The sequence below is a fragment of the Rhinopithecus roxellana genome, chromosome 5, assembly GCF_007565055.1.
Source record: "Rhinopithecus roxellana isolate Shanxi Qingling chromosome 5, ASM756505v1, whole genome shotgun sequence".
NCBI classification, from domain to species: domain Eukaryota; kingdom Metazoa; phylum Chordata; class Mammalia; order Primates; family Cercopithecidae; genus Rhinopithecus; species Rhinopithecus roxellana.
In genome coordinates, this window is record NC_044553.1 from 133,648,094 (window position 1) to 133,719,506 (window position 71,413).

A 71,413-nucleotide genomic window follows, 5' to 3' on the forward strand; every position below is an offset into this window, starting at 1 on the left:
CTTATACCTGTAATCTCAGCACTTTGGGAGGCCAAGGTGGAGGGTCACTTGAGGCCACGAGTTCAAGACCAGCCTGGGCAACACAGAGAGACTACATCTTTACAAAACATTACTTAAAAAATTAGCTGGGCATAGTGGCAGGCACCTGTAGTCCTAGCTACTCTGGAGGCTGAGGTAAGAGGATCACTTGAGCCTGGGAGCTTGAGGCTGCAGTGAGCTATAATTCCACCACTGTGCTCCAGTGCCCTGGGAACACAGTGAGAACCTGTCATACACGCCAAAAAAAAGAGGCAGATATGTTGGAAAGGAAAAAGAAAAACTGTCTTTACTCACAAACAACATAATCATCTAAGAAAATCCTAAGGAATCTACATAAAAGCAACTCAAACTAACAAATAAATATTGCAAGGTTGCAAGAAGTCCCTTCTAGGTATACACCCCCCAAAAGTGAAAACATATGTCCCCCAAGAGACTTGACATGAATATTCAGTCATTGTATTCAGAACAATCAAAACCTGGAAACAATGCCATTGTCCAGCAACAGGTGAAGAGATAACAAATTGCCCTTGGAGGAGGCATCTTTGGGCCTTGTAGCTGTAGAACCTTTACCCTGTGGAGCAGGAGAGGGTGGAGATGCAGGTGTGGGAAAGGTAGGAGATACTAACCCTGGCCTGGAGATGTCCAGCTGAAGAACAGAACACTTGATTGGGAGGTAGAGACTTGAGCTGCTCAGCAAAGGAGGAATAAAGGTAACAGGGCTGTGAGATTTGGGAGCAGTAATAGAGAAAGCCTCAGAAGGGAAGGGGTAGACAGGCACAGAAGGCATGAGAAGGGTGACTTTCAAGGGAAAACTGTAGAAAGATTTTTTTTTTTTTTTTTTTTTTTTTGAGACGGAGTCTCACTCTTTCGCCCAGGCTGGAGTGCAGTGGCTGGATCTCAGCTCACTGCAAGCTCCGCCTCCCAGGTTTACACCATTCTCCTGCCTCAGGAGTAGCTGGGACTACAGGCGCCCGCCACCTCACCCGGCTAAGTTTTTTGTATTTTTTAGTAGAGACGGGGTTTCACCGTGTTAGCCAGGATGGTCTCGATCTCCTGACCTCGTGATCCGCCCGTCTCGGCCTCCCATTTTTTTTTTTTTTTTTTTTTTTTTTTTTTTTTTGAGACACAGTTTCACTCTTGTTGTCCAGGCTGGAGTACAATGGCGCCATCTCAGCTCACTGAAACCTCTGTCTCCCAGGTTCAAGTGATTCCCCTGCCTCAGCCTCCCTAGCAGCTGGGATTACAGGTGCCAGCTGCCATGCCTGGCTAATTTTTGTATTTTTAGTAGAGATGGGGTTTCACCATGTTGGCCAGGTTGGGCTTGAACTCCTGACCTCAGGTGATCCACCCACCTCAGCCTCCCGAAGTGCTGGGATTACAGGCATGAGCCAAGGCACCTGTCCAGAAAAAGAATTTTTATAGAAAGTTGGTATATGATGTTATTCTCTTTTTTCCTTTTCTTTTCTTTTCTTTCTTTTTTTTTTTTTTTTTTGAGACAGGGTCTCTCTTGTTACCCAGATAAGAGAGTGCAGCAGCATGATAATGGCTCACCGCAGCCTTGATCTCCCAGGCTCAAGCAATCCTCCCACCTCAGCCTTCAGAGTAACTGGAGTGGTGGTGGTGCACCACCACACCCAACTATTTTTTTAAAAATTTTTTAGAGGTGGTCTTGAACGCCTAAGCTCAAGTGATGCTCCTGACTCAGCCTCACAAAGTGCTGGGATCATAGGTGTGCACCACCCCAGCTGGCCTTATTCTCCTTTTCCAATGTTTCTATTGGATGAGACTCTATACTTGGATAAGCCCAGTTTTATATGGGTTACATAAAATAAATATAACGGCAGTTATAGCTAATATGCTTACTAGGCACTAATCATTGCACTAAGCAATTTAAATATATTCAATGGTATGAGGTGGCACCATTATATAGATGAGGAAACTGAGGCACAGAGTTTTAAGTGATTGTCCAAGATCACATGGTTATGAAGCGACAGAGCCAGAACATTTGATTTCATATTGAAACCCAAAGCTAAGAAGCTATTTTCCTGTTCCTGCTTTCTTCCTTGACCATGCCTCTCTCTGTATGCTGTCAGGGTTGGGTAAGTAAGGGAAGGATGCTGAAAAGTCATTTGGTTCAGGCCTGACATTTTCAAAGCACTTAACTCCAGTGAGGCCATATATCCAGACTGAGATATTTAGCCGGGCCTGAGAGATGAGGCGATTTACCCAGCTTTTGAGTTACTTCCCATTTCTGGATGCTACCACCTCCAGAGACCCAGGAATTAAATACTCATATAAATTCCATCATTTTCTGGTTGTAGTATAAGTACATTACTTTTAAAACATACCATATTTTTTGTTAATCTTATTTTGACATATCTTCATCTTTAACCTGATGGGAAACTGAAAAATGGAGTGGCCTCTCTTTCAACCTTTGAGAAGCCTCACTCCGTTTCCTACTGTCTGAAAGGTGCAGGAGGAGGAGGCCCTGCAGGAAGCAGCTCTGATGCCCACTCTGGCTGCTGCCAGCTGGCTGGATGTGCTATCAACATGGCCATACCCACAGGTTGAAGTAGGTCAACAATCTGGGGACCCAGAAGCTGCATGGAGCAAAGTGCATCTATCAGGAAATTTCCTGAGCTTCATGGGGGTTTATAAGGAAGCCACAAGGCCCAGACTGACCAAGAGAACAGGAGCTTTGGATGCAGTATGTTTTTTAACCCAGTGGTTCTCACCTGGGGTGATTGAGCGTCTCCTCCCGTAGGACATCGGGTAATTCTAGAGACTTTTTTTTATTTTCACAGCTGGGGGTTCTACCAGCATCTAGTGGGTGGAGACCAGAGAAGCTGCTAAACATCTTAAAATGCACAGGATGGCCCGCCGCAACAAAGAATTATCCGCCCAAAATATCAAGAGTGCCACAGTTGAGGAAACGGGTTCTAACCCTCTGGGGCTGGCCTTATGAAGGGCAGCCACACCCCTCCTAAGACGCTTCCTCCAAGGCTGTAAAGCCGGAGAGTGCTGGACTGTAGGCCACTCCACCATGGGATTTCCCCTTCATCACCTGGCCACCCACTCTGGCCCCCTTACTGGAGGGCTCCGCCCTCAGGTAAATGTTTTCCCTACTTGTTTGGGAAACTTTGAGAAAAATCCCCTTTAGCCATCTTCTGAGCAGTGAAGATGTACCATGTGTGCTTTTTCCACCAAAAAAACATTAAAGCGACTAGGGGATTTTTATTATTTTAGCTCAAATAACAAAATAGTGGCGGCCAACTCCTTTAAAGGCGACTGTCAGCGGGGCGCTCAGATGGAACTCAGAAAGAAAAAAAAGAGTGAGCTTAGTATCAGTGGATCAGGGGAGTGGGGATAACCTGGGAATTCTGGTCTGGTGGGGCAGGCGACACAGACTGAAGGCCTACCCCCATCCCCAGCCTCGAGTCCCCTCTGCGTGGGGCCCCTGGGGGCCTGGGGACATTTGCATGTACTCTCAGGAGATTCTCCTTTCTTCTCCCTGGGTTTCATCTTTAATAACTAGATGACGGGCTGTTGGGGAATGCAGGGCCAGCGCTCTAGGAAAGTGAAACTGCCTTGCAGAGGGAAAGCAACGCACTGTGGCCCCGAAAGACCCAGACCGCCAGCGGCCCGGGTAGCCGCCGAGGGCACCGGCTCACACTTCCTGCCTCTCACAAGCTCTTGCTTGGCATGCATTGGTGACTTGAACTGGGGGTTAACCCTAAAAGATCAAGTGCGAGCTCAAGGCGGATGATGAGAACAGATTCCGGGCTGGTTAACCTCAGAAAGCGGGAGTCCGTTGGTGCTAATGAGGCCAAGGGAGCCAGGCTCCTTTCTGCCCCCAGGCAGGTGAGAAAGAAAGAATAGAGACGAAAGAGGGCCCGCTGTGTCTACTCCTCTTGGCCCGGAAGCCCAGCTCGACCCTGAGGCCACAAACTGCCCCCTACTGGAGAAATCGCTGCAGGATTTCTCCTCCGTCAAATCGCTGTGTCAGAGCCAGTTGGGGGCTTTTAAAAGACACCCACGCTCAGGCCCCCACCAGGCCACCTACATTGAAATATCTGAGGCTAAGTCCCAAGCTAGAATTTCCTTCCTTCTTTCTGGCCTTGGGAGATTTTGCACCTCCTTCCAGGGAAGGAAGCCTGACTTCTGAAATGATTCTTACGAAAGAGAAGTGCTCCGTTCTGCAGTGAGCCTGACCAGGGGGGCCACACCACAGACTCCCAGGAGGCTTCTGCTCTGCGTGGCTCTTCTGCTCTCGTTTCCTTAACGATTGGGCCAGAGCATCTCTGCTCTTGTGAAATATCAGGCAATTAGATCTCGAAGTCTTTCAAGTGGGCAGATTCACCAGGCGTTGGACTGAAGTTTCTATTTGTCCTGCACTGGGAATAGCAAAGGAACAGGGGGACTGAACTGGTAAGACTATAGCAGGTTTGTTGTACTTTTAAAAAACATGTTTTCAATTACCTTAAGAACCCATTTATGTGCAGTATATCCTGCTGCTGATTTTGAACAAGGATGATCCAATAGGCACTGGTATTAAAACGCTGAAATAGAGGATGACAAGTAGCTGCTTCCCTAAATCCTTGGAGTTTCCTCCTTTGGCACCACCCCTCTTCCGGGATCCAGCCACTAAAAGGTTATTTCCTTGGCACGGCAGGGGGTAGGGGCTGTGCTGAATGGTGGGAACCGATGCTGCATGGGCTGTCAGCTGTGTCACCCCTAATTAGAAATCACTTCAGTCTACTCATGAAAGCAGCTTGCTGCAGGACTCTGCTGGCCATATTTAGTTAGAGCAGTATAAGTTTTTGTTTTTTTTTTTAAGTTAAAAACTCATGTTGTGTTGCCCGTGTACCAGACTATTCTAAGAACTTTACAAACATTAACTCATTTGATCCTTATAACGACCCTATGATATTGGTGATATCCTCCCGTTTTCTAGGTTTGGAAAGAGGCACAGAGGGGTGAAGTCTCTTGCTGATATCTTCTAGACCGGGCTGGCTGCAGGGTCTGTTGCTCCCAACCAGAGGAAACAGAACCATGAAAGAACAAGGTAGGGTTTTCTTCCTTCTGCCAAACTGAGATTCACAAAGTGGACTCTAGCGTTCTTCCTCTCTGCCATTCCCTGCCACCAAATTTACACCTGGGGAAACAGTGGCCCAGAGAGGAAAGGAGACCTTCCTACAATCTGAGAGTCACTTGGGGGCAAAGCCAGGACCAGAATGCTGCCTCTCAACTCCCCCTCCACCTCATAGCAGATTGCTTACATCCAGCTAAATGTCTCCCCAGAAATCAGTTGGGGAATATGGTGATTTTAAGTCCATACATTCTTTATTTAATACTCCTCCCTCCAAAAGGTAGAGACTCATTTGCCTCCCCTCAAGTGTGGGCTGGACTCAGTGCCTCCCTTCTACTTTTTTTTTGTTGTTGTTTGTTTTTAAGTCAGGGTCTCACTCTGTCGCCCAGACTGGAGTGCAGTGGCTCAGTCTCAAATCACTGCAACCTCTGCCTCCTGGGCTTAAGCGATTCTTCCACCTCAGCAATGCCCAGCTAATTTTTTGTAGAGACAAGGTCTCACTATGTTGCCCAGGCTGGTCTCGAACTCCTGGATTCAAGCAATCCCCCTGCCTTCGGCCTCCCACGGTGCTAGAATTACAGGCATGAGCCATGCCACCTGGCCCTGCCTCCTTTTTAATGAGTAGAACAAAGATGGAGGACTAGGTCATAAAAGGCACTGCAACTCCTCTCTCTCTCTCTCTTTCTCTTTCTTTCTTTCTCTCTCTCTTGTTGTTCACTCTCCAGGAAGCCAGTTGCCATGTTATGGGGAGGACGCTCAGGCAGCCCCGTGGGGAGACTCATGTGGGGAGGAACTGAGATGTCTTGCCAACAGCCGTATGAGGGAACCATCTTGGAAATGAATCTTCCAGCCTCAATCAAGTCTTTAGATGACCAGAGCCTCAGCTGATAACTTGGCTGCAGCCTCATGAGAGGCCCTGAGCCAGAACCACTCAGCCAAGGTGTTCCTAGATTCCTGCCTCTCAAAAACTGTGTGAGATAAATAGGTGCTTATTGTTTAAAGTTGTTTAAGGTAATTCATTGTGTAGCAATAGATAACTAAAACAGGAGGCTCTACATTTACTCTTTTTTTTTTTTCTTGGAGACAGAGTCTTGCTCTGTCACCCAGGCCGGAGTGTAGTGGGGCGATTTCGGCTCATTGCAACCCCTGCATCCCTGGTTCAAGCAATTCTCATGCCTCAGCTTTCCAAGTAGCTGGGACTACAGGAGTGCGCCACCAAGCCCAGCTAATTATTTTGTACTTTTAGTAGAGACAGGGTTTCACCATGTTGGCCAGGCTGGTCTCAAAGTCCTGACCTCAAGTGATCTGCCTGCCTCGGCTTCCCAAAGCCCTAGGATTACAGGCGTGAGCCGACACACCCAGCCTACCTTTACTCGTAAAATGTCATAAATGCACAGAGTTTTTTGAGGAGTCTTTTATCCCAAAGTAATCCAACTATATTTCTTTTAAAAATTTAGGGCAATTCAGGCATTTTAATGCATGTGACCCTACCTCTCCCACATTCCCCCACCCTTCATTATTTCAAACTGGAGAGCTCTTTTGAATTTTTTCCTGAACGTGTTTCTAGAAAGTTTATACCAAGTAAAACAGCTATATCCAAGTTCCTAGTAATTATTATAGCAATTACAAGGGTTCCAAGCATAATAAAGTAACCTAAGGGCAGGGTGTTTGGAGGTATGGTTATTTCTTGGCATTCTTCTAATGACAGCCTGGAGCTGAGTAGCATCTTGGCAGCTGTTTACTGTTTGAATACATTAGACTGCTCCCAACTCTGTCACTGGCTAACTGTGTGACCTTGGGCAAATGATCAAACTCTCTGTGCCTTAATTGCATTTAATTGCATATAAATTTTAGAATCTACTTATAATACCTGCTCTGTGGAATCCTGGGGAAGACTAAAATGAGAGATGGTAGAGCATGGTGCTTATGAGCATTGAACCAAATTGCCTGGAGTCCTAGCTCCAGTGACTTTTCTAGCTGTATAATCTTGGGAATGTTACCTAATCTCCTTGTGCCTCAATATCCCACATACATAAAATGGAGTGAGGTGGGGAAATGGTGCCTACCTCCTGTGAACTGTCATGAGAATTAAATGGACCCAATTCATATACTATTCCTAGTACACAGTAAGTAACATATGGCAAGGATGCTAGGTATAGTTGTGCAGGTTGTTCACTGTTCAAGGGCTCTGACCTGAGAGATCAAGTGAGGGCTTGCCAGGCCATACACTTTGGTATAAGGTTGCCTACCTAGAGGTGGCACTGTTTTCTAATTTGTACCAGGCCCTATGTGAGCCAGCTGTCAGCATAACGGTTTGTAGTATCCAGCAACCACTACCTTAGCACTATCTTTAGGCTTTAGGCTGACGTTCACTGAGCACATGCTGGTTTTATTATAACTATTACTTGGTAGCTTCCTGGAGTTCTCCAGAATAACTTCAGTGGGATGCCTATATCCCAAACGTTGCCATTATCATTCAGATACTATGCTGAAAATCAAATAAAAAATATTAGCAAGGTAAAAAGTTTAAAATCCTGCAGGACAGTATTATATATTGCTTAGGCATACATATAGATGTGGTTCAAGTAGAGAAAAATGCATAAGAATGATAAACCCCACATCTGGATAATGGGTTTCCTGGGGTGGGGAGGAAGTGGAATTAGAAAGGAATGAAGGAAGCTTCGGCTCTGTTCGTAATTTATTTCTTAAGCTTAATGGTGGCTACATAAGTGTTTATTGTTTTAAAAAGTGTTTAAATATTTAAAAATAATGTATAATTAGTACTATTAAGTAAGACCCATCTTTCTAGGTAAGAACTAATTTTGCATTTCTCTCCTCATTAGTCTCTGTTAAATATTAAATCAGTACATTGATTGGGAACCATGGAATCAAGCAATCATTCATTCAACAAGTGTTTACTTAGACCACTTGTAGAATTTATAATAACCTGTTTGGTTATTTGACTATGTTTTTTTCTTTCTGTGAGGGCAGAGTCTCTGTCTTATCCGTATTTATGATTTCTGCTCCATAATAGGTGATAAATAAATGTAATTTAAACTGAATGAAACATAAATATGACTATTATTGTCCTGAAAGAGCTTTTAATACACTAGGGGTGAGAGATGAAATAAGGTAATGCAGGTCATAAGTGCCATAAATGAAGAGAAAAAGGAATTCACTTGTGCATTCATTCATTTGAAAACCATTTACTAGGCATCTATTAGGCACTGAGCATATGACTATAAACAAGAGAAAAACAGACTTTGCTTTTTACGTGGCTCACTTCTCACCACTTTCATCACTGTCTAACTGGCCTACACTGCCAGCATCTTTTTTTGGATGGTTGCAATAATCCAATACTGAAATCCTAACTCATCTCCCTACTTCCAGTTTGCTCCCCTATAGTAAAATCTCAACTGTGTCCAGAGAGATCCTCTTAAAACCTAAGTCAGAGCATGTCACTCCTCTGCTCTTCCACCTCCAATGGCTTCTCATCTGTAGTAGATTGCAGAAATTGCCACAATTCTTTAAATTTTTCCTGTCAAGAAATGAAGTCTGTTTCTCAGCTCATTGAGTCTGAGCTGGCTTGTGACTTTCCTTGGCCAATAGAATGCGGCAGGTTCTGAGTTCTGTGCTAGCTCTGAGCCTGGGTTCCATGGGGCTTCGAATGCTTCTGCTCCTACTCTTGGAATCCTGCCACTGTCAAATAAACATGCTTCAACCAGCCTGTTGGGGGATGAGAGACTATGTGGAGGAGAAATGCCCAAGGCAAGACCAAGCCAGACCAGTCAATTATCAGCCAACCTACCAGCTGTCTGAGGACACATGACGGAGCCTAGCGCCTAGCTGAGATCAGCCTAGCCCAGCCTATCCCCAAATAAACTTTCAGATGACCCCCAGACTCAAGAGCTAAATAAATGGCATGAGTCATCGAAGTTTCTGGTAGTTTGTTGGACAGTGAACACGATACACTATCGCATTTAGACAAAAAGTCAAACTTCTTTTTATTAACTGTATCCCCAGTACTTAGCGCCTGGCACATGGTAGATGCACCATGAACATTTGTTGAATGTATTAATAAAGGTATAAATGGTTTTAACATTCTATTGAGGGAAACAGGAAAAAGATAAATCAGTAAACTAATAAAATAAGTATAAAACTGGGTAAGTACTATGGGAGAAATGAACAGTAGCTGAGGTAGAGGACAAGAATGAAGGTGGAAGGGAGACCCTCCATGGGCTCACCATGTCTTTCAGAATGAAAGCTAAAATCCTGATGGTAATCTCTAAGGCCCTCCCTGACCGGACCATTACCTCACTGACCTCATCTCCTGCCACTTTTGCTGCCTCTGGGATCCAACTACCTGGCCCCCCTGCTGTTTTCCCACTACTCCAAGCACACTTCCACCTCAGGTCCTGGAATGTTCTTCCCTGAGACATTCACACCATTCACTCCCTCTCTTCCTTCGAATCTCTGCTCAGGTATCCCCTCTTTGGGCAAGGCCCCTCTGACCACCCAGAATTCCCTAACCTCCAACCCTGCTTTATTTTCCTCCATAGGAAAAGAATTTTGTCTTGCTTAATTTAACCTTAGGACAATATTGTCTTAGCCTAGAAATTCAGCTCGTGGATACAAAAATCCTCTAGGAGCCATAACTTCCTGTCAATCCTAAAATTTAATAAGGCAAATGTTTGGCTTCTGGGAAGCCATACTGGGAATAAGGTAAGGCCTTTTGAAAAAGCCACGATGCCCAGGTGAGGGTTGAATTGCTCACTGAGAACTCTACAGATAAGCTCATGGCAAGGCTGGGAATACCCTACACTTACCCTCTCGGTCATATACTTCAAAGTCTGCCGGGGCATTCTAATCCATATTGTCATTTGCTTTGTGTCACATTCCTAAGAGGTAGGCAGGGCAAGTTTTACCATCCTCTGTTTACAGATGAAGATAATGAAGGTCACAGAGCTCAAGTGGGCCACCCAGGGCCACAGACATATGAAGTGGTAGAACTAGAATTTAAATCTTGGTTGGTCTGACTCCAAGTGTAGTATTTGTTTCACTTTTTTTTTTTTTTTTTTTTTTTTACTGTTTCTCCATTCTGGGTTCTGACCTGGTGACCTGGAATCATAAAGATGCAGGGCCTGGCGCGAGCTGTTCGATATGGAAGGCATCTTTTCTCTAAAGAGTGTGAGCTCCCTGCCAAACAGCAGAGGCGCTTAATAGGCTTTCAGAGCAGCCATTCTAGAGCCTCCCTCGTGGCTTTCTGATCTCCCACAGCCCTGTGTTTGAGGGTCAGGAAAGGAGAATACCCTTGGATTGTTTTATCTCCTGACCACCCCGAGGCTGGCTGGACTATAAGAGGTGAGGAAAGACAAGATGGGTGAGCAGCTGCTTTCAGCTGAAAACCAGAAAGAAATCCCAGTCTTGTTGCTTTATTTTGGTTTAAAAATCAAGTCGTGTGACAATGGAAACATTTTCCTGGTTGTCCTCTCCTCTCTGCCCATGTTGACAGAAGACGGACTTGCTAATTCTGGCTGGGGTTTTTCCCTGCCTGGGCTGTTTTTCTCTTTTATCTTCATCAATTGAAGAGGGCTGCTGTGTCTTTCAAACTGTCGGAAGGTATCTGTATTTTTTTTTCTTTCACATAATTCTGTAGGTCTTTTCCCAGATATGTATTTTTCTCTCTAACTTCTAACTTGCTGAAGTTTCCGCCCATGTGACTTCCAGCGTGAGTTACCAGAAACCACAAGAGAGAGAGAGAGCGTGCAAGCCCCAACGCGAGCGACATGTCCCTTTGGGGAGCAGTCCCTCTGCACCCCAGAGTGAGGAGGACGCAGGGGTCGGAGGTGGCTACAGGGCAGGCAGAGGAGGCACCTGTAGGGGGTGGTGGGCTGGTGGCCCAGGAGAAGTCAGGAAGGGAGCCCAGCTGGTGACAAGAGAGCCCAGAGGTGCCTGGGGCTGAGTGTGAGAGCCCGGAAGATTTCAGCCATGCCTCACAGCTCCGACAGCAGTGACTCCAGCTTCAGCCGCTCTCCTCCCCCTGGCAAACAGGTAGAGTCCTCCTTTTCCTCTCTCCTACCTTCTGATTCTCCTGGGGGATGGAAAGAGACCCAGGCTTCCTTGTCCTGCCCAGGGAGCTGAGGATGGAGGAAGTGGCTCGTGGCACGGGCACTCTGTTAGACTTAAGACATGGAATTTGCTACTAAGCTGTGCATATTGGCAGAGATCCTCCTCCTTCCACCTATTCTGCCAAAGTCCGTTTTTCTCTCCATTTTCCAAGGCTGCCTATCACCTCTGCCTCACTGAGGTTGCCACCCTAAAAAGCTTTCTAGGAAGCAAAGAGGAGGATGAACATCAAAGAACACAGAGAAAAGAGTCTACTGTTCTCCAGGGCTGTAGAAAAGTGAGAGGAGTTTTCAAGCGGGCTGCTGGCATACACAGCTCAAATCCTAGATATGTAGTTCCCCAGGAGACAGCCAATAGGGAAAGAGAGAAAACGGGTCAGGGAGAAGTTAAATAAATAAAAAAAAAAAGAATAAGAGGAAGAAGGAGGAGGAGGAGGAAGAGGAGAGAGGAGGAGGAGGAGAAATCCAGGCTAGCATAGAAGGATCTCTCCACTGGGGCGCTGCCTCTGTTGCTAGCACAGCCAGCAAGGAGGGATGCTAGAGGTCCAGCCAATACCTCTTTCCCTGTGGCTTCTGGACAGGAGAAAGGAAATGAATGAGGAGGTGGCTCTGGAAGTTGGTTGGAAGACATTTGCTGGTAGTTCATCTTAGCTCTGGGGAAACCAGAGAGACTGAGATAGGGATTGTGGGAGCATTTGGAGTCTAGATTGTGACTTCCAAGTCCAAAGGTTTCAGCTTGAGGATTACCAAAAAAGGAGTGCCCTGCCCATCTCACAGCTTCTAGGGCTTTGTTTTGCACCACACTCTTGACATCCCTTGCTGTAGGAAGTCCTCCTCTTACTCATCCAACGTGTATCCGTGGGTTAAATTTTTCTCCACCTTCATCTTTTAAAAACTGCATTCTTTCCTTAACACAGGTATCCAGGAGGGCTTTCAAAATGCTGAAGCCAAAATAAAAGTATATAAATATTGCATAGGGCATCTATCCTAAGCCTCTAGTAACGGAGCAGCAGGCTGGGATGAGTCTGGATGGAGACCTCTAGAAGGCACAGAATTCAGTCCTCTGCTCAAGATGGTATCAGAGTGGCTCTGACTGCCTGGAAATTTGTACTCTTCTTAGGAAGGAAATTACTCATGGCTTCCATGGCAACTTGGTGCCCCATCCCCCTTAGAGGAAGAGCACTTCCTTCCTATCTATGCCAATGACCTCCTACCACAATGGCCTGAAAGTATTGGATATGTTGGTGAGCCCAGTACTCAGTGAGCCCAGAGCTTTGCCCTTGGATCTGTGCCCCTCTAGCCTGTGGGGGATGTGGGAGGGAACAGGACATGAGTTGCCAAGACTCCTACACCTATGCTGCAGCATCTGGGGGAGAACTGGAGCTAACCTCTCTGCCCAGGCACAGGACATGCCCATCTCTGGGTGTAATTAGAGAACACCCAAAGATCCCCTTATCCTACCAAGCACCCATCTATTACCCATCACAGCCAGGTCACCTCCACCTTTAACGTTCTTTTTGGCATTGATGTGCCAGGCATTGTGTTGGGGCCATGGAGAATGTCACAGTGGCTGAGCACAATGGAGAGAAAGAGGAGGCAGATCTCGGATGCACCTCAGCTCAGGAATGCAGCAGAAGACCACATGGGGTGCAGTGGGGGAAGGGTCTTGGAAAGCCATCGGGCTCAGCACCAGAAGATGTAGCACCCTCAGATGACCGGGAGTCCTTGGGCACACTCTTAGAGCCTCAGTTTCCTCACATATAAAATGGAAATGATGATATCAACTTCGCAGCATTAGGGAGTTAAACAAGGGCACCTCTGAAAGAACACTTGCACACAGGTTGGCATACAGTAGGCGCTCAACAAAGTTTGAGAAAAAGAAAACAGCTGAAAAAACAGCAAGAAGAGGCTAAAGGCCAAAAAGTGAGAGGGCAAGGGTGGAGCAGCCCTACAGAGGAGAGGTGAAAAAACACACTCCATCGCCTTAACCTTTTTTTGTTTTTTGCCAAATACAGCCCTATTGAGGCCTCAAGTTCTCTTGCCTTTTTCCTGTAGCTTTTGGTCCAAAAAGTCAGAGACCTGGGGATGTGTAACCAGCCATGGAGAAGAGCTCTCCTTCAGGTGCAGGCTTTTGGTAAATAGGGGGATGGAGGGTTTGTGCAGAGACGAAGGCATGGAAGGATGGCTGGACGGACACCATACACCACCAGAGCCTGCTTTCGCTCAGAAGGGAGGAGCAGACCCGTGTAATCCTTCCCGTCTCTGCTTCCCAGGACTCATCTGATGATGTGAGAAGAGTTCAGAGGAGGGAGAAAAATCGTATCGCTGCCCAGAAGAGCCGACAGAGGCAGACACAGAAGGCCGACACCCTGCACCTGGTAAGTGTTCAGATCAATCTTCATCCTCGTGAGCTTTAGGCTTTGCCCTCCACCATCTGGGAACCCTTGGACCATAGTTTTGATTCTGCTTGCATGGGGTTGTGTATGTGGGGCAGGTTAGTGGAGGGTGAGGGCTGTGGGGTAAGGTGGGGAAGGGAAGCTCTCCTGCAAGTGCTTTAAGAAGGCTCTGTAGGCCGGGCGTGGTGGTTCACACCTGTAATCCACTTTGGGAGGCCAAGGTGGGTGGATCACCTAAGGTCAGGAGTTTGAGACCAGCCTGGCCAACATGGTGAAAGCACGTCTCTACTAAACATACAAAAAATTAGCCAGGTGTGGTGGTGCGTGCCTGTAATCCCAGCTACTCGGGAGGCTGAGGCAGGAAAATCACTTGAACAGGCAGAGGTTGCAGTGAGCCAAGATCACACCATTACACTCAAGCCTGGGTGACAAGACTGAAACTTCGTCTCAAAAAAAAAAAAAAAAAAAAAGAAGGCTCTGTAGCAGGGAATGGGCCAGGAGGCTGAACAGAGAAATGGGCCTTTCTACCCCAGGAGGGCTCAAGGGGTAGGTGAGTTGAGTGTGGGAAGCCCAGAGGCTGAGCTGAAGGCAGAACCACTTGCTCAGGGATGGGGCAGCCAGAGAGTGCTCCATGGTGCTCCATCCTTCATGAGAAGGATGAAGAAAGGAGAAGGCAGAGCTGTATTGGGAAACAATTTAGAAGGTATCAAGTACTTTGGGGATGGCCCATTATCTCGCAGTGCAAGGACCACATGTAGTCACATCCCTTGGCAGACACCCAAATGCCCCTGCATTTGACACAAGGAGGTCCACAGGGCACTGCACTGGATTTCTCTTTTCAGAGCATTATTAAAGTCTTATTTTGAAATTTCTGTCTTTAATGCTACCCCAAGGGGTCTGTGAAACATTCTATTTCAAGTGCACTTATCTGGGATGATCACCGTCCTAGTTGAGTTGCCTCTAGTTCCAAATTTTTCTAGAGAAAGCGTTGACATCTGGCTTGAGCAGTCTGGGGCCTTGAGCAGTGCTGGACTGCAGTTCCACCAGTGGCCAGGGCCCTAGATGGTGTTTCTAGGTTCTGGCTGTGCCCCTCATAAAGTACTGCTTTCTCCTCATTGCTCATACCTTACCACCTTATCTCTCTTCACTCTGCCCCCAGTATGGTTCTTGTTCAACCAACTCTTCACTAGTTTCTTTCTCTCCATCCCCTCATCCCCTTCCCTAGCAATTCTACCTTCCTGCCCTTCCTCCAGAAACCTTCCCTTACCTCTAAGAGCCTAGCAATTCCTTTCCATGGAAAAAGTGCAATTGGCACCAAAAATGAGTAAGCTTGTACTTATTTGGAAGATTAGCATGATAATCAGCCAGTTAGAACAGCTGTGTTAACCGTATCAAGAATAAGTAAGTAAGATGTAGTTTTAGGGGAAAGAATGCATCTTTTAGCTTTGTAAGAAACAGAGCAGACTGCACCAACAGCTCTGATTGTGTGCTTGGGTTTTATTTGAAATGTATTCAGCATACCCTCCATTGCACACTAACATCAAGTTCACAACTATTTGTTAACTTTTTGGAAAGAAAGAATGAACAGAAAGTCTGTACTAACTGTGCTCAACAGTCCTAATGTCAAGTTGTTGGTGGCCCTGCTGCTTGTATGTTCTCTGTGATTTCGTTGTGTCCCCACATTCTGGTTTACCATCTTAAGCTTGAACATCTATGATCCTTACCTCTTTCTCTATCAGAAGCTAATTCTGATTCAGTATTCTTTAGAGCAAGCAAACAGACCAATCAAAATTTAAAAGGATAAAATCTTCCTTGTGTACAAGTAGACAGTGTCCTGAGACTGGCAAACTGCTGTAAGCTTTGTCAGTGTGTACTTGTTTTCTTAAGTGGAGCGTGAGTATAGTTCAGCAGCTTGGCAGTCAGAACAGGGATTGAATCCCAGCCCTGCTGCCTATCTGTGTGACAGAGATATTCTTAGCCTCCCTTGGGCTTGGTTTCCTTATCCAGAAAATGGAAAATGACAGTAACTACCCTACACAGGTCGTGCACTTAAAGAGCCCAACACAATGCCTGTCATTCATAAATACACAAACATTTGAGTATTAATAAGGGTAATAATAATTATTATAAGAAGCAAGATAAATAATCACAAATTATACACACATACACATTATATATATAAACATATATCCATTTTATGTATATTTAATCACAGAAGCTAAGGGTTGAAATGTTTCTTAAAGGCTTTAAAGTTCAGACATAAGCTTGATGCTTCAGACTTCTCTGCTACACCTCCAGCCAATGGTCCTCTTGTATGTCTGGTCACTTCTAGGGTTAGAGATCTTCCTGTCTCCTAATTTATGAACAGAAGAGTCTTCCCTATGTTAAGCTGCACCCCTGCCTCCCTGTAAATTCAACTTACTAGTCTTAATCCAACCCCTTGTGGACATATTAATGGGGTGACACAGATGTGTCTTTGCTGTGGCAAGGCTTTCAACACTAACTCAGCTCTCTCCCTCTCCAAGACAAATGTCAGAGCCCAAAGAGTCAGCTCATCTAATTATACAAGTCATGTGACATTAGGATAATCTCTAGAGCTTGAGAGTTCACAGAGCCCCAAGTCATATAATCAGCATATCCATAGCCACACCCCAGCCTCAGTCTCTGGAATGTTCCCATCTTCCCCACATCTGAACACAGATTCCTCCCCCACTGCTTTCTTTTGAGCACCACAGCACCGTCTTCACCTTTTGCCTGATGAGTGGGTCACAGCAGAGTTGACACAGCAAGCCTGCGGACTGCCGCCAATGCAACTTATGTTTCTTGGCTTCAGGTAGAAGCTTTTGGCAGCAACGTGTTCAATCTGCCACCATCAAATAGGAGGTTTAGCTGTGGTTTGAAATCTTCCTTTCCTCCGAGATGGCAATCACCCATCTTCTCCATCCATTATCCTCTTAATTATGTCTGAGATTCAGGTGAAAAGTCTTCTGGTTTACCACCAGTGTCAGGGTTCAGTGTGTGGTTTGCCCTTGACTCCTTTCCATGCTTGGTTCCACATGCTGGGATTGTTCTCTGGCCCTCAGACATGGTCATAGGACTTGCCTACCAGTGCTTTACAGATGAGGGTTTGGGAGCTACTGAGAGTACCATATCAAACAAGGACCACATTCCTATTAGGGTTCCAGCTTCATATACACTGGGATATTTCCTTAGTTTCAACTGCTGTCACTACTATCAACCTTAAAATACTGAAACAATTACCTTGTTCTTCTAGTGAGAGTGTGGGATGCTTACTATTCAACATTTCAGTATCTGTCCTATAAATAGCTGGCACCAAGACATTGTACATTGATTGCTTTAAAAATTGACAGAGTAGGGAGAGAGCCTCTTTTTATGATTGTGTTATAAATCCCTGGCCTTGACTATCTCTGACATAAAATGGATCAGGTGATTCCTTTCGTAATTGTGACATCAACGAACAATCTAATTCTGTTTTAATTCTCCTTTTGTTGAGCATCTCACGCAAGCACCCATTGCACTTAGTTCCTTTTCTCCTGCAGACAACTATAGGGTTCATTATATATAGTACAGACGTTGATTAAAAATGAGAAAGGCATAACTTGACCAGTTAGTTTCTAAAAGATATCAATAGCTAATAAATGGATCTAAGATAATCAGTTGAAAAATTATTGAAATAATAAGAGAATGCAGTCAGCTTCTAAAATTAAAACAAATGTAATAATATTTCTATAAACAAAACATAACCAATTAGGAAATTAATGGAAGGAAAGGTCCCATTTATAATACCAATGACAGCAACAAATGGAAAGAAGGAATAATTTAACAAAAATTATGAAGAGTATCCCAAATGACTTTAAAAAGATTCAAATAATTGTAAAGATATACCTATGTAAAGTTAGCAATTTTCCTTAAATTAATTGATAAATTTAATGTGATTCCAATAAAAACCCAATAGGGTTTTCTGGGATTTGGGCAAGAACTGGATTAGCTATTCTAAGTGTCCAGTGAAAAAAATCATATGACAATTGCCAGGAAAATTCTGAAGAATAAGAGTAATGAAAAAAGATTAACTGACCAACATATTAAAGTGAAACACAAATACAGAAATCAAAACAATGTGGAAAAGACAGAACATTGAACAGGGTAGAATATGGAAACAGACCCAAAAACAAATCCAGATTTTAAGACCCAAATACATATTTCAACTCCTAAGACACAAGTATAAATACAAAATGGGCTGGGCATGGAGGCTCACGCCTGTAATCCCAGCACTTTGGGAGGCTGAGGCTGGTGGATCACTTGAAGTCAGGAGTTCGAGACCAGCCTGGCCAACATGGTGAAACCCTGTCTCTACTAAAAAATTCACAAAAATTAGCTGGGTGTGGTGGCAGATGCCTGTAATCCCAGCTGCTCAGGAGACTGAGACAGGAGAATCACTTGAATTCGGGAGGCAGAGGTTGCAGTGAGCCGAGATCGCACCACTGCACTCCAGCCTGGGTGACACAGCAAGAGTCCATCTCAAAATAAATAAATTAATTAATACAAAATGACCAGGATGGCATTTCAAACCAATAAGAGAAAGCTGAATTATTCAACAGAGTTGAGACAATTGGCTAGTCACTTGGGGTGGCGGGGGGAAGCTGGATCCTTCATTTCTTATACAACACACATACACACAGATTAAATGTTAAATTTCTTTTTAAAAGGAAGCTAAAGAAACTTGAAAAGACAAATAACCATTAACAATGTATCTTGGAATGAATAATTATTTTCTAAATAAAACTTAAAACCCTGAAGCCATAAAGGAAAAGATTGATATACATTACTTTTGTTCATAAAAAGTAAAAGTTGCTATATAGATCAAAATACTGTATGCAAAACCGAAGGCAAATGACAAACTGAAGAAAAATATCTGTCTAACACATATGACCAAAAAAGGTATGTTTACTTACTATATGAGAGAGTTCTTATGAATAGGAAATGATTAACAACCCAAAAGAAAAATGAACAATGACTATGAATAGGTAATTTAGAGAAAAGAGAACTAAGTGGCAAATAAATGTGTGAAAAGATGGTAGACGAAAAATGCCAATTAAAGCAGCAGTGAGGCTGGCAAAGGTGAAACATGTTGTTGATACACAATGTTGCCAAGGCAATGAAAAAGCAGGCACCATCACACACAGCTAGTAGTAGAGCCTGCATAACCCTGGTAGAGGGCAATTTGCCCACGTCCATCCAAATTATAGGTGCACATACCCCGTGACTCAGCAATTTGACATCCAGGAGTGTATTCACAAGCAAATCCATAGATCATACAGTTCTGTACATGTAAAGATAATCATTGCTGCATTGTTTCTTATAGGAAAGACTGAATACAAGCTAAAAAAAATTCATCAATAAGGGATTCAAGAAGTCATTGTCCATTCTGTGGAATATTGTAGAGATGTGAAAATAATGAGTTACATCTGAATGTGCTAATCTGGAAAGATTATCAAGTTTCTGCACTTTTAAGTTAAAAAGGTACAAATATAGTCCATTGTTTCCTCCCATTAGTTTTTTAATTTAATGTTATTTATTTATTTGTTTGTTTGTTTTTAGAGACAGGGTCTCGCTATGTTGCCCAGGCTGATCTCGAACTCCTGAGCTCTAGCGATCTGCCCACGTTGGCCTCCCAAAGCGTTGAGATTACACGTGTGAACCACAGCGCCCAGCCCCTTCTGTTTTTAACAAAAAGAAAAAGATACATACATGCATAAGTATAAATGCAAACATTTTCAAATAGATTATAAAACATTGTTAATGATATTTATTTCTGAAAAGTAGGACTAAAGATCTAACGTAAGAGGGAGATACTTTGCATTCTTTACCTTTTATACAGTTTGGGATTTTTTATCACATGCTTTTATCTTTGTAATATAGATATCAAAATTCTCAACATTGATCATTACCACACATGCTTTAGGATGATTTCTTTTCTAATTCTGACATCAAACATTTAATAATCTTCCATCATGACATGGAAGAGTATTCAATCTTGACATTATCTTTTGAACATCGTACATAAATATCTCAGCCCTTGGGAGAACCAACTGTAGGTTGGGATTTGAGTGATTCTAAGGTCCACAATACTATATGATAAAAGACGGTGAATCCGTTCCCTTTGTGTAGCCATCTTGGTTGGTTGGTAGTGGCTATGTGGTGCTGTACATCTGGAAGGATTTCAAGTCAAAGGCCAGGAGGATCAGTGGAAAAGAGAGCTGAGGTCAATTAAGAAGCTTTGTTCATGAAAAGGCTAAAACTAGCAGAGTTACCGGGAGCAGTGGCAAACAGCAGTGTTAGCCCTGAGACGAGCTGTTGACAAGTCAAATCTGGCCTGGTGGATGGAGCTGAAAGCAAGTGAGAGAATCAGCCAAGTTTGAAAGCTCGAGATTTAGGTGCTCTTTTAGATGGAAGTGGGCCAGGTGCTTGCCTGGGGCTGCCTCCTGAAGGAGTCTCACACCTGTTTAAGAAAAAAGAGAGGTTTACAGGTTCCAGGGATGTGCTTTGTCATACATGACAGAAAAGTAATGAGTAAAAATTATGCATTAAATGAAACTTTGAGCTAACATGGTGAGAAATACGGTATTTACAATTGGAGGAATATCAAGTAATGGAGGAAAAGATATTAGGGTAGCACTATTGTTCTTGGCCTCTGAGGAGGCAGAGAAGGATGCTTACGGTCCTAATTCACTCCTATTTCACTCCTGGAATTCTTTTGCCCTCTCTGGGAGACCATGCCATAAAGTTTGCTGGCACAGAGAAGTCACAGGTCAGGAATGTTCAGACTAGTTCCACCCTTAAAAAGTTCAGTGTAGAATCAGCGAACCATTTATGGAAAGAGATGCGACCATTCTGTCTCCATTGCTATGAATTTCTTTTAAGAAAAAACCATGTTAATTGAACAAATGACTATGTATTAACGACTGTGCTTCAAGTGCTCTCCCTGCAGCATCTCATTTAATCTGCATAAAAGCCGTATTTTATAATTCCTTGCACTAAGTAACTTGACAGAGATGATACAGCTTGTGACTAGGTGTGTCTGACTTCAGAACCCATTTTCCTAACCATTAAGTTTTACTGCCTCTTTATTCAAACTCTGATGCAGCTGTATTCATCTTCCCTAACCTATATTTTCCTTGAATTTCTTCATGAATTTATTTTTTTGATTTTTAAGCAACAGCCTCCAAAATCTACACTATCCCCCAGCCATCATCAAGCCTGGTCAAGAAAGTAAAGACATGTTTACTTTCAATACAGTATATCAATTGTACAATTGATATCATATATGTCATATATATCATGATATCGATATATATAGGTACTATATATAGATAGGTACAATTGGCATATCAAATGATACAATATATCAACTGAAACCTTTTCTAACATCTTTCACAGGAATTACTTTTGACACAACAGAGTTTGAAGAAAAAATAATTTACAAAGATGTTTAGTTCATCATTATCTGTGAATAGTAAATACTTTTTCAATGCTATAAAACTTGACAGGTGGCTTACAATGGAAGATGAAGCATATTATGATATATTCATACAATAAAAAAATTTATGCTGGTACTAAAAATGATTATGTAGATCTGTATTTATCAACATAGAGAGATGTCAGTGATATAGCATTAAGTGAAAAAGGCAAATTACAAACAGCATGCAAAGTATAACCCTTTCATGTAAAATGTGTGGGTTTTGGGCATGGTTGCATGCATAAAGAGGTGTCTGGAAGGATATTCTCCAAAATGCTAATAGCAGTTATGAGTAGTTGAGTTTTGGTAGTTCATCTTATTCTTGGTACTTTTCTCACTTTTTTATTATAATGAATGGGTACCATTTTAAAAATCAGAATTTAAAAAATTAGGCTATTTTGGGGAGGGAAAACACATCAAGGAATCCACCACCCCTAACTGCTTGTCTTACCAATGACAGGTCGGTGTGGCTACTTTTGGGAGGCATATTGGAAATTGGGAGTCCATCTCCATGCTGATCTTAATGCTGTAAAGAATGACTATTTGGGAGGCCGAGGCAGGTGGATCACGAGGTCAGGAGATCAAGACCATGCTGGCCAACACGGTGAAACCCGTCTCTACTAAAAATGCAAAAAATTAGCCGGGCGTGGTGGCGGCACCTGTAGTCCCAGCTACTCGGGAGGCTGAGGCAGGAGAATGGCGTGAATCTGGGAGGCGAAACTTGCAGTGAGCTGAGATCCCACCATTGCACTCCAGCCTGGGCAACAGAGTGAGACTCCATCTTAAAAAAAAAAAAAAAAAAAAAAAAAGAATAACTGTCTACATAGGATGATGGTCCTAGGTCACAAACTGACAGCTGCCTGTTCAGCAGACGTCTTGATGGAGCTATTCTCAGCAGCACCCAGACTTCCTTCTCTTAAGCAGAATGGGACAGTCTCCCCAGAGTGCCCCTGTGCAAGCTTCTCAGAGGTTTTCTTAGTCTCCTCTGTTGAACTTAATCTAGTCCTCTGCTTCCTAGGAGGGGTGGGTTGGGTCCACAGTACAAAGTCCCCTTCAGACTGTGAGATATCTGTAGAGGGTTCCACCATGGGTTCACATGATGGCTTCTGGAGTGAATAACAATCCTAATAGTCATACTACCTTGTTGATAAAATTTCAGAATTAAGTGGGAACTCAGAGATCTTCTAGGGTGACCTGCCATGTTTCCAATGAGGAAACAGATGACACCCAAGAGCCCAAACCTCTTGCCTTCCCACCAGTCTGCTTTTGTTTCATGCCACTTTGCTGAACAGAGCTTTACTAGGCAGGTGTTTACATAAGGCCTTTTGCTAAGGTGGGCCAAGAAGCAGGCCATTAACCAGAACACTTGAACAGTCTAGGCACTCATCAGCTCCAAAACATACAGCTACACAACAAGAGACCAGAAAAAGAGTGAGTCTAAGCTTGACAGTGGCCGAAGTGGAAATGTTTCTTTGTTTAAAAGAGGTTTTAAAGTTGCAATCCAAAATTTAAAAGGGCAGTGGCATATTGGGGAAAACATTTGCATCAAATTACATAAATGAAGGTTTAATATTTATGCTACAGAAAGAAAATCTTATAAAGCAAAACATCAGGACTCCAATAGACAAGTGGGCAGAGGCTATAAACAGAAAGCTTACATAATATTTTTCCTACCAAAATGAAAATACCCTAATTTCCGATTCTGATTATGAAAACGATACACATTAAGGCAAGGTTTCTCAACCCCAGTGGAATTGACACTTCGAGTTCGATAATTCTTTGTTGTTGGGGGTTGTCCTGTGCCTTGTAAAATATAAAATTTACCCACAAGATGCCAGTAGAACGCCCCCTCACCCTGCTTAGTTTGACAACCAAAAATATTTCCAGAACTTGCTAAATGTCCCTGAAAAGGCAAAATCAGTCCTAGTTAAGAATGCTACACTAAGGAGACAGACACATGGAAAGTTGTTCTTTCTCCTTAATACTTGATAACTTGTAACATTAACATGAAATTAAGAAGCCTTCATAAAGCCAACTGGCAACAAGTAAATTATTTAAAATTATAACACCTAAATGCCAGTGAGGTTGTAGCTAAATGGATAGAAGCATATGCTACTGGTGACATTATATATTTGACATGACCCTTTTTCAGTAACACTTCTCAGGATTGGGAAGATTGAATGCCTCCTTTGCCTCATTCATCTCGTTCCTAGGAATTTACCCAAGGAAATCATTGCACAGAGACAAAACCCAGTATGCATCAAGATGTTCATCTCAGCGTTATTTTTAATAGTGACAATTTGATGACAACCAAGATGTCCAACATTAGAAGACCACTTTAAGTAAATTGTGGATCATCAATTTGATGATGTAATCATTAAAATTTATGTTCACTATGTAGATGTGATAAAATTATGACAGAAAGCAAAATACAAATTGTATGTGTACTGTGATTGGAATTTTGTAAAAATAAGTATGCATGTTTGTTCAAAAGGATGAGACAGCCAAGTGGGATGGTTCATGCCTGTAATCCCAACACATAGGGAGGCCAAGGCAGGAGGATGACTTGAGACCAAGCTGGGCAACATAGTGAGATCCTGTCTCTACAAAAAATAAAAATAATTAGCCAGGCACAGTAGCTTGCACCCAGCTACTCTGGAGGTTGAGGTGGGAGGATCTTTTGAGCCCAGGAGGTTGAGGCTGCAGTGAGCACTGCGCTCTGGACTGGGTGATAGAGTGAGACCCTGTCTCAAAAAAAAAAAGGATGAGATCGCAATGTGTGTAAATGAAAACAGCTGTGTTAAGGGACTAGGATCATGGGTGTTTTTAACTTTTAAAAAATATCTTTAATGTTATTAATACCATATTTTTTTATTTTTAAAGAAACAGAAGAAAATAGCCAGAGAGCTGAAGGAACTCTGGAGGACATCAAGTACAAGGACAGGGAGGATATTATTGAGCTCAAATTTGGGGATCAGGTTTTGTTAGGAGACCTTATAATTTATACCCCAAAAAGCAATACTTTGAGAGTGGAAGATGGAACTTGTAAATATTACACCAAGACAACAAGTGTACCAGTAAATGTCTGGTCACCCTAGACAGGGAAACCAAGAAACATGACATGGAGCTCTCATGAAAATTCAGAAGAAGTGATAAAGTTCAGAGTCAAGCAGAGAGGACTGGATTCCTATGACCAAAATGTGATTTCCTGCAACTGAGGACCTTGTAACTAAAAGAGGGTACTCAGCTGGCATAAGAATATGTCTTATCATTAAGATAGTAGTGTGACACAGAAAATTATAAAAAGCAAAGGCCATATAATCAGTACTAGAGCTGAGATCAGCAGAAGTGATTCATCTACTCAACAAATATTTATCAGCCAGGTACAGTTTGTTCTAAGCACTGAGAATATTGCAGGGACAGGACAGATTGAGTCTCCGATTTCACGAACCTTACAGTCAGTTGGAAGTCAGGCTGGAAAACAAACAAATAAACACACTAATCACATGACATGTAAAGTGCTTCAAAGAAGATGAAATCATGCAATGTGGAAAGTGTCTAAGGGAGGAGATTGGGGCAGCGATCAGGGGAGGCCTTCCTGAAGCCCTGGCGTTTGAGATCAAAGGTGAATCAAAGAGGAGATTGGAAAGATCTGGGGAGAGAATGATCTCAGCCTAGAGAGCCTTGAGGCCAAGCTGCGAGGCCAGGCAAAGGTCAGAAAAGTGCCTGGTAGGGCGGAGACCAAGTTCAAGACCATAAGGGAGTGAGGAGGAGCTCAGTAATAACGGCAATTGTGGGGCTGAGCACAGTGGCTCACACCTGTAATCCCAGCACTTTGGGAGGCCAAGTTGGGTGGATTGTTTCAGGCCAGGAGCTGGAGACCAGCCTGAGCAACGTAGCGAAACTCCATCTCTACAAAAAAAATTTTTTTTTAAATATCCAGGCATGCACCTGTGGTCCCAGCTACTTAGGGAGGCTGAGGCGGGAGGTTTGCTTGAGTCCAAGAGGTCGAGGTTGCAGTGAGCTGTGATAGCACCACTGCACTCCAGCCTGGGCAACAGGGCAAGATCCTGTCTATAAAATAAAATAAAATAAAATAAAAAAGGCAATTGTGCTGCTAGGAGCAGGAACTGGATGGGGCATGTGGTGGGGACCCAACTAATGCAAACCATGCCTGGGGGGATTTCTCTGAACCTAAACTTGGATCATAAGTTGAGAAGCAATAGCACCTCACTGGGCTGTTTGACAGTTTAATTGAGAGGGCAAATGTAAGAACAAAGCAATATTGTCATTTTTTGTTTTACACTGTTCGTTTGTTTAATGCAGAGAGTCCGGCCTTTTCCTACAAACAATCAGATATGTTATCCTACATGAACACAGACGTTCTTCTTTCTGGTTGCTTATAAACTCTTTAAGGATATCAATAGTTTCAGGGGATTGGCCTTTCACAACTGGTCAAGTCTCCTTTGTTGGGTATGAACGGGGAAGGTAAAATTTGAACTACGAAATGACATGACGAAGTTCTTAAAATGGTTGTAATTCTGCCACTCCTACCCTATTGGTTCAGTTTGGGGAATAAACAGAAGTTTGACTTAGGCCTTTTGAAAAAATGAATCTCTTGGATTCATTTGGAAGTATCCCAGAGTTACAAAGGAGAAGCCGTGGAAGAGTTTGAGTGGTATGTTCATTACTCTCTAGGAGTTCTCATGGATGTCACAGATTGACTCAGTTGACCCTTCTTCATAGGCACGTCTCAGATTTTGGAAAATTATTCCAGATTATAAGTTGGCAGTCAAGCAACGTGATTTGATCGAACACTTACTCTGTGGCAGGCACTGTCCTTGTCACTGAGGACAAAACAGTGAAGACAATAATAGCTCCTGCCCTCACAGAGCTCAGCAACGTAAAGGGTAAAGAAACGGTTAAAGTTATAATTACTGAAACATGAATAGATCCCTGAGCTCTTGCCTTTCCATTATATGAATGAACTGTACTGGACTATTTAGAATTGTTTTCATCAATTTAAGAATATAATAGTAGTGTGCTTAAATGGACATTGTGTTTTAGAAAATTTTTTAAACTAGAAATAGTCTCCCAACTCTTTAAATTTTCAAATATTATACTATCAATGATAAAATAAATGAAAATATGTAAAAATACAACACAAATGTAATAAAATCAAACACTACATAGTTATGTCATATTATTATTATTTTGAGACAAAGTTTCACTCTTTCCCCAGGCTGGAGTGCAGTGGTGCAATCATGGCTCACTGCAGCCTCCACCTCCCAGGCACAAATGATCCTCCCACCTTGACCTCCCAAAGAGCTGGGACTACAGGTTTGTGCCACTGTGCCTAGCTAACTTTTAATTTTTTTGTAAAGATTGGGTATCACTATGTTGCCCAGGCTGGTCTCAAACTTCTGGGCTCAAATGACCCTCCTGCCAAAGATGCCTCCCAAAGTGCTAGGATTACAGCAACTGCACTTGGCCTTACGTTATTTTTAAAAGGAATCCACTATGAACATGACTTGCTGCACATTAGGCTCACTTAGGAAGTACTCCAGAACAATTAAATTGGAACCTCTGGGGGTCTGGCATCCAGGAATCCAGGCTGTTTAAGACTCTCCAGGTGCTGGCAGTGTGCACAGCCAGGGTTGAGGATCAGAAGCAGTGCATTTGCAGCCTATCAGGTCTGTACCTGAATGTGTGGAGTGAGTAGAATGTGTGGAGTGAGCAGAATGTGTGGAGTGAGTGTGGGGCAATTATATGGGTAAGTACCCAGATACTCTGTCAGATACAGTGGCCTGATGGCTTAAAACAAAACAAACTATTCAAACCCTTGCTTTGATGGCAGTTATTATTTGTTTTGTTGTTTGGTTTTGAACATTGATAACCTTGCTAGTGGTAACCTTTGTAACCTGAAGCATCAGTATCAGCCAAGATTGCATGCATTCAGAGACAAATGATAGACCAGCCATCAAATACAGGAATCAACAAATCATGGCCTACTTTTCATGTAACAAGTTCAAAAGTGGAGAGACATCAGGCTAGAGCAAGGAAGAACCAAGCTCCTTCTCTCTGAGCAGCCATCCTCAGTATGAGGCTTTCACTCTCTAGACTGTGAGATGGGTGCCAAGCCTCTGGGCATCAGTCTATGTTAAGGGAAGGAGGCCTTTGTCCTTATGAGCAGGCTGTGCCTTTTTAGTAGGAAGGGAAGCTCTGCCTCCACCTCCCTCCCACCCATCAGGTACTTCTGCTTACGTATCTTTGGTCAGAGTTCTGTCACACAGCTACCCCTAGCTACAAGGTAAGCTGGATTTTTTTTGTTTTTTGTTTTTTGTTTTTAGCAATTCTGTTCCCAGTTTTCCTAGAGGCAGGCAAAGGAGAAGGGGTTTGGGATGCATGCTGAATGAACCAACCTATAGTTATTTCACATTTGAGGGCAATGAAATCATAGTCTTGAAAACCAAGGACCAGGCAATAGCCTTTTAACTCTGTGACTAGACAGGCCCCTGAGGGCATGGCTGATGTGGCCAAACATCTGTTAATGACAAAGTTGCTTATGGCCCTAGAGTTTCAGCTCTAAGACATGAAAGTGAAGTTTCCTCCAGAATCACACATGTGCATTATTCAGCGCAAAGATCTGTGGTTTGGTGATTCCTCTTCTCCTTTCATAAAGTGAGAGGCAGCAGTTCGGGTGGATTTCCCCAGGAATGGTGGGAGATGTGGGCCTAGATCCTCCCCCCGCTTGGGAAGAGTCATACTTTTCAATCGGAAGCCTGCTCCAGGAATGGCAGGCTCCACCCTCTGCATGTGACATACAGGGGCTGGTAACTGAGGGAGCCTGAACATATATCTGGGTGTGAGGGATAAACTTCGAACGCCACTTAAGTGTGGGTGGGAGCCAAAAGGTCACTCTGCCAATAAATGACTACATGTCCTGTTGAGGAGAAAATACACCGGGACTATTTTCACCCTTCTGGAAATTGTGATTAGAAAATGCAAGGAGAAGGTCAAGACACTAAACGGGAGCTGCAGGGAGGAAGCCTCCACCCTGCTCAGAGTGTCTGGAGAGTCCCGGCCGGAGCCCGGCTAGGAAATGCCAGCCTTTTCCGTGGTCTTCGTCCCTAATGGCTCCCTGTGGGTGAGGGAGCTGCCTGGGGGTTCCCCATTGTCGAGGCGCTCTTTGAGTGACCCCCACCTAAGCCCCTCCAGTAGGGGATTTCCCAGAATGTTCCCACACCCCCAGGAAGTCTCTTCCTTAGCTACCCCCAAGCTGCCTGTGGTTCATGATAGAGGTAGGTGGCATCAAGTGACCCCACAGGTGAGGGATTTGCCTGAGGTGGGAAAAGAGGAAAGATAAAATTGGAAAGCCAACCGGGCTGAGGAGTTACCTCACAGGAGAGAACTGTCAAACAGTATAACGTTTAAACAGACTTTAAAGGCAAGAGAGGATGGAGGGCACAGACTCTGAGGCCAGAGTGCCTCAATTCAAGCACCAGTGCTGCAACTTCCAAGCTGCATGACCTTGAGCCAGTCACTTAACTTCTCTCTCTCTTTTTTTTTTTGAGACGGAGTCTCGCTTTGTCACCCAGGCTGGAGTGCAGTGGCTGGATCTCAGCTCACTGCAACCTCCGCCTCCCGGTTTATGCCATTCTCCTGCCTCAGCCTCCCGAGTAGCTGGGACCACAGGCGCCCGCCACCTCGCCCGGCTAGTTTTTTGTATTTTTTAGTAGAGATGGGGTTTCACCGTGTTAGCCAGGATGGTCTCGATCTCCTGACCTCGTGATCCGCCCGTCTCGGCCTCCCAAAGTGCTGGGATTACAGGCTTGAGCCACCGCGCCCGGCTTAACTTCTCTGTTCCTCAGTTTTTCCTCTTCTGTAAAACGGAGATAATACTATCTACCACACAAGTTTGTTGAAAATATCAAATGTAATGATAACTGTAAAATACTTAAAAGAGTGATTGGCACACGGAAGTATTCAATAAAAGCTATTGGCCGGGCACAGGTGGTTCACGCCTGTAATCTCAGAACTTTGGGAGGCTGAGGCGGGCATATCACTTGAGGTCAGAAGTTCAAAACCAGCCTGGCCAACATGGTGAAACCCTGTCTCTACTAGAAATACAAAAAATTAGCCAGGTGTGTTGGCAGTCACCTGTAACCCCAGCTACTCAGAAGACTGAGGTAGTGAGAATTGCTTGAACCAGGGAGGCGGAGGTTGCAGTGAGCTGAGATTGCACCACTGCACTCCCAGTCGGGGTAACAGAGAGAGATTCTGTCTCAAAAAATCAATAAACAAATAAACGTTAGTTAAGTTAAGCTGGGCTATTTTTTTTTTTTTAATTTGGTTTCTATCCACCTTTCTCATATAAATTGAGCCAGGTTACACCTTAGACCTATTAGATCAGAATCAGGCATCAGGATTGCTAAAGCTCCCCAGGGGACCCCAGTGTGTGGATGGAGTTGAGAATCATTATTTTGGTCCAGTCTTTCTGTTTCAAAGTGAGGCAACTGGAGCTGAATAGGGAAATCGAGTCACTGAGGGTCATCCAGCCAGGACCCGGGCCCAAGCTCCCTGTTCCCATTTGCTTCTGATGGAGCTCACCATGGTCAAGAGTTCAGGACCTGGCTTTGTGTCTGAAGGAAGGTCTGGCCTCGAGTCAGCCCTTGTCCAGGGTATCTGGCCAGGTGGCCCCCTCTCCATGCAGTCCAGGAGGCAGACAGTCAGCTCTATGATTGGAAGAATGTGAGCAACTCAGGGATCTTGTGCTGTGTTGTGTGTGGGTCACCAAAACTGAGACCCAGCTTTCTCCTGGAAGACCACAGGGCAGCCAAGGACTTTTTTTTTTTTTTTTTTTTTTTGAGACAGAGTCTTGCTTGGTTGCCCAGGCTGAACTGCAATGGTGCGATCCTGGCTCACTGCAACCTCCGCCTCCCAGGTTTAAGTGATTCTCCTGCTTCAGCCTCCCCAGTTGCTGGGACTATAGGCGTGTGCCACCATGCCCGGCTAATTTTTGGATTTTTTGTAGAGAGAGGGTTTCACCATGCTGGTCAGGCTGGTCTTGAACTCCTGACCTCAAGAGATCCGCCCACCTCAGCCTCCCACAGTGCTGGGATTGCAGGCGTGAGCCACTGCACCTGGCCAACTTTCTAGTGTTCTCAGGAGACCTTTGCCCACTCACGTCTCCAGTCTCTCGGGGGAAGCAGTCTGTGAGAGAAGGAACACAGGGCCCCGAGCCAAGCCCTGCTCTGCCCCTCCCTGGCCAGCAATGAGTCTTTGCATCAAACACTCAAAGTTTCTGAACTTCTGAGAAAACAAGTGTCTTGAGGCGAATCCTACAGCACAGCTGCCACCAGTCTGTGGTCATTTTGGAGGGTATGTGGTGTAGGTTTGTCCCAGGGTCTCAGTTGTCCTCATCTGTAGAGTGGGGATAATAACAGCTGACCTTCCCTATCCCACACAGAGCGTTACTGTGAGGAGTCTGATGGACCTGGATGAATTCTGAATAGGAGAAAGATGGGTATGTGGATGCCCAAATGCAGGCTCACCCCCGCCCCTCTCTGTAGCAGAAGACATGCATATGGGAGAGGCTGCATTTCCTCCCCACCTCACTGTGCTGTAGGTGTCCAGCCCTCCTTGTTAGGGGATGTCACTGTTGTACCTCTGGATAAACAGCTGCTCCCACGCCACCTTTGCCAGTTGTCCCTTCAGCTGGGTGAGCCCTTTCCAGGGCATGATGCCCCAAGAAGAGCCCGAGTGGACTGGGCAATAGCAGGGACATGGAGGGACAAGGCCCCAGATCAGCCACTTCCTCCTGCAAGGGAAGTCAAACTCTTTCTCTCACAAGTGTCAGGCTGGCTGCACGGTCCCTGGGCTGGCAGGGCGGGTTTCTTGGGGGCCCTAGCAGGAAGCAGTCTTGCTTCCCAAGGTAAAGACGAGTTTCTTATCACTGGCGGTGGTTTTCTGGTTAGAGGTAGCAGGCAGCGGTTACAAACTTTGCCTAGAGCAAGCCAGGGATCTGCAAGCCAGGGAGGGGGAGGCAGATGAGAGAGCTAGAGTGAGCTCAGCAGAGCTTGCTTAGGGAGGAAGGACCCGCTGTCACTTCCCGAAAGCTGGGCCAGCCTCTAGGCGGGGAGAAGGTCAGAGCGGCCCTCCCTTCTACCTCGGGGTTTGCCCAGGCTCTTCAGAGCACAGAATTTACAGTAAATGTTGTCACCAGTGGAAACTCTCAGAGGGGGCGAAGAAAAGGGCTAGAGGAAGGAGCCAGGACTCCCGGCCCCCAGTTCCCGTCTTACCAACACCCCCTAGTCTCATCATGTTGCTTTATCTTACCTTTCGGTAAAGAGGGGATGCCCTCCTTCTGGGATGTGCCAGGAAATACCCAAATGGTAAAATGAATGAGCCAGCCACACCTTGCAGAAGGCAGGGCTGCGAGTCCATCATCGTGTCTTTTGGCAACTCCTCTGCCCCGTTTTAGAGGGGCTTCTTTTGTACTGACCTTGGCACACGTTCTAGCTCAGAGTCCCATTCAAGAAATGCCAGGCTGAGGCTGAGCATGCTTGTGTCTGTCCTTCACAGATGCTGGAACCTGGCTTGATGAGAAAGGCTGTGGTTGGTATATGCTTCTCTGCCATTTAAAAAAGACCACCACCCCTCGCCAGGATGTGGGGTTTGAGATGATTGACAACATAACCTATTAACCTCGTTAGCCTACAGCTCATGCCCCTGATGGATTCATTAGGGCAAATTTGGTTTTATTATTTTATTTTTTTAGAGAGGACCTCACTCCGTCACTGAGGCTGGAGTACAGTAGCACGATCATGGCTCACTGCAGCCTCCAACCCCTGGTGCTCCATAGCCGATTTTCTTGTCTTTTTATTTTTGTAGATACTGGGTCTCAATAATGTTGCACAGGCTGGTCTTAAACTCCTGGGCTCTCAGGAAGTAGAGGTTGCAGTGAGCTGAGATCGCACCATTGCACTCCAGCCTGGGAGACAGAGCGAGACTGTCTCAAAAAATAAAAATAAAAAAACAAAAAACTGCTGGGCTCAAGCGATCCTCTCACCTTGGCCTCCCAAAGTGCTGGGATTATAGGTGTGAGCCAGTGCACCCAGCCTATTTAGGGCAAATTTTAAATGTCAAGTTATCTTACATCTGCTCACCACCCACCCTATTTTTGAGTTACCTTCTTCGTGCCAGCAGATGATGTCATAAGTCTGTCAGTCAACAAACATCTGAGTTCATATTATGTGTCAGGCATCGAGCCAGGCATTAACAAATAGGCATTTAATAAGTGCTTGAATAATTAAAAGAAATTTAAAATAACATTTAACTAGTGCTTTCCAACTTGCCTGATCATTAGAATGACCTGTGGCACTAGTTAAAAATCCAAATTTCGCTCCCTAGTAGTCTAGTGGCTAGGATTTAAAACATAAAATTATTATTATTATTTTTAAATTCAGATCTGCAGCCAGGCATGGTGGCTCACGCCTGTAATCCCAGCACTTTGGGAGGCCAAGGTAGGCAGATCCCCTGAGGTCAGGAGTTCCAGACCAGCCTGGCCAACATGGTGAAACCCCGTCTATACTAAAAATACAAAAACTAGCCAAGCATGGTGACACCCGCCTGCAATCCCAGCAACTCGGGAGACTGAGGCAGGAGAACTCCTTGAACCTGGGAGGCAGAGGTTGCAGTGAGCCAAGATCGCACTACTGTACTCCAGCCTGGATGACACAGTGAGACTCTGTCTCACAAAAAAAAAAAAAAAAAAAAAAAAATCAGATCTGCGGACTTCACTCCCCGAATCCCAGAATCACTGATTCACATTCCTAGATTTTAGGATGGGCCTGAAATTCTATTCTTAACAAGCCTTCAAATTAATTCTCATGATATGGCAAGTTTGGGGAAATACTGACCTAACCCAAATAGATCTAGAAAGGTAAGACCTGGTCTCCAAATATCAGGTTGCCTTTTGAACTGAAATGTTTTTTTATTTGCATCTCCAATGACATTTGCCTCTCCTCTGTGGTTACCAATACTTAGCAGAGAAAATCTGTTTGGTTGAGTCGAATAATATAAATCTTAAAATTATACCGGCATTGCAATCTCCTGGGCTTTCTGAAGATGGAATTCCTTTTCAGTAAATGCTAATCACCAGATTGCAACTGTTGATTAATTAATGATGTGATCAGAAATCAGCACTTCTTAACAGGCATTTTTCTGATTAGCATGTATTTGATGGTTCCCCCAAGCAACAGGGAAAAGAGTGTCTGGAAAAAAGAGAAACTCACAGGCTTGGGACACGTCCAGAGTACTGTCAGGCTGCTCTCTGGTAGGCCAGACAGGGTGGAACAGAATCTTGTGGCAGACTTTGACCATTTGTTATTTATTTATTTTATTTTATTTTATTCATTTTTTTTTTTTTTTTTTGAGACGGAGTCTCGCTCTGTCGCCCAGGCTGGAGTGCAGTGGCCGGATCTCAGCTCATTGCAAGCTCCGCCTCCCGGGTTTATGCCATTCTCTCGCCTCAGCCTCCCAAGTAGCTGGGACTACAGGCGCCCGCCATCTCACCCGGCTAATTTTTTTGTATTTTTTTAGTAGAGATGGGGTTTCACCGTGTTAGCCAGGATGGTCTCGATCTCCTGACCTCGTGATCTGCCCGTCTTGGCTTCCCAAAGTGCTGGGATTACAGGCTTGAGCCACCGCGCCCGGCCATATTTATTTTATTTTTATTTTTATTTTTATTTTTGAGATGGAGCCTTGCTCTGTCACCCAGGCTGGAGTGCAGTGGCATGATCTTGGCTCACTGCAGCCTCTGCCTCCTGGGTTCCAGCAATTCTCTTGCCTCAGTCTCCCGGGTAGCTGGGATTACAGGTGTGTGCCACCACGCCTGGCTGATTTTTTATTTTTTTATTTTTTTTATTTTTAGAGACAGGGTTTCACCATGTTGGCCAGGCTGGTCTCGAACTCCTGATTTCAGGTGATCCACCTGCCCCCGCCTTCCAAAATGCTAGGATTACAGGCGTGAACCACCACACCTGGCCCCATTTAGTATTTATAAAGACCCTGAGCATTCTAGAATCTGGGTACAGTAGACAAGTATCTAGTGACTTTATTTGTAAGATGAAATGCAGACACTCGGAGCTTTTGGAGAACACATGGCATAACAGAGTGGAAAAGAGTGAAACTGGTATAAGACGGTCTCATGAACGACTTTCCATTTCCTTAGGCTCTGGCCTGCCAGTTGCTTTCCCTTGCTATATTCCCACCACCTCCCACCCACAGACACCCTCACAGAGACCCTTGCATGCATGCACGCAGAGGAGCACACTCACACACACCCCTCTATCAGGTTGAACCATGTGAAATTGCTTTTTTTGGGGAGGGGAGAGATGGAGTCTCGCTGTGTTGCCCAGGCTGGAGTCAAGAGGCTGGATCTTGGCTTACTGCAAACTCTGCCTCTCCGGTTCAAGCAATTCTCCTGCTTCAGCCTCCCAAGTACCTGGGACTACAGGCGCACCGCCACACCCAGCTAATTTCTGTTTTTGTATTTTAGTAGAGACAGGATTTCACCATGTTGCCCAGGCTGGTCTCGAACTCCTGAGCTCAGGCAATCTGCCCTCCTCAGCCTCCCAAAGTGCTAGGATTACAGGCTTGAACCACCGCCCCCGGCCTGAAATTGCTATTCTTATAGGTCACAACAGACAAATATCAGCAGCTTCACATGGTTCAGCCTCATATCTATGTGTACACACGCACACCCACCCATGTGCTTACGTAAATGCGCCCATACTCACCTACAAACATGTATACACTTGTGCACACAGTCACATGTGCAGGAAAATTCTCTGGTGCCCTTCTCCATGGCTGTGCTAGTGAACAACTAATCTGGCCCCTCCTGCGTCCCTCCGCACCCTACCCGCCTTGCCACCTTCCCCAACATTAACCTCCGGTGCTGATCCCCACCCCTACAGGAGAGCGAAGACCTGGAGAAACAGAACGCGGCTCTGCGCAAGGAGATCAAGCAGCTCACGGAGGAACTGAAGTACTTCACGTCGGTGCTGAACAGCCACGAGCCCCTGTGCTCCGTGCTAGCCGCCAGCACGCCCTCACCCCCCGAGGTGGTGTACAGCGCCCACGCCTTCCACCAGCCTCATGTCAGCTCCCCGCGCTTCCAGCCCTGAGCTTCCGATGCGGGGAGAACAGAGCCTCGGGAGGGGCACACAGACTGTGGCAGCGCTGCGCCCATCCCGCAGAGGAGCCTGTCGACCTGGAGACCCGGAGACGGAGGCCTGGACAAGGAGTGAACACGGGAACTGTCACGACTGGAAGGGCGTAAAGCCTCCCAACAGTGCCGCAGCGTTTCGGGGGGCGTGTGCTGGACCCCACCACTGTGGGTTACAGGCCCAATGCAGAAGACTATCAAGCAAGATGCTCAAGTCCCATGGCACAGAGCAAGGCGGGCAGGGAAGCGTTATTTTTCTAAATAAAAGCTTTAAAAGAAACCAGTCTGGCAAGGCAGTTTCTCTCTTTCACCCTGTCCCTTGACACTCTAAATTCTGCGATGTTGGGACCTTCTTTGTTTTTTGGACTCTGGTACCCTCAAAGAGCTCTAGGGACTCCACTAATAGCTCCTCTTTTCCATGGTTTGTTGATGTACTTGGGAAGCTTTCAATTCCTTCCTCTAAATGTCTTCTTTTTCTTCCTCTTCTTCTTCCTCCTCCTCCTTCTCCTCTTCCTCCTCCTCCTCCTCTCCTCCTCCTCCTCTCCTCCTCCTTCTCTTCCTCCTCTTCCTCCTCTTCCCTTCTCCTTCTCCTCCTTCTTCTTCTTGACAGAATTTCTCAGCTCTTGTCTCAGGCTGCAGTGCAGTGGCCCGATCTCCACTCACTGCAACCTCTGACTCTCAGGTTCAAGAGACCGTCTTGCTTCAGCCTCCCTAGCAGCTGAGACTACAGGCACGCACCACGGCGCCCAGCTCATTTTTGTATTTTTAGTAAAGACAAGGTTTCACCATGTTGACCAGGCTGGTCTCAAACTCCTGACCTGAAGTGATCCACCCGCCTGGGCCTCCAAAGTGCTGGGATTACAGGCATGAGCCACCGTGCCTGGCCTAGGTGTCTTCTGGATTGTCCTTCCGTGCTCCCCTCACTGTGACTTCCTACCTTCTATTCTTCACTGCTTTCTAGACCATGAGTGGGTTGTCCCCTAGTCTGGGAGAAGGCCCAGTGCAGGATGACCTCACCTGGTGAGGTGGTAAGTCAGACTGACCTTCTCATCTCCCACTCATGACTCCACTCACCCAGCCAACTGGCTCCGCCCAGACAGCCAAGTCTCTGGGTACTGCAACCAGGCCCTGTGCTGGGCCGCCCTTCACATGAAAAGTGGTGCCTTCCTAATGCTTTCAAGGGGCAACATGCAGCTTGCGTCCACAGGGACTTCTCTGACAGTAGTCTACATGTCCTACTGAAGACTCCACCTCCCTTAGAAGGCGGTGACACAAAGCACAGGACTTGTCCTGTCCCTGCAGGGCTCCTCAGGCTGCCATTTGAGCACTTTGAGGGCAACACATGTCTCAGGGAACACAGGGTCATCTTCGGTTTGGCAGAGCCTGAAACCAGCGTGCTCCACCCACCTGCTCTTCAGAGATCCCCAGGCCAAGTGCCCGCTGGCCTGCCTGACACAGCCTTACCCACACCACTGCCCATGAGCAATGGCTGCAGCAGGGCCTGGCCACACACAGCCCCTACTGAGCCAGCTGGAGACAAAAGCAACAGAGATCACTGTGCCAGGCACCCACCTGATTGAGCCCCTTCAGTAGCCACCCTCAGTGTCATCCATTTGTCCTTTAGAGGGACAGCCTCTGCCTGCTGCCTCCCCAGTGGCAGCCCTCATGGGGTGACAGGAGAAGGGAGGAGAAGGCCTGCTTCCCTGTGTCAGTGCCCCCTGAACCCGCTGGCCAACCACTCCGGCCGGTTTGAGGCCAAGTTTCAACTCTAGACCTCCCCTGTGCGTGTCTCTCCTGCCCCTCTCAGATGATGCCAGTGTTGGGCTATTGTGATTATTAAACGCCATAGAAGTTTGGAAGAGCTGCATCCCAGCAGGTGGTGGAGTCTCAGCCCCTTGGGAGGAACCCAACCCAACAGCCTCTGATGGCACATTGCAATCTTTGGGGCTCTTACCAGGAAAACTGGTGCCCATGGATGCCTAGGGTATGGACACTGGGCTGAGCGCCATAATGCAGAGCCTGGGAAGACAGGCCAGAAGACCTTCCCTGAGTGCTGGCATTTCTCCCAGTGCAGAATCTTGCACTGTAACCTTTGGTCTCTCAACGAAACATGGCAAAACGGGCTTCCCTTTCAGTGCAGAGCCTCCATGTGGACTGGGCAGATGTGTCATGAGGAGGAGCTTTCTCAATTTCCTTCAGAAACCAGGTTTTGGTAGCTAATGCTCTGTCTAGCTCTTTCCCACCCCTCTGTTAACGAGAGGAGCAAAGAAGTCAATCTTCACTTCAGACATTGCAGTCGCTAAATAGGATTCATTTTTCTTTCATAATAATAATAATAATAATAATAATTATTATTATTATTTTTGAGACACGGTCTCACTCTGTCGCCTAGGCTGGAGTGCAGTGATGCAATCATGGCTCACTGCAGCCTTGACTACCCATACTCAAGCGATCCTCCCACCTCAGCTTCCCAAGGTGTTGGGATTACAGGCATGAATGAGCCATTGCACCTGGCCTTCTTTCGCCATCTAAAGACACAGAACTTTGAGTCCAGCTTTCTTTGCCACTATCTCTGCCAGGGCCTGGCCTCTCGTGGGCAGGCTTTCTTCTGATCAGAGAGTTTTCTTTCCACCTATGCTCTAGCACTGTGATTTTCCCCCAGAAACCCCCACAGAAGGCACATGACCTGTGCCGGCATCTTCTGAATTACATTCAGGGCCAGAACTAGAAAAGCAGAGTTCACGTGCATGGTTCCCATCTGTCAGCAAGGACTTCTCTTCCCCTTTCATTCTCTACTTTCTACTGACCCCAGGCAGTTCCACTTCTCCTTTCTAGTCAGCCTGGTAGAGGTAGCAGACAGTTGAACCTGGGGCTAGTGCCAAGGCTCACTTCATGTCCATTCAGGGAAATTGGAGAGGCAGCCATGAATACAAATTTGAACATCTGTAGCTTTAACCTTGGATGTTTCACCAACCAGGCTGTGTCCCAGCCTTCTACTCATGACAGGGATGGCTCCCTCAGGCTGGTGGGCCAGTTGACCCATACTCAAATGCCTTCTACCCAGGCAGGCACTGTGAAAGCATGGAATCCACTGGATGTAGGGCAACTGGGAGTGGTGGAGAATGTGACAAACTAAGGAATGAGTGTGCAGTTCTCTCTCATGCTGCCGTGCGAGAATTTAGGCCTAGGGTTGCCATATCTTTCAGTTTGTCAAGAAAAGCCAAAATCAGAATTTCTACATGAAACCTCTCAATTCTTTTTTTCTTCCTTTCCCTTTCTTCATCCCTCTCTCCCTATTTTTTTTTTTTTTTATTTTTGTTTTTTCTTTTTCTTTTTTTTTTTTTGTGGAGCCATAGGGTCTCATTATATTGCCCAGACTGATCTTGAACTCTTGGCCTCAAGCCATCCTCCCATTTCAGCCTCCCAAAATGTTGGGATTACAGGCATGAGCCACCACATCCAGCCCATGTGTCTAAATACAAATACTTAAACGTTATAAATCAAGCTTACAAGCTGCTAACAAAACACATTCTCTTCTTCTTCCTTGACAAGGATACTTTCATCACAACCTAAAAGGCCAGGTTTTAACTCAGAATTTTTAGACACTTCAAAATTTTATATGAGTACAAGGTAGTGAGAAAGAAGCAGCACCCAGACTGCAGCTTGCCGCTTTCTTGCCCTCCCCTGGTTCTTCCTGTACTACAGCAGCCTCCAGTTCATGCCGGCGGACATACCAGCCTGGAAGACCAGATTCCGTCCACATTCACTCCCACAGGACCCATCCCTTGGGTACACAGATGCACATACCAGTGGTCTGGTCCACACTTGGGAAGAAGTATCCAGGAAAGAGTCTTCAGCTCCTGGAAGCCAGCCCAGGGCCAGTTACTCAGGAGATTCTGGTGACCTTGAAATGTGGAGCACAGTGTAAAGGAGGGCGCAGGGTTCTAGGTAGGTGTCTCCTTAGTTCTAAGGACTTTTTGCCCCATCAAAAGGAGGAATGCCAGTGCTGGTCCCTGTATTGTGGGGAGTTCAGAGCAGAGACCTCTTTTGTCCAGGTCTGAGGGTGGCACTGCAGAGACCTGCCCATTTGCAACTCTGATCTGGGTCAGCAATGTCTCCTGGAAAAGCCCAGGCTACAGGAAGGCACTCTGTAGCAAGAAATGGACACAAGACAGCGTTGTCAACATCTGTCACATTGAAATAAGGGTTCCTGGAGAATGTTAGCTTCCCCACCTGCTATCCTCTGCTTTTATCTCTTACTAGCAGTGTCATTCCCTGAGTGAGTTTCAGAGCGAATTACGAGAAAGCCAGATCTTCAGTCCTCAGGATGAGAAGTGTGGGTGGGGAGAGAAAGGGAAGCAAAGTCAACTCAAAGGTCACGAAGTTGCCGTCTGCTGGACCAAAACTTACCAGCAGTTTATTAATACCTCCAGCTGATGTTACAGTTGTGGCTTTACAGGAAAGGAGGTGAGACCACTGGATGCCCCACTTCTCTTGGGGACAGATAGGCTATCTCTATTTCTCTTCCTTCTTCCCCACGGGTTCAAAGCCCCAAAGCTACTCGGGAATTCCAAGGGGGAAAAAGGGCTAGTGAACTAAGATCAACACCAACGTAGTAAAGATTTAATACTCTTTTGCTTCTGTCAGAGGGGACTGGCATTTTAAGAGACACCTGGGAGCTCAAGGCTGTAGTGAGCTATGATTCCATCACTGCACTCCAACCTGGATGACGAAGCGAGACACAAAACACTGTCTGTCTCTAAAACAAAAAAGAGAGACGCCTAGGGGAAGTAACACTTGACCCAAAGGAAAGAGTTTTTATGGTAGCATTTTAGGCTTTGCAGTAAGTGTGCAGAGATACTTAATGGAATTCTTGCCATGAGAATGACATGTGACTGCCTCGTGTAGGTACCAGAGGAGTGGGAGATGGGGATGGGAGGGAAAGATAGATGTAGTCCTTCTAAAACTCTTGTGGGTTTGTGGGTTTTTTTTTGTTTTTGTTTTTGTTTTTTGACTGAGTCCTGCTCTGTTGCCCAAGCTGGAGTGCAGTGGTGCGATCTCGGCTCACTGCAACCTCTGCCTGCCCAGATTCAAGCAATTCTCCTGTCTCAGCCTCCTGAGTTGCTAGGATTACAGGCATGTGCCACCATGTCTGGATAATTTTTTTTTTTTTTTTTTTTTTTTTTTTTTTTTTTTTTTTTTTTTTGTAGAGATGGAGTTTCACCATATTGGTTAGGCTGGTCTTCAAAAATCTTTTTTTTTTAACCACCTGATATGTGATTTAATTTAATCACTTCCAAAAGATAAAATAAAAACCTGACTCTGGTTTGAACTGGTAGGTAGAGATGAAGAGCCCCCCTTAGAGGACCTCAATAGGAAAATTTGCACAAACACCTTTGCTATCCAGGAGGTTTCTTTGGCTTCCTCTGGAAGATTCCGGTACACAGATGGCTGAGTTTGTCATTGCACCTAGAAACCAAGGCTGGGAGGGGTAGCTGAGACTGATAATTGCCCTCCCAAAGCTATTCTTCCCTTTTTCCTTACTACAGAACTCTTGTTTTGTCTAAGATGGCAATGTGTCTAGAGAAAAGATTGCATTTCCCAGATTCCTTTGATGTTTGGGATGGCCATATGGCACAGTTCTGGCCAAAGAGATATGCAAGAATTTGCTAGGTAAGACTTCTATGAAAAACTCTTTAAAAGGTGTGGCTGTCTCAGTTGGCACATGCCTTTCTCCTCCTTTCTGTCTGGAAGGCAGATGTGATGTTAGAGGTGAAGCAACCACATACACAAAGGAGGAAGAGATTCTGGATCCCTGGTAATCCTGCAGACGTGTGAAGACGATAGAAGCTCCGACTGGCCCACCTCTAGACTTCCTCTAAGTGAAAGTGGAAAAGAGTTTATTTGGTTACATCACCATGAGTTGGGTTTTCTAAGTGTAGCTTAACTCAATTCTGTCTAATGCAGGAGCCAGTGGGATAAACAACCAAATAAGGAATTTAAACAATTCCCCTAGCTCAGTGGTTCCTAACCGGGGGTGATCCTCCCCATTCCCCAAGATATTTGACAACGTCTGGAGATGTTTTTACTTGTTACAGCTTGGGAGAGAGGTGCTAGTAACAGCTAGAGGGAAGAGGCTGTTGCTAAGCATGCTGCAATGCACAGGGCAGCCCCCACAAAGAATAATCCAGCCCAAAACATCAGTAGTCCAGAAGTGAAGCACCCCTGCAACTGGCCTTGGTGCTTCTAGGGCACCAGCCCATCAGCCCACCAACCTACCCTGACATGCTTGTCCATCCCTCTCTCAGAAACAAACCCTGTATATTGACCAGGCTGAAAAAGCCACGTCCTTCACCGTATCTTGCACTTTCCTTTCTCTAAGCCTTTGCTCATGCATCATTTCCTCTGCCTAGAATCTCCCTCTCATCTTTTCAGGTGGGGACCATGACTCGTCTTCTTTTTTTTTTTTTTTTTTTTGTTTGAGATAGAGTCTTGCTCTTGTCACTCAGGCTGGAGTGCAGTGATGCAATCTCGGCTCTCGGCTTACTGCAACCTCCACTTCCCGGGTTCAAGTAATTCTCCTGCCTCAGCCTCCTGAGTAGCTGGGACTACAGGCGCCCACCACCACACCCAGCTAATTTTTGTATTTTTAGGAGAGATAGGGTTTCACCATGTTGGCCAGGTTGGTCTTGAACTCCTGAACTCAGGTGATCCAGCTGCCTTGGCCTCCCAAAATGCTGGGATTACAGGCGTGAGCCACCACGCCCAGCTGACTCTTCAATTTTAATCAGCCTTCCTGGTGATCTTAATATAAGTAGCATGAGAAGTATGAATTTATTATGCCACATTAGTTTCTTGAAATCCTACCCATTTTTCAAAATCCAGCTGGAATGCAAGATGACTTTAGATGAGACTTAGATAAAACTGATTTTACCTTAGTTGGTTCATCTTTGTTTTAATAAGTTTAATGGTTTTCTGTTTATTATAATGATAAACATATTCCTTTACAAATAAATTTAGTTCCACAAAGAGGTGAATTGATTTTTTAAAAAATATGCTAAAAACTGTAGTAGTTTAACAAACACCACTCTAGTTAATGTAAACAGTATGTAAATATTTGTTTGTTTCCCACATTGGTGCCTTTTAAAAATTGACACATAATGGTACATATACATGGGGTACAGAGCATTATTTCCGTATATAAAATGTGTAAAGATCAAATCAGGATAATTAGCATATCCGTCATCTTAAAACTTTATCATTGCTTTGTGTTGGGAACATCCAAAATCCACTCTTCTAGCTATTTGAAAAAATACAGTAAGTTATTGTTAACTGTAGTCACCCATCAGTGCTAAGACACTAGGACTTACTCCTCTCATTTAGCTGTAATTTGGTGTTCTTTAACCATCCTCTCATTACTTCGCCCTCCTCTCTGCCCTGCCTTTCCAGCCTCTAGTAACCACTATTCCACACTCTACTTCTATGAGATCAACTTCTTCAGCTTCTGCGTACGAGTGAGAACATGTGGTATTTATCTTTCTGTGTCTGGCTTATTTCACTTAACATAATGTCCTCCAGGCTCATCTATGTTGCTGCAAAGGACAGGATTTCATTCTTTTTTATGGCTAAATAATATCGCATTGTGTGTATGCACCACATTTCATCTGTTCATCTGCTGGTGGATGCTTGGGTTGATTCCATATCTTGGCTATTATGAATAGTGCTTTGCATTGTTGCTTTTTAATATGCATGGAAGGTAAGGAATATAGGAGTAAAAGAGTTTGGAGGCAAAAATTCAGACTGTGTTTTTCCTCTGCTCTCACACCACCTTGCAATCAACACATATGACTTCTGTAACCAAATATGGAGAGTTTTCCCCATACACCAAGCAAGCAATCAGTTCTGCAGCAGACACCAGCCGGGTATCCTCCAATTCAGTTCTGACACCGTCTGCCTGGAGATAACATCAGCTCCCACCAGTTGAGGGCTCAATCCCACAAGACTCCAGCCAACTTCAGATGCCAGTCGCAAGTCCAGGCATCCAGAACTTCTGGCCACTGGCTTCAAGTTAGATTCCCATGACCCTCTCTTTGGATCGGATAAATGTGCTAGAGTGGCTCAAAGAACTCAGAGAAACACTTACATGTACTGGCTTATAAACGATATTTCAAAGGATACAGATGAGATGCATAGGGTGAGGTATGGGGGAGCAGTGCAGAGTTTCCATGCCCTCCTTGGTTGTGTCATCCTCCAGGAATCTTCGTGTGTTCAGCTGTTCAGAAACTCCCCAAACCATGTCCTCTTGAGCCTTTTACAGAGACTTCATTGGAAAGTCATGATTGACAATCATGTAGAAATGCGATTGGACAAAAAGGATCCAATTACATGATGTAGTATTACATCACATGATCTAATACTAACAGGCTAAGTGGAGAAACCCAGCAAGACCTGTCTGTGCAGATTCTTTTTGGCCTCTCTGTGTAGCATTCTTTCCTTCAGGATATGCAGCAGGACTGCTTCTGAAATGAGGGTCTTATGACCACAATCAGAAAAGTGGAGGAAGATTAGAGTTCTGCTTTGCACTAGGGAAAGAAGGGAAAAGTCAAAGAGATAAATTTTGTTTTCTAAGGCCTGCCTCTGAGGACTAAAGTGCCCGACATTATTGAAAAAAAAAAAAAAAGACTTTAACAAGGTGTTATATCACAGAGATAAATAAGACCTCTGTGTTATCCAAATCCAAGATTGGCTGTACTCTTCTTTTGCTTAAAAAAAAAAATATATATATATATATATATTTAAATTAATAAAGCTTGGCAAATATAGAGTATAGATACTGAAGTTTGGAGACCTACAAGCATTCATGAAATTTCATCTTTTCATTCTCTCAATAAAGCATCTCTTTCAATCCATTTGGGTTGTTACAAAAAAAATACCTGAGATTGGGCAATTTATACATAAAAAAGTTTTATTTGGCTCTACGGTTCTGCTGGCTGGAAAAGATCAGGCATCTGGTGAGGGCTTCAGGGTGCTTCCACTTGTGGTGGAGGTGAAGGGGAGCATGTGTGTACAGAGATCACACAGTGAGAGAGGAAGCAAGACAGAGCAAGATGGGAGGGGCTGGGATCTTTTTAACAACTAGCTCTTGTGGGAACTAATAGAGTGAGAACTCACTCAACCCCCACCCCAGGGAGAACATTAATCTATTCATGAGGGGTCTACCCCATGACCCAAACTCCTCCCATTAGCACCCAACTCTGACTTTGGGATCAAACTTCAACATGAAGTTTGGTAGGGCAAACATCCAAGCTATACCAGCATCCATGTGTGGAAAGTTAAGAGCATCCTTTTTTTTTTTTTTTTTTTTTTTTTTCTGAGACATGGTCTTGTTCTATCACCCAAGCTAGAGTACATGGCTCACTGCAGCCTCAACCTCCTGGGCTCAAGCAATCCTCCCACCTCAACCTCCTGAGTAGCTGGGACTACCAGTGAGTGCCACCATGCCCGGCTAATTTTGTGTGTGTGTGTGTGTGTGTGTGTGTGTTTAAAATAGAGACAGGGTTTCACCATGTTGCTCAGTCTGGTCTTGAACTCCTGGACTCAAATGATCCGCCTGCCTCAGCCTCACAAAGTGCTGGGATTACAGGTGTGAGTCACCCAGCCAAAAGCATCTTATCTTATTTCTCTATCTTGTGGCATGTGAAGATACTGATACTAAACTTTGCCAATCATCTCGCAACTTGCAGCCATACACATAGGTACCCATTCCTAGAGATCAGCTCTTCATATCTGGGCCACGGGAGCAGTGAAATTAGATTGTGAGTCACATTAGCACCACGTCAATCCTCTCCACCCCAACCTCTATTAGCACATCTTCTCTAAGTGAAGTCAGCATTATTCACATAAAATGTTATCCACTGACTACTGGTGCAGTGTGATTGGGGTTTATGAGTTACTCGGGGTGATTATATGATGAAGACTTACTCCTTAGTGGGGGTAAGTCTCCTTACTGGAGACCTTGCACCCTCTGCCCTCCAGCTTACTTCCTATCACCCTCTTTTCCTCTGCACTGGTATCTGTCCGTTTCCCAAATCTCTGTGTGCTCCCTACAGTCCAAGAGCCTTGCTCATTCGGTTCAGCTCTAACCAAAATGCTCTTACCCTTCTATTCATTCCTACCTTTTCTTCAAATATCAGCTTGGAGAAATTTTGCTTGATTCCCAGGCCAGATCAGAACCCCAATTTCAAATAGTTTCAAAGCACCACATGCCCTTGCTTTATACCCATTAACACAGACTGAAAATTTACATTTATCTGTGGGGTTATTTGGTTAACATTTGTCTCTGTGACTGGACCGTCCGTTCTATAATGTCAGGGATTGCCTCTGTTTTGCTCACCTTTGTATTCTCAGCCTCTTGTACAGTAGCTAAGAGCCTACCACAGAGTAGAAATTTAATAAATATTCATTGGCTGAATGAATAAATGGACGGATGGATGGAACACAGTGCCTATCTTCTAGAAATGTAAAATCCAAGCCAATTATTATTCTGACAATGGAATACAAGTGACAAAATAAATATTCGGTCAACATATAAAAAGTAGGAATTGATCAGATATTTTAAGAACAGGAATCAAGGGAAGGGATGTATTCTTGTGAAGATGGTAGAGATTGGGGATAGAGTCCCAGGTGGGGCTGGAGGAGGTTAGGGCAGTGAACTGTGTCTCCTCAGTCACAATGTTATCTAACTTTTAGTCTGTGTCTAGCTGTCACCTATTAGATAGAGGGAAAGACCAGGATCAAAATAAAAGCAAGCCAGAATCCTGCACAAGGCCCTGTAGAAATAGATTTGCCTCAGTCAACCCTCATGAGCCTATTTTCTATTACTCCAAGTCCTGCTTCCATGGTAATGAAAGCTGGTTGGCCTCCCTTGCTGGTGGTTCATGCCTCCACACCCTACAAACACGAACACAACCTATGTGCTACTATAAATGAATACCACAGACTGAGTAATTTATAAAGAAATGAAATGTATTTCTCACAACTCTGGAGGCTGGGCAGTCCAAGAGCATGGCACCAGTATCTGGCCAGGGTCATCCCATGACAGAAGGGTGGAAGGCAGAAATGAGCACATGAAACAGAGAGGGAAGTAGACCAAACTCGACCTTTTTATCAAGAACCCACTCCTGCAACAACCAACTCATTCCTGTGATACTGGCGTTAATCTATTCATGAGAGTGGAACTCTCATGAGCTAATCACCTCTTAAAGGTCCAGCTTCTCAACACTGTTACAATGGCAATTAAATTTCAATATCAGTTTTGGAGGCCACATTCAAACTGAAGTGGCTCCAACCCCACATTTTCACTTGGCATTGCCCTAGTGGGGACTCTCTAAGGTGACTGTGCCCCTGAAGCAGATTTCTACTTGAGCTTCCAGGTGATCCATGACATCCCTTGAAATCTAAGCAGAGGAAGTCATGCTCTTGCATTTTGCATCCTTGCAGACTTAACACCAAATGTTTGCCATCAAGGCTTACCACCTATTCTTTCTGGAGCACCCAGGCTGCTTGAGCCACAGTTGGAAGGGCTGAGGGGCACTGTGCTGAAATTCAAGGAGCAGAGACCTGAGGTGGCTCTGGGCAGTGAGCCTCTGGAGGGAACCTCAGACCCATCCATCTAAACCATTCTGTCCTCTTAGAGTTCTGGGCCTGTGATACGGAGGGAGCCTTGAAGAGATATCTCTAAAATGTCTTTGGGGTTACTCTTTCATTGTTTTGATGAATAGCTCCTGGCTCTTTTCTACCCATAATTAATATCCTTAGCAAACAGTGGCTTGGCCACACCCTTAGTATTCTCCTGAACACACTTTCTTACTCTTTACATGGCCAGGCTGCAAATTTTCCAAATCTTTCTGCTTTGTTTCCCTTTTAATTCTAAATTGCAACTTTAAGTCATTCATTCATCTCCCATGTCACTATATGCTGTTAACAGTAGCCATGCAGCAGCCTAAATATTTTGCTGCTTAAATATCTCTTCTACCAGATATCCTAGTTCATTGCTTTTAAGTTCTACATTCCACAAAGCCCTCAGGCTTGGACACAATTCTGCCACAGTCTTTGCTATTTTATAGCAAGGATGGCCTTTACTCCAGTTTCCAATACCTTGTTTCTCATTTCCATCTGAGACCTCATCAGAATGGCCTTTAGAGTCCAGATTTCCACAACCAATCTAGTCATGAGCACTTAAGTAATCTGTAAGATTCTAACTTTCCGTAGTTCTGGAGTCTTCTTCTGAGTCCTCAACAGAATGTATCCTTAATGCCTCATTCATGGCATTATGGGTTTTCCTGGTCCATGGCAGGCTTTTTTCTAGTCTGCTCCTCCCAACTCTTCCAGTCTCTACTCAAAGCCGCTTTCAGGTTTTTGTTGTAAAAACTGCCCCAGCTCTCAGTACCAGTTTTCTGTCTCAGTTCATTTCCTGCTGCTATAACAATACCTGACACTGGGAAATATATACATATTTAGAGACAGAAGGGAATATACATATATGTATATGAGTATACATATATACTCATATATATGTATGTGAGTATATATATGCACTCATGTACTATGTACTGAGTATATATGTATATGAGTATGTATATGTACTCATACACATATATGTATATATATCTATATATGAGCATATATGTATAAGAATATATATACTCATATAAGTATATATACTCATATATGCATATATGCTCATATATATACTCATATATGCATATATACTCATATACATATATACTCATATATGTATATATACACTCATATATAAGAGTATACTCATTACTGAGTATATATGTATATGCGTATGTATATATGTATACATACTCAGTACATGTACTGAGTATATATGTATATAAGTATATATGTATATGAGTATACATATATATATCTCCCTCTCTCTCTACATATATATGTGCATATATATATCTGTCTCTACATAGATGTGTGTGTATATATATATCTCTCTACATATATATCTATATATATATTAAAAAATATTTTTAAAAAATTTTTTTTAGAGATGAAGTTTCACTACATTGCCCAGGCTAGTGTTGAACTCCTAACCTCAAGTGATCCTCCTGCCTCAGCCTCCTGAGTTGCTGGGATTACAGGCATGAATCACCATGCCCAGCTTGGGTAATTTATAAGGATAAAAAATTTATTTCTCGTAGTTCTGGAGGCTGGGAAATCCAAGAGCATGGCGCCAGCATCTGGCAAGTGTTATTCCATGGCAGAAGGGTGGAAGGTGGAAGCAAGCACATAGAGACAGAGAGGGAAGTGAGCCAAACTCATCTTTTTTGTTGGAAACCCACTCCTAAGATAACAAACTCACTTCTGTGATAATGACATTAATCTAGGGACCCATTAATCCGTGAGGGCTCTGTCCTCATGACTGAATCACTTCTTAAAGGCTCTGCTTCTCCACTCTGTTACAATGGTAGTTAAATTTCAACATGAGCTTTGGAGGAGACATTTAAACCACAGCAATCATTGAGAGAAGATGACAGAGACGAGATGTCTGCTTACATCATGCCCAAAACCCCCAGTGGTGACTCATGGTGGACAGTTAAATGGCTGTCCAGATAGGCCATTCACTAACCCGTGAGTGAGGGCAGAGACTGTCTGTGTCTTGTTTACTGCTATATTCCTGGTGCCCAGCAGAGCAGATATGTAATCTTTATAGGTTTGATAAATGAATTAATTAATCATAAATATAAAGAATTCATTCATTCATATATTCTCAAGCCTTGTCTACTTCAGGTTGAGAATTTTGAATCTGGACTGTGACTAAAGTTACCTGTGGCTCCCTCAAATGTTTGTGTCTCATTGTTTATCCCCAGGGGATGGGGGAACAAGGCCATAAGAGCCCTTATTGCCCAGGAAGGAGGACTGACTGGGATGATCTGGTGGCCTCAGGAAGGTCACCGCACTACTAGAATGGGGATCTAGTTCTGTTTGGGTCTAAAACCTGGGGCTGAAGGCAAAATGCCACTGAATTGTGACCTAGAGCTGAGATGTGCCTGATTAGAGTGACCCACACACACTTTTTTTTTGCCACCCAGAATCCATTTCTCCTCCTCCTCCTCCTCCTCCTCCTCCTCCTCTTCCTCCTCTTCCTCCTCCTCTTCCTCCTTCTTCTTTGAGATGGAGTCTCACTCTGTCACCCAGGCTGGAATGCAGTGGAGCAATCTCGGCTCACTGAAACCTCCACCTCCAGGGTTCAAGTGATTCTTCTGCCTCAGCCTCCTGAGTAGCTGGGATTACAGGCATGTGCCACCACGCCTGGCTAATTTTTATATTTTTAGTAGAGACAGGGTTTCACCATGTTGGCCAGGCTGGTCTTGAACTCCTGACCTCAAGAGATCCACCTGCCTAGGCCTCTCAAATTGCTGGGATTACAGGTGTGAGCCACTGCGCCCGGGCTCTATTACTCCTTCTTCTGACAAAGCATCTGCCTTTCCTTTCCATGTGTAGAGCTGTCAATCAAGTTGCCTTCTCTGCCTTATCTGGCCAAGGTACAACCATACGACCCAGACTGGGCCAATCAGACTCCTGGGAATCCAGCTTTAGAGCAGAGCAAAGAAAAGACCCAGAAGATGTTTGGAGCCCCTCTACTCTTAACTGTGAAGCCATGACCAGAGAGAGAATTCCTGTGGTGGAGAATTGTCCTGGCTCCTGCCTCGTTCGGGCCTTGTTCTCTGGGCTTCTTTTGAATTCTATGAGCCACACACGTCCTTCCAACACATTCGTTTACTGCTGATGTCAACCAGAGTAAGCGTCTATTGTGAAACCAAAAAATGGTGACTCATTGTACCTGGGTTTACCAGAGAGGGGGTGGGGGGCAGGGCACTGCATCCTAATTCTCAGGGGCCAACAGGAGTAGACTGCTTTCTGAGAGGGTTCGAGGATATCCTGTGCTCCACCAGAAACTGGGCATGCAGCCAGAGCCACACAAGCCTCTGGATTGCCCAACCTGGATACTACCCATTACTGCTTCTGACGGGAACCCCAGGCTCTAATTGGAAAACCATCACTGGGAATTGCAACTCAGTCTCCAGGCTTCACACCCCATCCTCTTCAGTCCATTCTATGCAGAGCTCAGCCAGCTAAAGGGCAGTATTCAAAATCCAGGCACTGGCAGTCAGAATGGGGTCGGAGCTGGAGCAGGGTGAAGGCATGGGGCTGCGTTGTTGCATGGAGGGACACTAGGGCAGGGGCTATCAATCAGCCAGATGGACATATTTTAATATTTCAGCAGCCTGTTCAACTGCACTGATGCACACCATCTGGCTATCAGCTTAGCACCTACGGGACTGTGGGGGCCTTGGAGGGAGGGACTCTCCAGCGTGTCCTTGTAACTAGGCTCACCTCTCCCTCTTCTTCCCCGCTTGTCTCTGCCTCGCCAGGGGTTTGCACAGAGCAGATGGTTAACATATATTTGTAAATAAAAATCCCAAGACAGAAGAAAGAAAATAAGAAGAGAATGGGTGCAAGGAGGGGAAGGAAGATTAAAAAGTTAGGTCTGTTCTAAAAAAGATCACACCATGGACCATTCCTCCTGCCTCCTCACTCCCCCCACCCCAAAGTGTTCACCTACATGCTTATTTAAAATAAGCATTAGGGGCAACCTTGAAAGAAAAAAAGCGCAAAATAAAGGTGATCTATGAAAGAGTGAGGGATCATCTTGCTGGAGCAGGGATGATAGTGGCTGCCATTTATTATCTCATTTTCTGTTCACTCTATTATTTTAGGAACGATTATTATCCCCATTTTACAGATAAAGAAAGACTCCGAAGAGGCTAAATGGTTTGCCCAAGGTCACACAGCTAAACGTGGAGATGGGACTCAACCTCTCTTTGGCTGCTTGCAAAGCTGGAGCTATATATAGCAAGCTCAAGTGCACCTGGGGAACTCCCTAGATTCCAGGATTACAGCCAGGACCATCGGGACAGCAGTCCCGGGTTGGTGCTGCCACCTAGTGACAGAGAACTGCAGAGATCAACTTTCCTCCCTCTCCTCCGTTCCCCCTCCTTCCTGCACCCTCCCTTCCCAGCTTGAGAGAGTCCAGAACCATGTGAGATCTACCTCTGGCAGGCAACCATCACTTGTTTGGGCAGAAGCTTGAATACAGAGAACTGACCTCTAGATGCAAGCTGGCGCCTCATCCAGCTTCCTCGCTCTACCCCAGGGCATAGCTCTGAAGAGATGTTTGGATGAGTGACCAGGAATGCAAATCTGCACAGATTTGGGCATCGACCTGGTTTCCAAACACAAGCTCTGCAGATATTTTACTGTGAAGCTCCAGGTAGCAGTGAACGGGATGTTGACTATATCCTGTTTTAGGGCAATAACTATGTTGTACCTGCACAGTCCCAATCACTGAATGCCTGCTAGCTCCCCGGTAACATGTTAAACAGCAGCCTCTAATTTCCTTTTTGCCCTATCTTTTTTCCTTTTATCTTAGGTTCAGGGGTACATGCGCAGGCTTGTCAAATAGGTAAATTACATGTCACAGGGGTTTGGTGTACAGATCATTTCATCACCACGGTAATACACGTAGTACCTAGTACCTGATAGATATTTTTCAGTCTTCACCCTCCTCCCGCCCTCCACCCTCAAGTAGGCTCCAGTGGTCTGTTGTCTTGTCTTTGTGTCCTTAGCTCCCACTTACAAGTGAGAACATGCAGTATTTGTTTTTCCATTTCCATGTTAGTTCGCTCAGGGTAATGGTCTCCAGCTCCATCCATGTTGCTGCAAAGGACATGATCTTGTTCTTTTTTATGGCAGCATAGTATTCCATGGTATATACGTACCACATTTTCTTTATTCAGTCTATAGCTGATGGGCACTTGGATGGATTCCATCTCTTTGCTATTGTGAATAGTGTCTAATTTCATCTGAAGCCCAAACACCAACACACGTGACCCAAGCTCACTGAGCAGGGCCTTCAGCCCTGATGTTCACACTCCAAGTACAGTGCCCTTCCTACTCCACTGCCCGGTGCTGTGCCCCGCTCCCCCACAATTAAACTCACCCTGTGAAACCTTGTTTTTGTCAGCCTAGTCATCCAGACGTGATGACTCAAGGGTCGCTGTGGAACAGGCTGTCAGGGGAGGACCTGTGTCAGCACAGTGGCTTTCTTGACCTTTATGGCAGCGGGGAGTTACCTCAGCCTAAACGTGTGGCTGCCAAGTGATTTCAGTCTCAACCGAAGCACAGACATGATCGACGGGCAGATAAGCAAAGCCATTCCCACTCCCTGAGCTTTCCACACCTCCTTCAGCAACTTCTCTTTTCTCCTAAGCCCAGGATCACCTGGAACATGGAAGCCAGGGGTTACATTTTTTCATTCAGACTCGGCTCTCAGAATCTTGTTGAAAATGGAGAATAAAGGGTCACCTCTAGAAGGCAAGGTGGTTTCACCAAATATGTGCCTCACTGTGCCCACAATTAACCTGGTAACGTCCCTGTCTAGTCCTGCATAATTTGTGTCAGGAAATCCACTTTAGTTACTCATAGTGATGAAATAAACACAACAGTCTGCTCTGCACCTAGCACAGCATATATAATCAAGGCAGATACTAGGTGCAAGCTCGAAGTAAATTTTTAAATCTGAAATGTGTAGATTATCCATCTAAACCATGATTTCTTTCATTTGGGGGGTCATTGGACTGCTTTGACGATCTGATGAAACTGGACTCTCCTGCCTTTATAAAACACGTTTGTTTGTTTGTTATTATTATTATTATTATTTTTTAGACAGACTTTCACTCTTATTGCCCAGGCTAGAGCACAATGGCATGATCTCAGCCCACTGCAACCTCCGCCTCCTAGGTTCAAGTGATTCTCCTGCCTCAGCTTCCCGAGTAGCTGGGATTACAGGCATGTGCCACCACGCCTGGCTAATTTAATTTGTGTTTTTAGTAGAAACAGGGTTTCCCCATGTTAGTCAGGCTGGTCTCAAATTCTTGACCTCAGGTGATCCACCCCCTTCGGCCTCCCAAAGTGCTGGGATTACAGGCGTGAGCCACCACGCCCAGCCAAAACACATGTGTATTAATCAATTTGGATGACTTGATTTCAGGGGTCTACAGGATCCTGAAACCCATTCATAGACCCTCAGATAAAAACTCTTCATCAGTCAACACAGCAGTCACCCAAGACTCAAGAAAAAGAGCTGCTGGTAGCAAGCATGGCCCAGGACATCAGCATTGGATTGGCGCACAGAAGCTCCCGGGTTGCCAGAGTGTGGTGAGCCAGGAGGGCCTCACACTCCCAGGAGAAAGCCTACTCCACGAGAGGCAGAATCTTTGACGCAGGGGCCATTTCCATCCATCCACTCTGACACAATGTGTCATCAGTGTGAGCAGGAAGGAGTGGAGATGAAGGATGCAATGAGGTTCAGGAATCAGACAAAGATTTATGTTATGTACGTTACTGGATAACATTTTTTAAAAGGTTGAAAGCTTAATAGATTTTTCTAAATGATATACTCTAAAATGTCCCTTTGGGCTGGGTGCAGTTGCTCACACCTATAATCCTAACACTTTGGGAAGCCAAGGTGGGTGGATTGCTTCAGTCCAGGAATTGAAAACCAGCCTGGGCAACATAGCGCGGCTCCGTCTTTACAAAAAGAAAATTTAAAAAATTAGCTGTATGTGGTGCATTCCTATAGTCCTAGCTACTCAGTAGGGTAAGTTGGGAGGATCGCTTGAGCCCAGGAGTTCGAGGCTGCAGTGAGCTACGATGATACCACTGCACTCCAGCACAGGTGACAGCAAGATCCTGCCTCTTTAATAAATGTTTTAAATGCTTCAACAACAAACAAATAAACAAAACTGTCTCTTTAATAAACGCTCTCATGCTAAAGCAGCCACATCAAGTGTTCTCTGAGGCCTGCAAATGCAGGATTAGGCAAACCTGTGTGAGATGACTGGCGGCCAGGGAATATGATTCCAGGGCATATGAACCCTTCTGCCTGCTTTCCCAAAACAAATAACCTCTTTTATACTTTGACTGATGACTGAAATCCTATTCTTAGAACTTTGTTCCTATAATGTAAGGTATTTATCACCCACCAGGTGCTTGTGAGTGCCTTGGTTTGGATTCTAAGTTGAAATGAGCCCTATTCCTTTGCAGCTCTTAAGAATCAGCTTGCCTCCCTTGACGCTTCTCTGGTACCTGCTGTCCATTCCATTTGCTTATTGATTCATTGATTCAACAAAATGTATTGAGCACTCACTTGTGTGGGACATTCTGCTAGGGAGTAACCAAGGGGGAAAGAGGAAAGCAGACCCAGCACCTGCCCTCATGAAGCCTACAGTCACCAGGGGAAACAAACACCAAAGAACGAATTATTCTATTTTTATTTTTTAATTTATTGTAACAGAGTCTCACTCCGTCACCAGGCTGAAGTGCCGTGGTGCCATCTTGGCTTACTGCAACCTCTGCCTCTTGGGTTAAAGCAATTCTCCTGCCTCAGCCTCCCGAGTAGCTGGGATTACAGGCGCGCATCACCATGTTCGGCTAATTGTTGTATTTTTAGTAAAGACAGGGTTTCACTATTTTAGCCAGGTTGGTCTTGAACTCCTGACCTCAAGTGATCCACCCGCCTTTGCCTCCCAAAGTGCTGGGATTACAGGTGTGAACCACTGCGCCCTGTCTAATTATTCTAATTAAGTAATGACAATTGTGGTAAGTGCCATGAAAAAGAAGCATCAGGAGCCCATACACCTAGAGCACCTGACCGATTTCAGGAAGAAAGTGACATTTCAGCTGAACCTGGCGGAGGAGTAGAGTGAAGCAGATGAGGGAGGTGGGGAAGAGCATTCCAGGCAGAGGGAAAAGCATGTGCCCGGGGTGGCCTGCATGAAGCTTGGAGGTTCTATCTCCTGGCCTGAGGAGCCTAGTGAGGTTCCCAAGTAACTAGAAAGATGGTCCTACCTCTTAACGTCACCACCTCCAAAAGTTCTGGTGCTGTGTCCTACTTCACGGAGGGATCCCCCATTTTTCACAGCTGGTCACACTGCAATCATCTGGCACAGCCCTACCCACCTACTTGCCAGCACCCCCAGGCCTTTCCTCCAGCCTTTGCCAGGAAATCACAGCAGCCTCCTAACTGCCTCCTTGTCTACTCCACACAGCAGCCAGAGAGATTCCTTTCTAGCGCAAGTCCACCACATCAATCCTCTGCTTAAAACTCCTTCAGGGCTTCTGGATTCACTCAGTGTTCACATTCTCACCAGAGCCCACAAGACCCTATAAGATCTGACCCCCACTTACCTGTCTGACCCCTCCTCCCACCAGCCCCTGGGTCTGTCTCTCCACTCCAACCACATTGGCCTCCCTGCTGTGTCTGGCCACACCAAGCACATTCCTACCTCAGGGCCTTTGCATATGCCGTTCCCTGTGCCTGGGACCCTCTTGCCCCAGATAGCCATTTCCTCCCTTCTGCTCAAATGTTTCTTCCCTAACCACCGTCTCACTCTTCATTGTGCTACCTTACATGGTATTATGACACTTGTTTTTCCATAGACTATCTTCTCCACAGGATTATAAACTTCAAGAGGTTCAGGGCCTTGCCAAATTTCATCATTATATCCCCTGTGCTTAGAGCAGCACTTTCACATAGGGCTCAACAATATGTTTTTATTAACATTTATGTGTTTATTTTTGAGACACGGTCTTGCTCTTTTGCTTAGCCTGGAGTGCAGTGGTGTGATCATGGCTCACTGCAGCCTCGACTTTCCAGGCTCAAGTGATCCTCCTATCTCAGGCTCCCAAGTAGCCAGGACCACAGGCACATGCCACCATGCCTGGCTAATAAACAACCTGTTGAGTGAATCAATTAATGAATGGGTGTCACCATCCCCAGTACCACCCCACCCCCATCTCTGCCTCCTCCTCATCCCTCACTATAGCAAAGGGGACAGAGGGAATGCATGATGTCAAGACCCCATAATTCTTTCTGGTGCCCCCAAACTTTCCCAACACACTGGTCAGGAGCAGATCTTCCTTCCTTTTTTCCCTTCCCTCCCTTCCTTCCTTCCTTCCTTCCTTCTTTCCTTCCTTTCTCTCTCTCTTTCTCTTTCTTCCTTCCCTCTTTCCTTCTGCCTTTTTCCTGCAGTAGGGAGCAGGCTTTTAATAGCCATGGAGATGGTGGGAACATGCCAGCTTCCAAAGGATGTGTGTGTCTGGGACACACAAGGAAACACCTTGCTTGGTATTGGGACCCAGGCACAGAGGTGACACTGAGTCACGGCTTGTGTGCTACCAAGACTGTGGAGAGATGGAAACAGGTTATGTGAGTACTTTTGTGTGTGTTGTGGTTATCTGATTCACAGGCAGAGCTGAGCCATACCAACAGATGAAATTAGGTAACACACAGCCGTTGCCATCGCGTGAGCCCAGTGGCTGTTTTCTGTCTGAGGTTATACCCACTCCTCCAGCTCAGCATCACCACCCACAGGCTACCACCACTGCTTCTGCTGCATCCATAAACTATCTGTACTGTTCTTTACTCAGCTTTTAAAATGGACTCATTTTTATGACTTGAATACCTGCATTTTAAAAGGAAACTAGGAGCTAAGGAAGACCAACAGACAGATGTGACAAGCAGGACAAACCTGGCCCCCAACAAAGGGCTGCATGCAGAGGTCGAAGGCAGAGGCCTGAAGGGAGAGGAAGGCAGGAGCCGCCCTCTGGGTGACGGAGTCCAGGTCCCAAGGGGGTGAGCAGAGGGAAGGAGGAAGGGGGAGTAGATGAAGTCCTAGGACCCTGGGAATCTCAGGAGACTTCCAGGCCTGGGGAGAGTAGGAGTGGAGAGTGGGGTGAGGGAGCTAATCGTGACGTGCTTTTGGTGCATGTGGGGTTCAGGTGAGGCGAGGATGTGACTGAGACAGAGGGCAGAGCCTCAGGGCAGAGCCAGGGGAACCAGAGGAGGTGTGGGGGAACAAAAGTGGGATGCGGTTTAGGGAAGGAGTACTGAGGAGTTGAGTACAGCGAGAGCCACAGTGCAGAAAAGGGCCCTAAAGAGTGAAGCACTTTGGGAGGCCAAGGCGGGAAGATCCCTTGAGCCCAGGAATTCAAGACCAGCCTGGGGAGCATAGTGACACCCCATCTCTACAAAAAATATTATAAAAATTAGCCTGTCGTCATGCGCCTGTCGTCCCAACTACTTGGGATGCTGAGCTGGGAGGATTGCTTGAGCCTAAGAGAGCGAGGCTGCAGTGAGCCTGGATGACTAACTACCAGCCTGGGAGGCAGACCAAGATTCTGTCTCAACAAGAGAAAAAAAAAGAGTGAAGGGGAGCAGGGCTAGGGGCAGGCCCGTGACAAAGTGAAGACTCCGGTGGGTGAGGGTGTCAAGGAGGGACTGTACTGCGTGAGCCAGAAACAGGCTTGGAGGGAAAGGGAGTGAGGCAGGGAGTGGGTGCCGGTTGGGTTCCCACCACCCCAGGCAGGGCTGGCTGGGGACTGGACAGGGAGTATATTGGTCCCTGCTGGGCAGCATCTGTCACTCACATGCCACCTGAAGCCATCTATGTATACACTCCTGCTCTCAAGCAAGGAGCATCAGTGCACCCAGGACTTCGGGGGTCAGAAAGACAGAAACATATTATACTATACTACTGGGGAGATAGAGTTCCTGGGAGCCTTGGTAACTAAGAAGCATGTTAAGGAATGCAAAAAAAACTCAAGGAAGACCAGAAAGGTAAACTGTCATACAGAGATCTGTAAAAGCAAGAAATAACAGTGAAGACACAATGCTGGGTTTTGGATTTTAGAGTCATCTGCAGAATCACATAGATTATTGTGCACAAGAAATTGAATGGACACAGGAAGCCCTCGAAGGTGGTAGCGCTCCTGAGTCCCTGCTCTGGCCGATGGGATGGGCCTTATTCAGGTGGACGGGGCTTTATTCAGGTGGGCCTTATTCAGGTGGACGGGGCTTTATTCAGGTGGGCCTCATTCAGGTGGACGGGGCTTTATTCAGGTGGGCCTTATTCAGGTGGACGGGGCTTTATTCAGGTGGGCCTTATTCAGGTGGACGGGGCTTTATTCAGGTGGGCCTTATTCAGGTGGACGGGGCTTTATTCAGGTGGGCCTTATTCAGGTGGACGGGGCTTTATTCAGGTGGGCCTTATTCAGGTGGATGGGGCTTTATTCAGGTGGGCCTTATTCAGGTGGACGGGGCTTTATTCAGGTGGGCCTTATTCAGGTGGACGGGGCTTTATTCAGGTGGGCCTTATTCAGGTGGACGGGGCTTTATTCAGGTGGGCCTTATTCAGGTGGACGGGGCTTTATTCAGGTGGGCCTTATTCAGGTGGACGGGGCTTTATTCAGGTGGGCCTTATTCAGGTGGACGGGGCTTTATTCAGGTGGGCCTTATTCAGGTGGACGGGGCTTTATTCAGGTGGGCCTTATTCAGGTGGACGGGGCTTTATTCAGGTGGGCCTTATTCAGGTGGACGGGGCTTTATTCAGGTGGGCCTTATTCAGGTGGACGGGGCTTTATTCAGGTGGGCCTTATTCAGGTGGACGGGGCTTTATTCAGGTGGGCCTTATTCAGGTGGATGGGGCTTTCAGGCACTGAGAGGTTATGGAGTTAGGTTTTTTGTTTCTAAAGGCACGTGGGGCAGAGGAAGGCATCATTGATTGTTTATCTGCCTGGTTAGCTGCCCCTCTCCTTCCGGGAACTGCCTCTCCTTCACTCCAGTACGGATCCCCCTGGTGAGTTGCCCTGTTTTTATGCGGCCTTTGCCTCCACGGTCATGGTTGATGAGGCTGGGAATGGGTAACTGGGAGTTTGTATTTAAGTCACAAAGGGCATCTTCTCTCGGGCAGCTGAAGCTGTCAGGAGGTGTAATGCCAGGGCTGCTGGCTGCCGTGTTTTCTGACAAGTGGAGAAACCAGCCTTTAGGAAGAGAGAAAATGCAAGTTGGCCTGCAGGGAACATCAGAGAAGCCGAGCATCCTGAACATGTTCCAGTGCTTGGTTCTCTCTGCTATTCTGCTGCTTGACCGCCAACTCCTCTTGAGGTCTCTGAGAACCCCACCTCCCCTAGCCGCCGGTGGTCTTCAAACACACTAGCTCTGAGCTTAGGCTGGTGAAAGTTGGGGCATTTGTCATTTGCAATCAACTCAGCAGTGAAAAAGAAAGGTTATTGAAAAAAAGAAAAACCTGGGGGTACAGTCAGCACTTTCGGTTTTCTCATCTGAGACACTAGAACACACTTTCAGGGACTACTTGGGGCCCAGGGAGGCTGATGGCCTCACGGGGACTTCACACAACTACTGACTTAAGCTTAAAGGGAACCCATAACTAGCTGGGTTTTATTTTGGAATTGTTTGTTTATTTCTAATTCTTCTGTTCACAGAATTCAGGGGAACCCGAGCCAAGGGTCCTGCCTGTAGCCTTGAGGAGGCACCATGCCAAGGAGTGAAAGATGAGGTGAGGAACTCAGGACACTTTACTTTCCATAGAATTTGATGACTGGATTTTCATGGGAATTCACACTCTGAATTGGAAGTAGGTTCTCTGGCCTCTTGCTCTTGCAGTGACAGAGGTCACTGTAGGGAAGGGGTGGAAGGAAGAATAAAGGAATGGGGAGAAAGAGAAGAGCAGGAGGCTTGGGTACACAGTCACCTGTCCTTGACAGCCTCGCTTCCCTCTGTGAAAGATCTCAAGGTGGAAGCTGGGATTCTCCCTCCAGATGGCAGCTCCATCTGCCCAGCTGGTCGCATCTAAAACCCAGGCAGGGCATTCTCCTGACCCCTCCCTCTCCATCCTCCTGCAATTTCAGTTTAGTCCACCCCATCTACCCCTGCCCACTTCTCTCCAGTGTCTTGCCATTGCCCTTATTCAGTTCACAAATTCCATTCTCACCTGAGTGACCATAGCAGCCTCCTAAGAGGTCCATCCCCACCCAGAATGGATTTGCCACAAGCCCAGCTGGAGCAGTCTCTCCAGGAGACAGATCTGACAGTGACCCTCATCTGCTTAAAACCTCCCAGTGGCTCCCCTTTGCTCCCAGGATAAAGTTAACAAACACAAACAGAAAAGCCCTCAATAAGGCCCATGCAATCTGGCTGCTGCCTCTCTCCAACCACGTTGGCTTTGCTTCTCACCCTCGCTCTGCTCCAGCCACACTGGCTTTGTGGCTTAAAAGGGCCCTGCTCCCTCCTGGTTCAGGGCCTTTACACATTCTGTTCCTTCTTCCTGGAAAGCCCTTCCCCTCTCTTTCACCAAGTTGAGTCTCACTTTTATTTTATTTTTATTTTTTGAGATGGAGTCTCACTCTGTCACCCAGGCTGGAGTGCAGTGGCACGCTCTTGGCTCACTGCAACCTCTGCCTCCCAGGTTCAAGTGATCCTCCTGCCTCAGCCTCCCAAGTCGCTGGGGCTACAGGCACCTGTCACCATGCACAGCTAATTTTTTTTATTACTTGTAGTAGTGACAGAGTTTCACCTTGTTGACCAGGCTGGTCACGAACTCCCAGCCTCAGGTGATCAACCCCCTCAGCCTCCCAAAGTCCTGGGATTATAAGCATGAGCCGTAATTCTAACTTTTTAAAAAATATATTGCTTAAGATCCCACTAATCTGTTCCATCTTTATAAATTCTTACAAATAGCCCTCACAGCACTTATAATTTTACTTATGTGTGTATGTAAGTGTTTGACTGATGTTTCACCACTACTTTGTGGATTCTTGGAGGGCAAGAACCTCATCTTTGTTGAGTTCGTTTCCTTTACACCCAGCACAGTGCCTGGCCTGCAGGAGATCCATGGTGGGTAAATGAATGACTCTGTTAAGACAGTCCCCTGGGCCTGGGTTTCACACCCTGTGCATCAAGGAGCTGGCTGAGATGACTTTGTATGTCCTTTCTCTGACATTGCGGCTCCAGCATTGCATAACCCTGCCCAGCCAGCACCCCTCTGCTTTGTCATGCCATATGCCTTTAACTGTTGCGGTGGCAATCAACAAATCTTGCTGCTACCACCGTTTCTCTATTCCATTATGCAAAGGGGGCCTCACACCTCTAGGCTTTCTATAGATTATGCAAAAAGAAAAGCCATTTTAATGTCTCCTTCCTCTTTGACTCATGTTTTTTAGTTAGCTCTTTCTCATATTTATGGGGCAACTTTTTTTGGTTTTCTAATTATTAAGAAGCATGTAAAATATAGAACAGGTATGAAGAACAACACAGTGGTCACCCATGATCACACCCAAGGACATGCAGCTGAGGATACAAAAGGTGACCCACGTACAGGGACCTTGTCTTTAGGGGAGGACTGATACTATCTGAGACCTTTCCAGATGTACTCATGTACTTCCAGGGAACTGAAAAGTCTATTTCAAACCATGTGTCCCGGACAGAACCTAGCATCTACATGTCCAGCTAGGAGGTCTTTCTTCTAGAGTCTCGTCTGAGAAAAATGGATCTTCTTTGAATCCTCAGCAGCCCCTGAGCACATTCCCTTCTAGGACAGACTTGGAGACTCTGAGCTGGGAAGGCCCTGGAGGGGAAAAAATCTAGACTCCCCCATGGCACAGGAATGCCCTCCCAACTTTCCCACCCATGGGCTCTGAGGTGTGGTAGTGGGGTCCAAACACCACAGGGGACACATTCCAGAAAAGAGAAAGGAAGACACGATCAATCAAGGAGACACAAGCATCCAGAACAAGCTGGATATGTTTTTATTTCTTGTGAGGCCAACTAAGAGTAGGACTCATCTAGGAAATGCATCCAAAAAGTCAATGCAGTCAGGCCTTCATTTTCCTTCTGTTGGCCAGACGCAACACTAGAGGTTGGGATTTGAAGATGAATAGGCCATCATTCCTAAGCTTGAGGAGCGCACACTGAGTGGTTAACTTGAAGAGGTAAACAACCATTTATGAAACTGTGTGACAGGAGCTACCACAAAGCTGCACATGCAGGGAAGGAAAGAAACCTCTGAATCACACTTGGGGCGTGGGGGAAGGCTTCCTGGAAGAGGGGACGCTTGCCCTGCATTGTGAAGCATGCTTGTGGGGAGCTGCAGGTGGCTCCACCTGTCTGGAGCAAAAGGTGGGGAGTGGACAGTGGTGGGAGATGTGGCCAGAAGGACATCACAAAGACCTTGTGCACAGAGCTGAGGAGCGTGAGCCTTCCAAGGGTGCTTGCCTCTCGTGGCAGATTCCTGGTTTCCTCAGCCTTAACCTCTTACCCTCTCTAGGTTTCCTTCCTTGTTTTGGTGGCCACTGGAGGGTTCAAGGCAGGGAGTGACCTGAAGAGAACTGGAAAACCCTGTGAGGCAACATCCAGCTGAAATGGAAGGAGAACAACAAGGAGGCAGCCGTGGGATGGAAGTGAGAAGCCAGGAGAGGTTGCAGCAGGGTGGTGGCAGTAAGAAAGGACAGGAGGGAAGACTGTAAGGAAAGAAGCATCTGTGACACTGAGAGTGAGTGAAGGGGGATCTGGGGAATCCTCAGTCTTCAGGCTTGGCTCACTGGGAGCTAGTGGTGCGCTTCATCGACAGAGAGAACTCCAGAGAAGTAGACCTTGGCACAGGTCTTTGGATGATGGGACAGAAGTTGAGTTGTAAGTTGTAGGGATAAGACCCCACAGACTCTACAAGTATGAGAGATGTTAGGCACAAAAAGAAGGCCAGAGAATGGTCAAATAAGACTAGGGTGTGGGGAATAGGTCCTCTGACCATATACACAATTTCTCTGAGGTGACGCCCTAATGGACTTTGAAGTACATAGCTCGGCTGAAGAGGCATCCCTGAGGTTCCAGGGTTGAAGTCTTGGGTGTCCATCATAGCACCAACAGTATAAACTCTAGGACAAGTTGACCACACTTTGAGAGACATCGTCTATGGGCCCCAGTGAAGCAGCTGGAGCTCTGTTAAATTTGATTCCATTGTTTAATTTTAGGATTTTTTTTTAAGTTCAAACAAATAGTTGGCCGGGCACTGTGGCTCACGCCTGTAATCCCAGCACTTTGGGAGGCTGAGGCAGGCTCCCAAAAGGTCAGGAGGTGGAGACCATCCTGGCTTATACAGTGAAACCCCGTCTCTACAATGAAATATAAAAAAATTAGCCGGGCATGGTAGCACGCACCTGTAGTCCTGTAGTCTCAGTTACTGGGGAGGCTGAGGCAGGAGAATCGCTTGAACCTGGGAGGCGGAGGTTGCAATAAGCCGAGATCGCGCCACTGCACTCCAGCCTAGGCGACAGAGCAAGACTCCGTCTCAAAGAAAAAAAAAAGAAAAAAAATTAGTTATACATAGTTCAAACAATAACATAACCATGTATAAAACAAATCAGTTGTCTATCCCCCTTTCCTGGGCTCTGAAGGCAACTACTTCCAACTCTTCTCAATTCTTTTGGTACTTACCACCATAGCTGTAAGTGCAATGGGTATATTGACACTTCCAGACTTTTTCCGTGATAGGCATTTACATGCCATAGGCTTTTCAATATGGCAGACAAGTATCACACAATGGGAGTCTGGATTCCCTCCCCTCCGGGATCTCCTCAGAGATTTTCCAAGTTTGTCCTTAAAGGGAAAGTGCTCCAGGGAATGCACTTCTGCCAAAACCCCAGGGAAGAAGACCAGCTCTCCTTGTTTTCAGTTTTTGGTTTTTGTTTCCGCTTTTGATAGAGACAGGGCCTAGCTATGTTCCCCAGCCTGGTCTCGAACTCCTGAGCTCAAGCAATCCACCAGCCTCAGCATCCCAAAGGGCTGGGATTACAGGTGTGAGCCACCGTGCCCGGCCCCATTCTCCTTGTTTGACTGTTTACCCCACCCTCATCTCAACCCTGCACAGGTGCCCACTTCCCACTCCCCCATCCTGCTAACAGAGTTATATCATAGCTTTGGATACATTGACTTCCAGTGTTCACTTTATTAGGATTGTGTTCATGCTATGCAAATCAAATCATTTAAGGTATATCAGTATATCATGATTATTCTTACCTGTTCCTCCACAGTTTTGTTTATTCCACTGGAGTTAATAATGCTTCCTTTCCCCCATTTACTTAGTTATATTTATGGTACTTATCATTAGCCCAACCCCTAATCTTCCCCCAATTGTGTAAACTTCTCAATATTTTCAAACATGGTTCTTTCAGTGTGACCTTTTTGAAGAACTCTTTCTTGGAGTCTTTGAAGCAGCTTCAACCTGAGTATGCTGCTTTCTTCTTTTTTTTAAGGGGGGGACAAAGTCTCGCTCTTGTCCCCCAGGCTGGAGTGCAATGGTGCGATCTTGGCTCACTGCAACCTCTGCCTCCCAGGTTCAAGCGATTCTCCTGCCTCAGCCCACCAAATAGCTGGGATTACAGGTGCCTGCCACCATGCCTGGCACATTTTTGTATTTTTAGTAGAGATGGGGTTTCACCATGTTGGCCAGGCCCGTCTAGAACTCCTGACCTCAGGTGTTCCACCTGCCTCGGCATATGAAAGTGCTGGGATTACAGGTGTGAGCCACTGCACCTGGCCGAGTATGCTGCTTTCTATGCCTGGTAGATAGCTGTCTACCCAGGAGTTTCCTTTAGCTGGGTGATCCCCATTGCTTGCCTCTCGTAGTGGATTCCTGGTTTCCTCAGACTTAACATCTTACCCTCTCTAGGTTTCCTTCCTTGTTCTGGTGGAGCACACCCTTCAGCAGCCTCCTGAGAGGGAAGATAAGGCAGTATCATTTTTTGTTTCATTCTCTTCTCAAACTGATTTTTTGGTAGTTTGGATATAGCATTCTAGGTAAGAAATGGTTTTCCTTCAGAAGGCATTGTTCCACTGATTTCCAGTTTCCAGGCTTGAGGCAACTGTGTTGACATTTTGCACCTGTTTTTTTTTTCTTTTTTTAACTTTTTCTGCTTTTTAAAAATCTCTAAACTCCTGTTGGATCTCCTCTGTCTCCAGTTTTGTAAAATTTCATGGTGATGTGCAGTACAACTCTATAGACATGTATTGAGAGCGTGTGTTACATAGTTTATCTCACTAAACACTCCAAGATATACAAAGATATCCACAAGTCCGGAGACAGCTAGAAATCTGAGGGAAGTGTGGGAGATAAGGCAAACAGAATATTGATGAGCATGTAGTATTACACATATAAATTATGCTTGTAAGACTTGTAAGGGCAACGTTTTCACAGATTCCAAGTGTTGGTATTTTTAAGAAAGAATAATGCAGGCTCCTAACCTGATTCATTCTGTTAGAAATTTGGCCTTTCCGTGCACTCAACAAACTCCTTGCCTCTTACATCTATAGCTCTGTTTGGCTAGTAGTAAGCTATCAATAAGAGGGTGATGTTTTGACTCTGAATCCAGGAGTTGCTGATAGCCTCCAGTGGGCTGACTTAACTACCATTCTGCAGGAGGCCACACAAGGTTGAGTTCAATGCCCGAGGTTGGTTCCCTCAAGCTTCCTAAGGTGTCAGTTGGAATAGAGCCAGGAACCAGAAACCAGATCCCCCTTTCAGGAAGCAATCCCTAAAATGTATTTCTCCTTACCCTTCAAGGTATACCTATCTGTACTGATAGATAGAACATCATAAAGATAGATATGCTACATAGTAAGCTGCTCAATACATGTTTTTTCAATGGAAAAAATACGGAATATTTCTCTCTATGTAGTATCTACTCAATAGAGCTGACCCCAACACTCCATCCCCCACATTAGGAATCAGCCAAGAGTCATCCCTACCCTGGTGGCTCTCAGTGTATCATTATTATTATTGAAAACAGTTTATGCATATTAGCTTGTTTAATTCTCATAGCAATTCTATGAGGCAGATTTGTTTTGTTTTGTTTTTGAGACAGAGTCTTGCTCTTTCAGGCTGAAATGCAGTGGTGCCATCTCGGCTCACTGCAACCTCTGCCTCCTAGGTTCAAGCGATTCTCCTGCCTCAGCCTCCCAAGTAGCTGAGATGACAGACGTATGCCACCACGCCTGGTTAATTTTTGTATTTTTAGTAGAGACAGGGTTTCACCATGTTGGCCAGGGTGGTCTTGAACTCCCGACCTCAAGTGATCCACCCACCTCGGCCTCCCAAAGTGCTGGGATTACAAGTGTGAGCCACCGCGCCTGACTGGAGGCAGGTATTTTTAATCCTTGTTTGGTAGATTCAGAAACTGATGAATAGAGAGGTCAAGTGACTTGCTCAAGACCCCAAAGGTAAGAATGACAAAACAGAGCTTCAAGCCTAAGCAGACCCAACCCAGAGCTCACAACAGATCCAGCTCGTTCCACCACAAAAGCAATTCCCAACCTCACTTGAATCCCAGGTTAGGCCCCTTCAAATCTCTCACCAAGCCGAAGGGCTGTCCCAGAAGAGCTCATGGGAAAGGCCACCTGGAAAGAGCACCTATTTTATTGCTGCTTGTTCTGATGCTATTTCGCTATAGAACGCTGAGTAACACACCCGCCTCTCCAGGCCTCAGTTTCCTTATCTGTAAAATGAAGTTAAGAATATATTCTGAAGAGTTTTGGCAGAGGCCCATGATGACTGAGGGAAAAGAAGCAGTGAGAGGTCTCAGAAGGCCTTCTAAGAGAACAGAGTTCTGTGCTCCCTGGAAAATGATGGGAAACACAGGAGGAATAGTGACAACACAAGATGTTAAATTACTGTAGAAATTCTTAGATGAGTCTGAACTCCCTCTTCAAATATTCCATTATAATCCAAGACTCTATAGTTTCTACCAAAAAGTAGGTGCCTTCAAGCAGGGAGTGATCGTTTGAATCTAGTTCTCTCCTGGGAATCAGTGGTTCTAACTTGGCTGCATGTTGGGATGACCAGCGGAGCTTGAGACATGCAGATGTTCAGGTCAGTGGAGCTTGAGACATGCAGATGTTCAGGTCAGTGGAGCTTGAGACATGCAGATGTTCAGGTCCACCCTCGGAGATCTCTATCGGGGGTGTTGCCCGAACACTTGGAATATTAAGAGTTTCTTCATATGATTCTAATGTGCAGACAAAATGCAGAGCCACTTCCCAGAGCTTCAAGTTATTCATTTTCTGGTCTACAGTTTAACAAAGAAAAAAAAAAAGGAAGCAGTGATACCCAGTCGCCCTCAAAATTCAACGTGCAAACAAATGAATCTCCTGGGCGTCTTGTTAAAATACACTTTCAATTCAGTGGGTCTAGGTTGGGCCTGGCATCCTTCTTGGTTCTTTTGTTGTTTTTTGTTTTTTAAGACCTTAACACTGGAGGGGATTCTGCCCTTCTAAGAAGCTCCCACAGGGTGCCCACAGTGCTATCCACAGGCTGTGCCTGAATAGCTAGGCTACAGCTTGAATGATTACAGACTTAAATGAGAATTACGGCTCTTCTTACCAGCTGGAACCTTCAGGAAGAAGTTATTTCACTTCTTGGAGTCTCGGTTTTCTTATCTATAAAATGCAGGCCAGCAATAGCAACTTTATCACAGAATTCTTGTGATGCATAAATGAGATACTGCATTCAATTTGTTTAGCACTGTACAATAAATGTTAGCTTTTTGCTAGGATAGCCAGCACTCACGGAATGCTTACTACGTGGCAGGAATTTTCTTTTCTTCTTCTTTTTTTTTTTTTTTTTGAGGCGGAGTCTCGCTCTGTCGCCGGGTCTGGAGTGCAGTCCCCTCAGCTCACTGCAAGCTCCGCCTCCCGGGTTTACGCCATTCTCCTGCCTCAGCCTCCCGAGTAGCTGGGACTACAGGCGCCCGCCACCTCGCCCGGCTAGTTTTTGTATTTTTAGTAGAGACGGGGTTTCACCATGTTAGCCAGGATGGTCTCGATCTCTTGACCTCGTGATCCGCGTGGCAGGAATTTTCTAAGTGCGTTCATGTATTAACTCAAGTCTCAAAACACGGTGAGGTAGGTACTATTATTTCATCATTCCCATTTACAGATGAAGAAACTGAAGTGCAGAGAGGTGGAGTTCCTTAATCTACAGTGACACCTCGTTGTAGCTAAGCTGCTGTTTGAACTCAGGGAGAATTTGGGCTCCTTACCAGGATCCCTCGCCAAGAATAGGATCAGTGCAACAAGTCGAGCGTTTGCCCTTTGAAATGGGCTGGGACCGGCAGGTGGCAGACTAGGGCTGCTTGAGGTCAAAGACAGCTTCCAAGACCCGGAGCCAGCTCTGTGCTAAGCGTTCCATTACACAACCGCGGACAGTTTCTTCAGTTTCTTCAAACTCCCCTTTCCCTCCCCGCCACCCTAGGGTCTTCGCCCAGAATCCAACAGGAAATAATAGCCCCACATAACAGGTTCAAATGTAACCTCCCCAAGACAAAACCACGTCCGCAGGGAAAGAAGCGAGTAAAGCGAGTTTTCTGCAACTCCCCTTTAACCCAGAAGCGCAACCAGCCGGGGAATCTACAAATCTCTCTTTAGTTCAGCAAGGGGCTGGAAGCCTAAGCCAAGAGGAAGAAAGTTGGGGAATCTCTCTTGAATTCCCCAGGACACTTAGGTGGCCCCGGGCTTTGGTGCACGTGCGCAGGACATGCGGACAGGCACCTGGGACGCTCTATTTTGGGGATTACCTCGGAAAGGCGGATATTCTTGCAGGGTCCACCAACAGCGGGTGGCAAATGAATTTGAGGGACAGTGCAAGGGGTGGGGGTTAACCGGGCGGTTTCCATGGCTCCCGGGGCGTGGGGGAGGAATGCATCCCGCAAGCTGTGGCGAAACAACTGCGCTGCCCGGCTCGAGAAGGCAAGAGACACCGGGTGGGGGGTGGAGTGGGGGGGGGGGGGGCGGAGGAAACCAGCCAGGACGGGGGCGGGGCGGTCACGTGTGCCCGAAGGGGCGAGGCCCCAAGCTGGCCCCGGAGAGGACTCTGCCGGCGAAGTGGCTGCGCAAGGAGAGAACTTTTCCTGCACAAGGAACGCCTTGTGGGGAGACCCAAGGCAGGAGCGGTCCGGAGCCAGCTGCAGCGTGTGCGGCCGGCCTTGGGACAACGATCGCCGCGGGTGGGAACAGACAGCCCCAAGCAAAACTGGGAGCAGGAGCTTGGGGGTGAGCACAGGAAGCCCCACTTGAGGCTTTTACGCAGCCTCGAGTCTCTGTTTCTTCTGGAATAGGCAAGTCTATTTCAACTCTAAGAGACCAGCGGAAGCCACTATCCCTTAAGACTGCCGGAGTCCTCACCACTTCTCCAGGATTCCAGAGACTGTGGTCATGGTGAATGAAGGTCCCAACCAGGAAGAGCGCGATGACACCCCTGCGCCGGAGTCTGCACTACAAGCGGACCCCAGCGTCTCGGTCCATCCCAGCGTCTCCATCAACCCCAGCGTCTCTGTCCACCCCAGCAGTTCGGCCCACCCCAGTGCCTTAGCCCAACCTAGTGGCTTGGCTCACCCCAGTAGCTCGGGTCCTGAGGACCTCAGCGTGATCAAGGTGAGCAGGCGCCGTTGGGCCGTGGTCCTGGTGTTTAGCTGCTACTCCATGTGCAACGCCTTTCAGTGGATCCAGTATGGCTCCATCAATAACATCTTCATGCACTTCTACGGTGTCAGTGCCTTTGCCATCGACTGGCTGTCCATGTGCTACATGCTGACCTACATCCCTCTTCTCCTGCCGGTGGCTTGGCTGCTGGAGAAGTTCGGCCTCCGTACCATTGCCCTCACCGGTTCGGCTCTCAACTGCCTGGGGGCCTGGGTGAAGCTGGGCAGCCTGAAGCCACACCTCTTTCCAGTCACTGTGGTGGGCCAGGTCATCTGCTCCGTGGCCCAGGTTTTCATCCTGGGCATGCCCTCCCGCATCGCTTCTGTCTGGTTTGGGGCTAATGAGGTTTCAACAGCCTGCTCGGTGGCTGTCTTTGGCAATCAGGTAGGTAGAAGAGTTTGTGAATGTTCCCAGGGGTGTGTGTTAGATTGCACCTAACTATTGGGTATGGTAGGCTGTAATTTGCTGATTGTCCAACAGTGTTTGTGACTCTGGGTGACAGTGATTGGGTGTGACAGGCAGTGATTGTGATGCTGTAAGAGAGGCGGGAAACAAAAGCAGGAGGACCTGCTCTTTCATCCATAGTTGCTCTTGCCCCAGCCGAAAGCATGCTTCTAGAACATACCATACCTTTGCTGTGTCATTCCTGAACCTGTGTCAGTCCACCAACTTAGACCTGTAACTTCAGGAATGCGCTTCTCTCTCTGGCAGCAGCCCCTGGGCATCAGACTATTCTGGTGTCATCAGAACTTGGCAGTGTTTTCAGAGTTGGACCAACCAGCTTTCCTAGAGTGCAGTATCTCCTCTACTGCATAGAATTGCAAAGCCATGCCTGGTGGTGTTTGGCACTGTTTTTACCTTGTTTTATACACAGCCGAAGCCAGGACAGTGGGAACAGTGCTTTGTGCCAAACTCCTTGCCTGGGATTTGGAGCCAAGTCCAGCAGGATGGAGTAGAAATCTTGCTCTGAATTTCCAAGGCCTAGAAAGGGTAGTTCATGTCTTAATCTTTTTCTCTTTCCTTCTTATTGGAAGGAGAAGCTCAAATTCTTTGCATCTCAATGTGGTTATGATCCAGAAAGCTGGGCAGGTTGTAAACCTGAATGCCATCTCCAAACACTCAAAGCAAATATTTATGGGAATATTTAAAGCAAACGTCCTTCAGCCAGACCACTGCCTCCCAGTCTCACATCTTTCCAAGCACGTACAGTCCTGGCTGTGTATTTAACAAAGGATTGGTAATCCTGTCTCACACGTCCCTGTGAAGAGACCACCAAACAGGCTTTGTATGAGCAACCAGGCTGTTTATTTCACCTGGGTGCAGGCGGGCTGAGTCTGTGGATTACCATTAGTTCTTATAGGTCTTGGGACAGGCGGTGGAGTTAGGAGCAATGTTTTGCGGACAGGGAGTGGATCTCACAAAGTACATTCTCAAGGGTAGGAAGAATTACAAAGAACCTTCTTAAGGGTGGGGGAGATTACAAAGTACATTGGTCAGTTAGGGTGGGGCAGAAACAAATTACAATGGTA

General features: G+C 45.9%; 2 protein-coding genes and 1 long non-coding RNA gene across 5 annotated transcripts in view; 2 read left to right on the forward strand and 1 right to left on the reverse strand.

The window, feature by feature from the left end:
• Positions 1 to 10,858: 10,858 nt before the first annotated feature.
• BATF (basic leucine zipper ATF-like transcription factor) lies at positions 10,859 to 35,699 on the forward strand. Its single transcript, XM_010382673.1, has 3 exons — positions 10,859 to 11,179; positions 13,527 to 13,631; positions 35,166 to 35,699. The coding sequence occupies exons 1-3, from the start codon at positions 11,117 to 11,119 to the stop codon at positions 35,373 to 35,375; spliced, it is 378 nt and encodes a 125-aa protein (XP_010380975.1). The 5' UTR covers positions 10,859 to 11,116; the 3' UTR covers positions 35,376 to 35,699.
• Positions 35,700 to 65,318: 29,619 nt separating this feature from the next.
• LOC115897411 lies at positions 65,319 to 70,215 on the reverse strand. The gene is made up of 3 exons (XR_004057197.1): positions 68,447 to 70,215; positions 66,764 to 66,904; positions 65,319 to 65,504 (listed from the first exon to the last, which is right to left on the reverse strand). It is a non-coding gene; the product is annotated as an uncharacterized LOC115897411 (long non-coding RNA).
• FLVCR2 (feline leukemia virus subgroup C cellular receptor family member 2) overlaps positions 69,205 to 71,413 on the forward strand; it is a 70,358-nt gene continuing 68,149 nt past the window's right edge. For 2 of the 3 annotated variants that reach the window (XM_010382675.2, XM_010382677.2), the window contains exon 1: positions 69,205 to 70,268. In XM_010382675.2, coding sequence (XP_010380977.1) covers positions 69,618 to 70,268 — 651 coding nt within the window. In that variant the 5' untranslated portion in view covers positions 69,205 to 69,617. The remainder of the gene's footprint in view (positions 70,269 to 71,413) is intronic. The other variant, XM_030929806.1, reaches the window with a different exon arrangement.

Bases quoted from the DNA above. Each gene is read 5' to 3' on its own strand.
- BATF (XM_010382673.1), top strand. From the start codon at position 11,117: ATGCCTCACAGCTCCGACAGCAGTGACTCCAGCTTCAGCCGCTCTCCT. The intron at 11,180-13,526 runs GTAGAGTCCTCC...TCTGCTTCCCAG, and splicing joins CTCCTCCCCCTGGCAAACAG to GACTCATCTGATGATGTGAG. The intron at 13,632-35,165 runs GTAAGTGTTCAG...CCACCCCTACAG, and splicing joins AGGCCGACACCCTGCACCTG to GAGAGCGAAGACCTGGAGAA.